The following is a 72,089-nucleotide window of genomic DNA, read 5'->3' on the forward strand; positions in this document are numbered from 1 at the left end:
AATATCAACTATCTCCGTCCTAATTTCAAGCCACCGTTATGATTTCAAATTCGGAGAAGAGATTACGGAACAATAATCAGTGAGTCGATTAACGTTTCGAAATTAATACGACGATGGTCGCAAAACTAATCCTACTCGCTCACCTAGTTCCTCCTCTGGAGGTCTTTCTTGAATTCATCTGGGTACCGGTATCAGAGGTAAGGTCTGGTTTCTTTCTTTGTTGTTTTTTGGGTTGGGTTAATTGCCGTCAATGTTCCTACCTCTTGTGAAGGTGGGTTGATTTTCCGTCAACTTTCTTACATGAATTCATATGTTGTACAGTTATACCTCTGGTCTAGGTGTTTGGGTATCTATTGAGTTTGAATTTGTGCACATTGGATGATGTGTTTGTATTTTGTTCTGCTTCTTGCCTGGTGCAGGGGTAGGTTCACTAACAAAGCTTTAATCAAAAGTTTTCTACATGTGGTCTGACCTTAATCAAAGGTAGAAGTTTGGGTGTATTGGATGATGTGGAAATCAATGACCTCTTTTGTATTTTGTTAATGTTGTTGCATGATACAGAGGTTGCTTTGGTAATCAAAGGTTTTCTTTTTCTTTGGTCTGACCTTTATCAAAGGTTTATCCGAGTATGGGTCAATTGAATTTTGAGTTAATTAGATCTAAGTCCAAAATTCACACAACTTATTAGATTTAGTCCGGTTGATTTTTTTTGTTAATCGCGGTCCTATGACTCAGCTACCATGTTGGATTTCTTTCCATTTCTATTTTGCTGACTCAACACCACCAATTTTCATTTTCGTGGATTCCGAATATACCCTTATTAAATACCGTAAGAGCTGAAAATACTATTTTCAATTGCATTGATTGTATACTTGATTAATTTCAATGTAATCAATATTCTCTTTCTTCTTCTTCTGGTCTAGGTTAATTTCTTCCCCAATGAGTGTTATGCCAAACAACGAAGAGATGTCTTTGGCGGTTATAGTACCGATGAACTCCCCAAACATAAAACTTTTGTTTTGCTGGTTAAAACACTTCAAGAGAGCCACTATTTCCAAATCAGATTTTTTGCAAGAAGATTCTATTAATGTACCAATGTAATACGCCATAAACAAACGCCCAAATGGTGTTTTCTGGATCAAATCTAGTTTCTCTTGTGTTATGTATGCTCTAAGCTCATCCGTCATCACACGTCCAAACTTCAATAAATCACACCTGTACTCTAGATAGGGATACTCCTTCTATTAATAAACCAAACGAGCTAGCTAGCCTTATGGAGAATGAACCGGAGACGGTAGCTCCCATTCGAGGTGCTACAATACCCATTGTAACTTGGAGAGCTTATGTTATTGCTTTTAATTTGCACTTCATAGTGATCTTAAAACTCGGAATCAATAGCTCTCCAACTTCAAAAGCGAAGTACTTTGTTCTGATTAGGGACTTGTTATTTTGTTAATTACACTCGACCTTGAAACACCTCGGTTCTTGTTCAAGAATTAATCTAGCTAGAATAATATTTAGAAGCCTAACTTAGCCAGCTAGTTACCTGCCACCTAGAGCACCAACTGGTGAAGGTAGCTGATCCCTCATGACCTTACTGATGACCTTTTGCAACTTCTGGCTAGCACTACCCTGATCAGTAGCCAACTTATTGAGAGACCTTATTGTATGCTTCTTTTTCCCTTGCCTGCGGCGACGAATTTCTTTTTCTATGGAAGATACTGCATACTCCTCCAACAGAGACTGGTCGAAATCCCCTAGATCCTTCTTCTTGGTGAAATTCCACCAGTACTTAATGGCTATACTCTTCAAGTCGTCTGTGCTCAGTGCAAAGGCTTCGACTTTAGTGACAGGCTTAACCATTCTGGTTGAGATTGGTAAGTCCTTGTAAGAGCTAAACTTTGATGCCCAATTGAGAAGCTCTTCTGATCCATAGAAGTCCCCTTTCTCAAGAAACTCGGAACCAATTTTTCCACCTTTACCATTGGTCTTGTAGGTATGTACTGTGCCATGTGTGATGAAAATCATCTTATGGAGTGGCTCTCCCTCTTGAATAATGCAACTGTCCTCAGGATAGTCCACCGGCTCGAGGTGCTCACAGATTGCTTTCAGCAGTCTTACCCCCATAGTTTGAAGCATTGGCACCTAAGTTCAAGAAAAACTTTAGGTGTTAACCACTTAACTAGGCTAGGCCTATAGTCTTTCAATAATAAATTCTTAAAGGAAAATGCTTACTTTCTTAAGTGTAGCCAAACGAAGATAGCGCAAGATATATTTACTATGTGCTGAAGGAAGAACAGAGAGGATGTTCTCAACTTGAACATCATTGTTCTGTTCAAGTTTTTGTTGTATGAATTGCATTATCACTATCTTCAAATTGCTAGGCAGTCCTTTTCTAGATAGCCACAAATCAACCTCTAAGTTTTTCGTTTTCATCTTCCGTCTAATCTTCTCTGATCTTGTAGTTGCAAACTGCAAATATGTCTACAATATTCCACAACAAAAGTAAAGTAACATAGGTTTAGTTCATTAAATATATAGTACTAAAATGCATTTCTATGTACCATATGAGCATTAAGATATCATTAACCAGACACCAACCTGCAAATTTCCGATGAGATATATAAACAATAGCAAGCCTATAATGGAAATAAACACAGCAAAGAGGTTTTCCCATGCATAGGTACTTGTATGGAGGTTTTGACCAAGAGAGCTGCACAATTAATAAAAAATGCAGCAATTAGTATATAAGAACATCTATGGGTCATGAAGATATGTAAACAAAGCACAGAAAAAGTAAGATTATCAAACCTCAGATTTCGCAGCCCCCACCAGAAACAATTCAAGAATTTTTGAGGAAAATCAGTCGACTGCACTAGGCCGTAGTCAAGCGCATCAGCAAATATACCAAAATTAAAGGGCTTTCCTTTCATTTCTTCCGATAGGTTTATCGGACATTCTTTGTCTAACGATGGGATAGTTCTCAATCTATTTCGTGGTTCCCTACAACTAAAGGCACCAGGTTGACATCCCTTGTGACGTTGGCAAACAAAATGCCAACAATCCATCTCTCGTTGAATGGCAAAAAAGTACCAAAGAGCTCCGAGTACCTAAAAATCAAAAAGTTACTTAACAATTGAACTGCAAAGACATTTGCATGTATATGGAAAATATGAAAGAAATATAGCTAGGATCATTAATTAAGAAAAACTAGTACTTACATGACTTGCAAGGATGTATAGAAAGAAATTGAAAACACCTTTAGTCCACATGCTTGCTTTATTAAGAGTTTTCTTACGTTCTCTGCACAATAAGTAAACAGGAAGAACGCGTGGGACAAATTGGAGCAAAATAAGAATGTCGAAAAGCCTCCTTTCTTTCGAACATACCGGACCCTTCATTTTCGAAAAGAAAACGAACATTCCCACCTGCAAATGGCAAGCATAGGTTCAACCAACTAGAAAGAGAGGGAAATTAAGCAATATTACTCCATAAAAGACTTCTCTTGATTACCTGGGGTATGGGAAGAATAGCTAAAATGTCAATCAGGATGTATGATCTATTAGCTTTCTCCCAAGCTCTCTTAGCTATTGCAAAAACATTCTTCCCTTTCGAATTAGGAGCTTCCGCTTGTGTGGTCACCCCAGAAGCCTTGGATGACTTGGTTTTAAGTATACTAATCAAAATTCGCATAATAATGTCCGCAATGTAGAAGTGATCTGTGAGTAACCTTAAGACAAGGGCTATGACCTTCAACCTTGTGTCAAAATATACACACTTCTTCTTCTCGTTTATGACTGGAGTGTAGAAGAACAGAGGATCAAAGGAGACAGCAAACACACAAGATGCTACAAACATGTTGTTCCACATCGGAAGGAACTTCCCTTTCAGATTGAATATTTTGTTAAAGGAGAACCAGCCGGGGGGGTGGATCGAATCGGAGTTTCCTCCAGTTGTTCTTGTATCTCCTTCATCAGTAACCGATCTGAAAATCACACAATGAACAACAAGTTGAACTCATCAGTAAATTGAGTATATTATTTGACATAATGATCTACAAGAAGTAAAATGCAAAATCTTCAAGTTAGGTGAAGAACTGACCTCTGCGATTTCTCTTCTTCCGTGTGCTGTACATCTAAAGCTACTTCAGGGTTAGCCATAACTCAAAACTCAAGCGGTTTTCTATAAAGATCCTCAATTTTGCAGCAACTGAATCGCCTTCGAAACAAAGATTGAGAAACAACTATACTCGATCAAGTATTAAGTGTGAATCAATAGCGCCACATATTATATATTGACAAGCAAATTTGTTAGATATAAGCTCAGAATTCACTTCATTTGGTAAAGTTTTCTTTTTGATATCATTGATTCCTTTTATTTTGTTTTTGGTGACTGATCAGTGATTCATATAGTAAAGTAGTATGAATTATTATCGTGACCGAGTGGTAATTAAAGAGCAAAATTAAAGAAAGAAGATAGGTCCTCGCACGTATTGTCAGACGATTACGGTTCTCAGTCGTGGTCTTTTTCTTTTGCTTCCATTATCATTCACATCGTTTTCCATGATATTTGTTGTTAACAACTTGCAATATACCAACAAAACCAAATTTAGGTTGTTAATGTATATCTCAACCCTACCAACTCTTTACTCTATAGCCCATAGCTAGGTAGTGGATGAGGAATGGCCATCCTTATAAAAATTACGAGTTGGAAAAAACCAAACTTCATGATACACGTGAAATTGGTTTTTATCTAGCACAGCAAAAGTCAATGATCGACTCAAGATAAATGTATTGAGTTTGGACATATTTTTTCTCTAATTTTTATTGTTTATCTTTGTATATATACATTTTTTTTTTAGAGAATTGTCAACTCATTGCATTGATCAGCAAAATTACACATAATGACCCATCCCAGTGGGACTGTCAAAAGAGTCACTACCTAAGTAATTCAACCATTTTAAAGACATGAAGCCTTGCCAAAATCTAACCTCGAACATCCTAGAGAATCAAAAGACCAAGACATCCTGGTTATTTTTTGTGACAAAACTCAGAGAGAAGCTACGAGATAAGAGAATGAATTCTTACATAAAAGTAATTAAAATTAAAATAAACTAGCCCAGCAGCCCAACTACTCCATAAGCCAGACAGACGCCCAAAAGAAAGGGAAACCCTAGCTCTAGGCCCATAAGGGTTCAAAGCCCAACTGGACTTGCTAAGGCCACCCAAACCCAGCAAGGTGGAGTACCAGTCCACCTCCATTCGAAGGCGCCGGCCGAGGGAGACTTCCACCACCGCCCACTGATAGGAGCATAATTATGCGATATTAATAACGTTAACCTCTATACTTTCTTTGTTAGTTAGTGTATTTTCTCGTTATTTACGTTGTTTACTTGTTTTATAGGTATTTTGAGCAAAGAAGGAGAAAAGAAGTAAAAGAGGGATTGAAAGGCAAAATCGGCAAATCTGCCTGTGCAGATCAGTCAAGTTCGACAGATCACTGAGACCAGCTCACAATGATCCAGAGGATGATCTTTATATTGATGGAAAGCTTCAGATTTCTAGTTTCCATATCTTTTTACAGCTTGTCAATACCATTTTTCTAGAAGAAGTTATGGCCGATTTAGTACAAGAAGGTCAGGCTGCGCGTGAATCTGAGGTTGAACGGGAATTTATGTTTTGAAGCCCAAATCACACCGAAAAGCCCGAGGACGAGTTTTTGCATCATATTCTGACTTAATGGGCGATGTGAATGGTTGGAATAAGTCATCAAGTTCAAGAGCCAATAGGAAAACTCCACCTAAGCACGTGAGCCCTAATTCTTTTAGGTTTTGGATTTCCTACACAATAGAAAGATGAAGGCAACCTCTAAGTATATAAAAGGAGATAAATCTGCAGCAGCTTAGGGGCTTCTCTTCCCGGCTCCCCGCCCTCTCTCTCTACTGCAACTTCTTATTTTTCTCTTTAGCTTGTTTTTGTTTTTCTTTCTATGAGAAACTAACTCTTTTGTTAGGGGTTGTTGAAGCCCCAAATCATGATTGTAAACTTATTATGACTTTCAATTAGTTTTGTTTATCTATTGGATGAGAATCTAATTTCTATCTTCACATTGATGATTCATTTGCATGTTTTCTTTGGTGCGCAACTTAGATTGCATGTTTAGGATTCTATTGCTAAGAATGATCATTGCCTGTGCCTTGTTTCGAGGGTTCCGTTGAGAGTTCTAGAGTAGTAAATTGTCTATAAGGCAAGTGATTAGGTTCCTAGATTAATTGAGACGCGTCGTACTCATGATGTCTTGTGATGTCTCGTTTTTCTTAATCTTAATGATTTCTATGTGTTAAATCTAGAGTTGCGTCAACCTAGGTTGCATTTTAGAAAATAGGTTAGGTGTAGAGCGTCTCTCACCTAGCATACAAGTAAGGAAGAACAATAGGTTAATTCAGGCGTTGGGTTAACTTGAGCATCTTCATCCATAGATAAATGAAATTAGGTTGAACATGATTAGTATACTTGATTGATTGGTGGTGGATGCAATTCCTCTAACTTGTTTTATCTTTGATTTTCAAAACCCTAAATCAAGTCTTTTTATTTTCGGAGTCATTTAGTGTTTCGTTTTTATTTAATTAGTTCGTCAACCAAAACACCTTCAAAAATTATCAAACTTTGTCAGTAGTTAGTTTATCATGTCTAGAGTCTGTCTGTAAATTTTCGTGACATTTAGAATAGTTTAGAGTCGTCTGCTAGTCAGATCTTTATAACTGGACAGTTTAGGTTTATTTTGTTTTGAGTCTTTAGATTAGTGATTAGACCACAATCTCTTGCGGGAACGATCCCTACTTACCTATACTATTTTCGACATTCTTGTAGGGTTAAGTTATAGGCATTTTTGTGCATCTATTTAGGTGTATAGAAATAGCTTATCAATTTTTGGCGCCGGTCGCCGGGGATTGTTGTTTCTAATTGCTAGTCTATTTTTTTTGGTTTATTTTTGTTCTGGATCTGTATCTATTCTAACTTTCTTTTCTTTTTATTTTTGTTTTCCAATGTGGCATCCTTCATACGAGCTATGTTCCATATGCTCCTTGATTGGTCATTCAACGGAGACATGTCCAAACATGCAATATCAAGCTTACTTCGATCAAAACAACATGTTTGGAGGATATCAAGCAAACCAAGGGCATTGGAATGATCAATATGTGCCTGCATACAATCCGGCATGGGATAATCATCCCTACGTTGAATGGAATGGCTATCTAAACTCCCAACAAGGATCCTTCAATGCGTTTGATGCTTCTTCGTCTTCATACCATGATCATCAGTCACCAACACCTGAAGGTAACTCTCTTGAAGATTTGGTTGCTTCTATGACTAATACTGCTTCTTCTTGCATACAGAGCATGAAATCTTATACACAAAATATTGAAGAATCTGTTGAGAAGATTGGGCAATATGTGGAGATAATTTTGGATTGCTTGAATCAAGAGTCAAGAGAGCCAGAACCAATTCAAGAGCTTTCCACGATTGAGGAGGATGATTGGCCGGCAGTTAATGAGATTTGGGAGAGCGCATTACCTCAAGAGAACTCTCTTACACCTATGACAACTCTATGGGAGCCCCCTACAACAGCCACTGTGTTGCTTCAATCTCATGATACATCACGTGACTCCTTCTTAGATGGGGATGAAGACTACATCATCCAGTACACAACCAAGCTTGAAGCGTTGGAGGAGGAAGATCCCTTTGATGATGAGGGGTTTTATAATGAAGAAAGTAAGGAGGAGCTTTATGACAATAAGCTCAATGTGCCGGAAGCATTCACAATACCTCATGAAGATCAAGAGTGTTTCAATGATGATATGGGTGATTTTATAGAAGAGGATACCATCAAATCACATATCATTGGGCCTCTATCCCTAGTACACTGTGCACCACTTGATTTTCCCTTGCCATATTCGAGCTCTACAAATGTCTCTTCCATCCAAGAAATCATTGATTTTGTCGATCATGTGGAGATGGTCATTTGCGAGAATTTGACATCTGATAAGGAGATCCTTTTATCCATGCTTGGTGGATCTCATAGGAGATGGAGACAATGGAAGAAGAGAAAGAAAAAGAGGATCATCCAATCCCATGTTTCCATTACTCCCAAGCTACCCAAGTTGTTATCAAGAGATCATGAAACTTCACTTAAAAGGGTTAAGCATTTGAGTGAACCAAGACCTAAACCTCCTGATTACTCTTAATGGATAGTAGGTGTGTCAGGCTGAGGACGTTAAACCAATCGCTACTTGGGAGGCAACCCAATGATGGAGGAGTTGGAAGTAGCACGGATTGTTCGCCAAACAGATTTGATCTCTCTATCTCTTCCCTTTTATTTATATTCTTTGATTATATTTGCTCTATTGTGTATTTTTGGTTGTGTTTAATCTTTTTCTTTATGCTTGATTTGTTCATTGTTGTACTTCATAGTCAAACATTGAGGGCAATGTTTAGATCAAGTGTGGGGGGAAGGTTAAACACTTTGTTGCTTGCTTAGAGTCTTTGTTTTAGGAGTTTTGGCTTTAATTTCATGTTTTTTTTCGAAATCCACCGACCAGTCGGCGAAGTCTGCCGACCGGTCGTTGTTTGTCTATTTCAGGGTCAGAAGCTCACCGACCAGTCGGCGAAATCCGCCGACCGGTCGTCAGAAAAAAAAAAAAACTGAAAAATCAACCAAAAAAAAATAATAAGTTAGGTTTTGTTTTTGTTTTTGTTGAGTCTTTAGGAGTCTTCCAACAATATGATGAGCATGAACTATCGATTTGAATTATATGGTTACAAGATGATTGCAAGCATGATTTTGGATTCATAATCTTAAATAATTGCTAATAGACTTTTATGATTATTATGCTTGATTTATGGTGCAGTAGATGGTTAGGGCTTATGTGATAACTGAAAATTTGATGGAAGCATGCTAGAACAAGTTAAACTTGATTTAGTCCCTTGTGAGTTATTGAGCCTTTATATGTGCTATTTCTTTTCTGAGTGCTTAATATAGATCATCTTATTTTCTTGACGAGGATTTTGCTTGATCTCATCTTTTATTCACCTTGGTTGAGACTCGGATTCGACATGCATATTTATATAAGGACAAATGCTAGAACTTGCCCCAAAGCCTCTTGAAGCGTATGGTTGAATTGCATGATGGGAAGGGATGAAGGCACTAGGATTACCACCAAAGCCAAACTAACCGGTGTCCCTTTATGCACACAAGTTGTGCAACCCCCTAGTTAACCCCTTTGAGCCTACATTTAGCCTTTTCTTTCATCACCCACATAATCCTTAAACCTTGAGCCTAGTGTAGTTTTTCCTTTACCCTTATTCTTAAGATTTAGTGGAGCTATATTCATGAGATATTTCCGTTCAAGGTGATTGTTGTACAAAACAAGTGTGGGGGAATCAGATTCATGATCCAAAGAAAAAAATAATTATTGCCGTGAAAAAAAAAAAGAAAAAAATAAATAAAAATTATTCGGCATTGAAAGAAAAAAATAATACAAAGTTTGGATCTGATTCTCTATGTGAAAAAGGAGATTGATTAGAAGTGAAGGCCCAACATGAAGAATTTGGCCTTTGTCCTACTTCACGAATGTTGTAGACGTTATACCTTGAGAACTTTAAAGATTTTTCATCTCTTACTTCATTACTCGCTCCACTAGGTTTTTAGAATCTTTGTTATTTCCTATCCTTTCTTTCATTAAACCTCAACCCTTGGCCCCATTACAACCTTGAATAAAGACCTTCTGATCTTTGAAGTTGTGCATTCGATTTGTGGAGACTTGTGCAGAGGGGTGAGCATATGGTGTCACTGGCCTTCATCCGAGTTTTGGCATTCCAATCATGGGATCATAATGAAAAAAATATCAGAAAAAGCTTTTCTTTCTTGTTATCATATGTGAGCTATTTGTTTGCCTTATTACATCATTCCTCTCACATATAATTTGAGTGAATATTTATGCTTAGGCATCAAGTCAGAAAATCATGAGAGAAAAGAAATTGAGAGCATGCTTGTGAGAAATTAAGTTGAAGCTTGTTTGAAACATGAAGATGTTGAGTTTTCTTTTGTTGCATCGGTTTGGATTATCTCTGCATTATATTTTGAGCATGATGGTTATCAAAGTAAATTAGCTCTTAAGTCTGATTATGGATTTGATCTCATCCGAGCTTGAATCTTGTTGACCATATGTGCGGGCTTAAAAGTTCTCTAAGATGTTTGGAAGACGTTAGGTCTGTGTCTTTTGTTCTAGTGTCTAGTTGTTTGCTAGGGACTAGCAAAGCTTAAGTGTGCGGGTATTTGATAGGAGCATAATTATGCGATATTAATAACGTTAACCTCTATACTTTCTTTGTTAGTTAGTGTATTTTCTCGTTATTTACGTTGTTTACTTGTTTTATAGGTATTTTGAGCAAAGAAGGAGAAAAGAAGTAAAAGAGGGATTGAAAGGCAAAATCGGCAAATCTGCCTGTGCAGATCAGTCAAGTTCGACAGATCACTGAGACCAGCTCACAATGATCCAGAGGATGATCTTTATATTGATGGAAAGCTTCAGATTTCTAGTTTCCATATCTTTTTACAGCTTGTCAATACCATTTTTCTAGAAGAAGTTATGGCCGATTTAGTACAAGAAGGTCAGGCTGCGCGTGAATCTGAGGTTGAACGGGAATTTATGTTTTGAAGCCCAAATCACACCGAAAAGCCCGAGGACGAGTTTTTGCATCATATTCTGACTTAATGGGCGATGTGAATGGTTGGAATAAGTCATCAAGTTCAAGAGCCAATAGGAAAACTCCACCTAAGCACGTGAGCCCTAATTCTTTTAGGTTTTGGATTTCCTACACAATAGAAAGATGAAGGCAACCTCTAAGTATATAAAAGGAGATAAATCTGCAGCAGCTTAGGGGCTTCTCTTCCCGGCTCCCCGCCCTCTCTCTCTACTGCAACTTCTTATTTTTCTCTTTAGCTTGTTTTTGTTTTTCTTTCTATGAGAAACTAACTCTTTTGTTAGGGGTTGTTGAAGCCCCAAATCATGATTGTAAACTTATTATGACTTTCAATTAGTTTTGTTTATCTATTGGATGAGAATCTAATTTCTATCTTCACATTGATGATTCATTTGCATGTTTTCTTTGGTGCGCAACTTAGATTGCATGTTTAGGATTCTATTGCTAAGAATGATCATTGCCTGTGCCTTGTTTCGAGGGTTCCGTTGAGAGTTCTAGAGTAGTAAATTGTCTATAAGGCAAGTGATTAGGTTCCTAGATTAATTGAGACGCGTCGTACTCATGATGTCTTGTGATGTCTCGTTTTTCTTAATCTTAATGATTTCTATGTGTTAAATCTAGAGTTGCGTCAACCTAGGTTGCATTTTAGAAAATAGGTTAGGTGTAGAGCGTCTCTCACCTAGCATACAAGTAAGGAAGAACAATAGGTTAATTCAGGCGTTGGGTTAACTTGAGCATCTTCATCCATAGATAAATGAAATTAGGTTGAACATGATTAGTATACTTGATTGATTGGTGGTGGATGCAATTCCTCTAACTTGTTTTATCTTTGATTTTCAAAACCCTAAATCAAGTCTTTTTATTTTCGGAGTCATTTAGTGTTTCGTTTTTATTTAATTAGTTCGTCAACCAAAACACCTTCAAAAATTATCAAACTTTGTCAGTAGTTAGTTTATCATGTCTAGAGTCTGTCTGTAAATTTTCGTGACATTTAGAATAGTTTAGAGTCGTCTGCTAGTCAGATCTTTATAACTGGACAGTTTAGGTTTATTTTGTTTTGAGTCTTTAGATTAGTGATTAGACCACAATCTCTTGCGGGAACGATCCCTACTTACCTATACTATTTTCGACATTCTTGTAGGGTTAAGTTATAGGCATTTTTGTGCATCTATTTAGGTGGATAGAAATAGCCTATCACCCACCGCCATCGTCGCCTCACCCAACAACAGCCAGCTTTACTAAAGCACAGATCGGTGGAGCCACTGCTAGCCCAGCGCCGCAATCATCATCTATGTCACCATTCGCCGACAGCACCCAGCCACTCAGCACAGCACGAATACACGAGGAAGATCGCCACCCGGCGTTCCACTGCGCGATCTCGCCACTAGCACCAATCACAGGATCCATTCCTGTCCAGCCATCCTCAATCCCGAATGACCCAGATCCCTCATATCCGCCGCGAGAAACTCCTCGCAACACAGGCTCACTACCACCCGTAAATTTGAGATGCCGACTACGAGGAACCCCACAGCCATCAATCTCCCAGCGACCAGATGAGAGGGAAATTCCATCTCCTCCAGCCCAATTTGCAGAGTCGCCTCCATTAGACCACGACCTCTACCTACCTCTAAGAGAGAGTAACCTAATCATCTTTTGTATATACACGCAATCATGAATGTATATAAGACGTGAATGGTTTATCTTCATAATACTAACTTTAACTAAAATCATTCATTAGTTAAATGTATGTATAGTTCATCACCCTACATAATTGATTTAATTTGCTAGCTAGCCAGTTGCCTTGTGAGGCACCAAGGGGAGCAGGCTGTTGACCGAACCTATTAAAACAAAACTGAAATAGGGAAGTGTAGACTGTTGATGATTGGGGCATATCCTAAATGTATTAGATGAACTTTGGCGCATATCCTAGGTTGTTTAAATTTGGGTTCTTCCTCTTCTTAATCACCTTTTATCTCTAGCGAGAAATGGCAACAATAGACAATGAGTTTGTTTTCACGAATCACAATATGTAATTTGCTCATCAGTTCCCTCAAGACAGAAAAAAGAAATGCTTCTCGATCAGCTTATCGATTGTGTCCTAGCTAGCTTCCTAGTTGGCTTGTGATGAAGCCCTGTGGTTGAACTTGGGAGAATAGATGAGGTCCTTGACCACTTCCAGTTTTTACTAGGGGCAATTCATTATCGGCCCAATTTTTATAAGAAATATTAGGTAAAACTCATCCATTATTTCTTCTCAATTTATACCAAAAAGTTACTGTGTGTTGTAGGAGAATAGAATTGTGTGTTATCATTGATAATAGGAGCCCTTTAAATAGGGAGTTACAAGGTACCCAAAAGGTAATATAATCCGATTACAATTGAATACCTAAAACACATTCCTATTACAACTCTAAACCCTAGTTTGTAGAGGCACACATTATGTCGATATCCTTCAACACTCCCCCTTGTGCCGCTCAAACTGGGTGATGACGCTTTGATTGTTGCCTCGTTAAAAACCTTGCCAGGTAACAAAAACCCTGTGGGACAAAAATAACCCTGGTCGAAGGACAAAAAGAGCACAACACGTCCTTCACTCTTCGAGATCGAACATGTAGACATCATGCCTCCCCCTGATGTCAATATCTCCCCCTGATTGCTACAATCATGGGAGTTCGGATAACTTTCTCAATCCGATGCTCTTCACATGTTTCTCGAAAGTGGATTTTGGTAACGACTTAGTAAATAAGTCCGCTACATTATCCTCTGATCGGATTTGGTTCATTTCAATATTTAGAAATGCTTGTTGTCATTTCGATGGAGGGGAGGAGGAGCACGGAAGGTGGCATTTTGCCTTGTGGGGTCCGATCCCACACTTCCATCATCTCTTTTCTCTGTAGGGATAGAACAAGCCCATATCAATCGTACCTCTCAAATATCGAAAGATTGTCTTTATACCAATCTAATGGCGTTGCGTTGGCGCGGGGCTATATCTAGCCAACAAGTTCATAATAATTGAGGTGTCCGGTCTTGTATTGTGCTAAGTACAATAATGCGCCTATTGTACATAAGTAAGCACTTCTGCTATTAACACGTCTTCGTCATCATCCCTGGGACGAAACGGATCCCTTTTAGGGCCAAGACTACAGACGACCATGGTGCATCTTTGACTTTATCAAAAATGTCTATTGACAAGGTATAAAAGTTCTGAATCTAGATAGAACCGTGTTCTCCCAAGGTCCCTACTCTCAAACTCGGATTTCAGGTGTTCAGTGGTTTCCCTTACTTCTCAAGGGTTCCAATTATGTTTATCAACATAAACCGCGACAATTGCAAATCCAGAACTTGTCATGGAAACGCGTGGGCATAGTTCATCATATCACTACTAGAGAAAACCCATTTGGAGACAAATTTTTTCGGGACAAACCAATTTTTCGTCCCTCAAACACATGATTAGAGACGAAAAAAATTATTTCGTCCCTAAAAGTTTTGACGCTATTTAGAGACAAATAATATATGTCCCAAAATCTAATTGGGGATGGAATTTAATTTAGTCTCCTATACGTTTTAGATTTTGCAAATAACTGGTAAAATTTAAGTAGTTAGTTGTGCAAAATTTCAAATTTTGGACGAAAAAAATTAGGGGCGAAAAATTTTGTCCCTTATTTTGTTGGCAGTATTTTTTTTTTTTTTTCATCTAGGCATGTTTGGCAAAAAAAAATAGTGTATAGCGACTGATTGACATTGAAATGATGTAGTTTCGATCTCACATATAAATAGGTTCTCCATTTATTTTTCTTCTCTCCTAGTCTCAGTTCTTTGAACTATTCGACGATCACTGCTCTGCGACTTCCCCATACGAACCTTTGAACACCAATACCTCCCAGCAACGGTGTCTCTGTCATGCAATCTCTCTCATCTATCTTGCCTCTCTTAGTTTCTCTTCTTCTCATTTAGTACCCTAAATGTCGAATTAGGGTTTTCAATGTTGCATAATTTCAATCTTTTTTTTTTTTTTTTTCAGTTTTGGTGCTGCTAATTTTTGTTTGTTGATGTCGTAGTAAGGTTAGAGGCGCGATTAGAAGACTATTGCAATACTGCTACTAAGAACCTAAAAGAACTTTTTTGATAATCTGGAATCTAGATCATCTTCTATATGAAAAGAGTTTAGCGTATTATGATTCTTTTATTTTAATTATTCCTAATACTGATAGTGTATTAGGATTCTTTTATTTTAATTATTTTATCTATTAAAATAAAAAGATTTGTTAGCTAAAACAGAGTTTTTTACGTAAATACCCTCTATAAAGATACTTGGAGAACTATGTGAATGAAAAAGGACAAACAAGTAAAATTATAAATAAAATAAATAAATAAACATATCTTTTCATCTTTTATTGAAGGTAATGGGGATAAAAATCTCTTCAAGCCAAAGAAAAAGAGGTGTACCGAACGGAACACGCTACAAGCGCAGAGTCGAGGAAACTAGGGGAAATTGCGGCGTAGGGTTTTTGATCGAAATCTTCTGGATCTCGTGGGTAGTTAGGTGGCGATCCTTCTGGTCTCATCCTCTCTCTCATTGGAACCTGTTTTCTTCCTTCCCTCGTCATGATTTGAAGCTCATGGTTGGGCACAAATGCACAGCTTCGATGGAGAAAATTTTGATTTACTACAGAGTGAAAGCTTCAATTATAAATCTTCTCTCTCCATCAGTCGGTTTGGTTGGGATTAAGATCAATTTGCATTGTTTCTTTCTGTATCAGTCGTATCGGACAGCGTCGGAGGAGATGCAAATGGTTAAAAGCCATTTGCTTCGACCCAAGCCATGGCGGCACCCAAATCTTAACATGGTAAGATTTTGTCCAGCAAGAATAAACAATGTATAGAAACCATCAGTTTGAAAATTCTAATCCCGTCTCTTTTTTCTTTTGGAATCCTTGATTTTACACGTTCATATACTTGTTCCTATTTTTGCTTGAATATTCATGTGCAAATACCAAGTATATGTTTAGCCATATATCAGTGGCTACTACCAGTCTGTTTATGTTGTTTATCATCAAAAGCATACTGTATCTTCGTTGTTTTAGTTTTGGTATCTCAAATTCTGAAGGCGCAAGGCTAATGGTAGTGTGTAGAATTCAATTGTTACTGTTATGTCTGTTTACTAGCTGGCCTTGAACCAAGTATCCCAAACCATTCCCTCTATTTCTCACCACCAAATTTTACTCCTTTTATAGTAGAAAAGAAGCCTAAACGCTGCAAGGTGATCTACTCGTCCTTTCATTCTCTAGCCTATATGTTTAGAAAGTGGGAAAATAACTTGTTTTAGCATCTATTGGGATTGTTAATGTATTCTGATGGATGCTGGTCTCTTCCTTTTTTTTGTTGTCATGTGTCTTTTTAATAAACATGCAATCGCCTTGGCCATCTATGCAAAATGTATTTTATTTTACCAAAAGCTATGAATAGAGTACTGTTGAAAAGTGTATCAGAAGAAAGAGTTACCTTTGCTGGAAATTCTTAGCCATCTCTTGGAAGGTATATTTTTTTATGGGGTTGCTCAAATTTAATGTAGTTGAGCAATTTCTCTCATTCTTATTTTGTATGAGTTTGTGTAGTAATAAATTTCCTCAACATGTTGTTTGGAGGTGAAAATGATCGACTCAGCTCCCTGATCCATCAGGTTCGTTTATTTGACCACTATTCACTGCATTATTGTGATCTTGAATGGTTAGTATCCCCGTACTTGTGAAAGTTAAACAAAATGAGATATCATTGTGAATATCTGTTCTGGATATTGGTCTCTTTGCATTTATTTTTATTATTTTTTTCTCAGGTGGATTCTTTTCTTGGGTGCATTATACATGTTTGCTTCATGCAGGATTAACAGACTGAACTCTGCTAGTTATCTTTCTTTAATAAGGCAATAATAATGTAAAACTGATTATTACTGGTACTATTATCCCTTAGCTTGAATAATTTCTCAAGTTTTTTTGTATAAGTTTCTAGTAGGATTACATATCGAGTTTCTTAATCACCAAAATTACTATGGTTTCTTTGCAGAGAATGAATCTTCTTCGTCTTCTTCGACAACAGTTTGTACGCTTCTTCTTTTGTTACTAGTCCTACATGGCTTTATCAGAGCCCTGATCAATCTCAAGGTTGGATTTTTACTCTTTTTTACTTCCCTTAGATGCTTTACAGTGTCAAGTTGGAAACAATTTATGTCTCAATTTGAGTTTGAGGGTGTGGTGGTGCTGCAGTTGTAGACCAGTCTGGAGAGAATGTACTCAATCTATTCCTCTGTTTTTCAACGACTATATGAAGCCCATAGTGTTAATACGAGTGAGAGCTTTGCTGCAGGTGAGACAATCCCTCGGTTCCTGTTCTAGAGCAACATCAAGACTATAATCGATAGCCACTCTATTCTTCAGCTTCTTATCAGAGCCATTCTTCCCTACTATTACTCATGCACTACTTTATTCCAGTCCTCAGCCTCAGGGTTAGACTTCTAGTACTCATAGACAACTCTATAAAAACTTTGAAGGTCAGACTCGCAGTACTTTATTTGATATTTTACACTGATAAAATAATGTTTTATGTTCATCATGAACCCATTTTGTACAACGTTATGATAGTGTTCTTTGTTTGATGCTTCCTTATCAAATTCTATCTGCTTCTTTCAGTATTCATATCAAGGTCCATCATACTTTCATTTTCTCAGTTTCATGCATTTTGTTGGGGTCAGCGGTGTTTTATGATGAAAGCTTTGGTGCAGGTAGGGAATTTAATCGGACACCTGTTCAAGGACAGTTGCCATATGCCTCTGGTTCTCCATCAAAAGCCGTCTGCATTTCTGATCGTAATTAGTTGTAGATTTTATTTCTAGGTGAAGACTTATGAAGAGTTGATGTTAGTTGGAATTGGAGTTATACTTGCAGTCTCTATAAGTGCTCACTTTGTTCATGTTAGTTGGAGTTGGAAAGAGTCGGTGTTGAGGCTCTGTTTATCACTAAATTATCCATAATAAATTTGAATTTTTGGTCAGAAAAAAATCTATTTTTATAATAGGTGCTTACTATCATTCAATAATTTATTGAAAATTATAATTAAATTTGAAAATAATGTAAAATTTGAGAATTAAAGGAGACAGAATGAGTTTCGTTTTCTATTCTAATTGGCGCTATTAAATTTGGGAAAAAAAAATTTAATCTGAAAATAAAAGGAGACGAAGTGAGTTCGTCCCTTATTCTTCTCATTGGCGCCATTTTAGTTGATTTTCCCGCCAGTCTCTTAATGCTCAATGAGAATGGGGGATGAAATTTCATTGAATACGGGACAATTTTAATTTCTTCTCCAAATAAATTAGGAGACGGAATTTATCGGTTGTTGCCTTAAACAATTTGGGACAAGCTTTAGGAGACGACTTTAGCCACAAAACGGTTCCGTCTCAAATTTTTTTGGGGGACGAATTCTCAGCTATTAGAGACAAAATCATTTTGTCTCTGAATGAGTTTTCTGTAGTAGATTCCCAATCAAGTAGTCATTTTAGTGAGCATTTCAATCTCGTTGCAAATGCGCTCCGTGGTCGAGAGCCACTTGACTTGGGTAAATAAAGTCCACAAGAACCTTCATTATATTCCGTATCTAGATCCCCATAGAGATACGTAGTGACCACATTCGTAAGCTGCATGTTCAGTTATTTGGAAACTACCAAACTGACAAGGTAGTGGAGTGCAATGACATCCATTACGAGAGAATATGTCTTCTCGTAGTCGATTCCAGGGCGTTGTGAGAAACCTTGCGCCATAAGGTGAGATTGCCATCTCTTTTTCTCATCACGCTATCTAATGAAGACCTATTAATGTCAATAGGTTTTATGTTAGGAGGTGTTGGCATCTCACTATACCACAAAGTTAATCAGACAACTGTCGAACGACTGTTGTCTGAATGAAAAACCTGCTGTTGTCTAGTAGCCTGATGTCTGATTGACCTCATTCAGACAACTGTCGATAAACAGTTGTCTGTTGCTCGGTCACACAACACGTATAAGCAAAAATTTGTTGTCTGAATTTACCCAAAATCTAATGCGTGTTGACTTAGACAACTGCTTGTTATTTTGGTGTTGTGTGAAATTATTTTAGGACAACTATTTTCTAAATGTTGTGTTGTGTGTGATGAATCTCCAACAACAAAAATACGTGAATGCTGTTGTCTGAAATGAATCTCAGACTACAGATATTTTTTTCCCTGTTGTCTGAAATGTATTTAAGATAACAGATTGCGAGATGTAACTGTTGTCTGAAAGCATATGAGATAACAATGTGCCGGAAGCATCTGTTGTCTTGAATGAACCTCAGACAACACGTAATTTTTGTTTATGTTGTCTGAAGTTCATTTAAGATAACATGTTGTTGGATGATAATGTTGTCTGAGATTCCATTAAGATAACAATGTGTTGGATGCATGTGTTGTCTTGAATGAAACTCAGACATCAGTGATAGTTTGGTTATGTCGTTGCAAGGAATTGCACACAATGTCTCCTTTATTAAAACTGTTGTCTGAATGTTCCTCAGACAATAGATATTATGTGTTCGTAAATTTATGTGTTGTCTGATGATATTGCACTACCACAGTTAATAGCCTTATATATGTTGTTTGAATTGAATAAGCACAACTGATTTCTGGAAATAGGCAAATATGAAATACAAATTAGTTCAAATGTCATTTACTAGCACATCATTGTCATACATTGCCAAAACACACCGAAACTACAAATAGGGTACCCAATTGTATGAAGTATTTCTTACATATCAATTCAAAGTAACCACAAACTTTGAAGAAGCTGAAATCCCCAAACTGAACTAATTCTCTAACTCTCTGTACTGTTTCCTTGAAATAAGAGAGAGCAAATTTCAATCTTGAGAAACCAAGTATAGTAAGGTATAATAAATTTTCATTCAGATATGCATTGAAGAACCAGATGCATTCTTGAAACAAAAGTAACTAACAACTGAAAACCAGATATACTGTTACCTTCTTAATTGGAGCAAGCTCCAAAAGTTTTTTTAGTGAAGATACCATCCCTTGGACACTGAGCTTGGGTATAACCAAGCCAAAGTCGAGGTAGACCTGTATGTGAAAACGCTTATCATCCTAAATGACTTGCCAGTTTACATTCAATGCCCAAAAGACTATTTTAATTCAACGAAACTGCAAATATCACCTGGGGATAAACAGAGGCTAGATATGATGCTTCCTTCGAAAACGGGTAGGATGCATGTAAAAGAACAATGCGACTTTTAGAAAATCTCTTGGCCTCAAGCACAGCCCGGAGATGAAGGGGATTAGATAGCCTCAAGTCCAAATCTTTGTCGCCAAAACTAGTTAGGGGAATTAGTACTAGTACTTAGAATTATAAAATTTGGTTCGCAACTCCTAAAAATGAATAAGCCTGTGAATCTATTTCCTTCACATTTCATTTCAGCATTAGTGTTTTTCTAAAATTGACCCAAGTTTCTTACATGAAAGAAGTAATCAACTAACAAGAGAAGTATTCCTTCAAATAAACAAAAAAAAAATCCAGATTTCCAGTATTCCTTCAAATAAACAAAATTACTTCCTATAAACAGATTTTATCATCGCATACCTGCATCAGTGTGCATGAAATGCCGTACTCTTTCAAACACGACTCCAAAATCTGCCAAATTTCTTTACAAATGGTTTCTGCACAAGACACTAAAAAGGCTTATAAGTGACAAAGAACGTGTTCTACTTCAATTACAAAAATCTCAAATAAACAAGCTCACATGGAAAGTGAAAGAAAGAAACAATTATAGGACACGGAAACAGATTATAGGACACCAACTAATAGAAATTATAGTTGAGTGAGCTTTAGCATATCAGCAAATATACAGACATACCCTGATATCACCAGAACCAGATTCAATTGCAAGAACCTCAAAATTATTGTTGCTGCCCCCATCTAAATTGTCAACAGGCTCTTTTATTGGCTTCTTTCTGGGTCTTCCTCTAGGCTTCTTTGGTTGACTCTGCCCATAACTTAGTTGCATTTTGTCATGATCCTTGTATAAAATTTCCTTAGAGTATTTGCAGGAAGACAATCCATAGAATGCAACTCAGATGATTCCTTTGGATAATCAATAGCTCTCATCCAGTTTTTGAAACTTAGATACTTGATTCCTTGCATCTTACATGTTTGTCAAAAAAAAATTTTATCTTTGGAGCATCACAGAAATAGGTCAAGTGAAATCTTAAATGTCCACATACCTGAACCATTATAATTGGACCACTATTTCCATAAAGAAGAGGAGCTATCTTTGGAAGTAGGTCTCCCCACCATCTTTCAACCTTCAAGAGTTCACAATTGAGCAGATATCAAAATATTGCAAATCAACAAATACATGGGTAGTCATGGACCATGTTCTACCCGTCTATCAAATTCAAATTACCAGAATCCAATATATTATACCTTTTGAGGAAAAACTGGTATATCAAGCATGCTATATCTACAAAGAAGACAATGCATGAGGAAAACATACCAATTGAAGGAAAGTTAGGTTAGATGATCTTAGAGCGAGAGCTGGCTTGATGGCAAGTAACCAAGCTGGGTCAGATTTCAACAACAGAAGTGCAGAATGCTCTAGAAGCTACAGTATTGACAAAATCCACTATCTGACAAAATCCAAACAAAGCAAGTAAATTGCAATAAGAACTGTCACACTAAACCCACATTAAGCAATCCAATTATCGAAAACCCTCAGAGACTCAAACTTCCACAGTTACTTTTGCCACAATTCCTCAAATACTGAAACTTTCACAGTTGCAATTATTGAAAAAGAAAATAATGCTTATATATAATACTGGGACTTGAAAATACAACTTCCAAGTTTTGTAAACAAACTCAAAAAACATATTCAGAAGAATCATACCTACCCTTTTAAAAAGAAAATACCAACAAATTCAAGCTAGAGAAAACAAATAAATAATGATGAGCTATATGGAGAAAAGAAATAGATTGATTACCTTTGAACATGCTAGAGAGAAAACAAGAACAACTTTTTTGACATATTCCAAAGATTTTGCAAAGTCCAACTTGTAAACAACTTTAAGGGGGAAGACTAGGAAATCAACCTTTGTCAAAGAAACACATATATATATGGATCGGTCGACGCACTGCAGTAATAAGTCTACATGCTTAAAAATATATTGCAGCAAAAACCAGGAATATGCAAGTTTTCCATTACTTGAAATGTGCAGGAAAAAGAACTGCCACCCAATCATCTTATGTGGGATTAGGACTAGACATTGTCACAGTTACCCACCCAAAATCTTACTCTTGCACACAAAAAAAAAAGGAAAAAGGAAATAGATGTCAGTACTATTAACTATTAAGAAACAAGAGGAATTCCAGACTTAGAAACATGAACAATTGCAGCAACCATTCATTTTCAAAATTCAAAGTAGCAACCATCTGATTTCAAAATTCAAAGTATCAATCGATTTCAGAAACCCAATAAATAAGAAACAGCAATATCCAAAAACCCAATGAAAAAAAATGAAAAACTGAATCTGATTGAGAAGTAAGAGATAGAGAAGAAGAACTTACAAGGAGAGAGAGAGGGAGAGCGGGGGGGAGAGATGGAGCTTGAAGAGTGAATAGAGTTGCGACCGAGAGAGACTGAAGGGAGAGAACCCGTGGTGGAGAGAGGGGCGCGGGCGATAGAATTGAGAATGTCAATTATAGAATTGAAATTACTGCAATAGTTGCACACCAATATCACAAAACTTAATCAAAACCCAATTCGATCTGAAAAATTGAAGAACCTGAATCTTATATTGAAGTAAGAAAAACCAAGAAGAACTTACGAGAGAGAGAGAGAGAGAGATGGAGGTTGAAGACTAAAGTGAGTCTGGACCGACGGAGACACCCCACTGAGAGTGCATCGACTGAGACTGAGAGCGAGGCTGAGAGGCTCGATGAGGGTAAGAGGGTGCGGGGGATTAAGGGTGAGAGCTACAGTGGATGAGAGAGAGGGTGAGAGCTATTTGGGAGGGAGAGTGACCTAAATTTTTAGCTAAGGGAGGGAACACTGGTTTTTCACAAAGGCTGCTAGGTTTTGAGTGTTTTGAGTGAGAAAAAAAATTAAATGTAAATTAATTTTTATTTGTTTTATTCCATTTGTCAGACAACAGATATCCTTATTAGTGTTGTCTGAAATCTCTCAAATTTACCAAAGGATCATGTGTTGGATGAGTAGAGGCGAGACGACAGGTTTAAAAAATCTGTCGTCTGACTAACTCAGACGACAGCAAAAACTCATGTGTCGTCTGATGCCTGTCGTGTGATTAAGTTATTCTAGTAGTGTCTCAGGCCCTAAATCATTCCTCTTCGTTAGTGAATCCAATTCAACCTGGATCGCATCTTTCCATTTAGGCCAATTTTCTCTACGTTGGCATTCTTCAACGGAGTAAGGTTCGATGTCATTGGTCTCAATAATTCCACGTCCTCATGTACACTAGTGTACTTCGTAGAGATCTCTATATTCTTAGGAATTGGTTCTAACATTGAGGCGTCTCCCAACGATGTCTCTTGGACATAACCACAATCCAAAATATTCTCATGAGACGGATTATGAGTATCAATGATCAATGGATCAAGTTGTGCCAAACTCGCTCTCTTCTTAGGGCGAGAATCCATCGAACCTATGGGTCTCCTACTCTCTCTAGCGGAACCCATGGCCTATGACGCCATTATGCCACCTTTGTGGCGTCACCATACTACCATCCATGGTAGTGGTGCAGTACCCATCTTCTCTGGGTGGCACCATGTCTCTTGTGGGGACATCAATCCTTGCAGGCATGTTTGCAGCAGGTATATGTGATCTCGTCACTTTTAGGGGATCAAGATGAGACATAGTGGGGACAGACCACCACAATTCCTGTCGTTCCTGTTGAACATTGATGTTCTAATCTCCCCCTAACGACGGGAAGACTGTCTCATCAAAGTGACAATTCGCAAATCCAGCGAAATACAGATCGCCTGTCAAGGGTTCTACATAGCGGACTTATAGTTGGAGACTCATGTCCAACAAATATATATATGCATTCGTTGCAATGACTCATGTTGATGCGCTGTGGCGACGCAATTGGCACATGAACCGCACACTCAAATATGCATAAATACGAGATATTAAACTCGAACCCAGTCACTAGCTGTAACGCAAATAAAAGTTGAGTGGCTGCTATGAGTCGTAGACGAATTAGCATAGCTGCATGCGATATTGCATAACCCAAGCGGAAATATTGGTGCGCATTACCAATGTCTGGGCTAACATTGTAGTCGTTTAATGGTGGCTTTTCCGCGAGACCAATTGGGTGTGTACATAGGAATATGATACTTGATATCAATACCCAATGATATGCAATAGTCATCGAAAACTGTCGATGTAAACTCTCTAGCATTATCAAGTCAAATTGACTGAATGGGATGATCTGGGTAGTGAGCCCGTAGCCATATGTTATGTGCTAGGAGTGTAGTATAAGCAGCATTACGAGTGGATAATGGCACAACACGTGACCATCGTGCTTGCATATCAACCAACACCATAAAACATCTATATGGTCCGCAAGTTAGTTGATCAAATCCATAGAATTCCCGTAGATTCTTTGTGAGAATGGAATTATTTCCTCATCTCCTTTGCATAGGATGGTCTCAATCCTAAATAACAGGCTTTACAGAACGAAATATGGGCTTTATAATCAACCAATAAAGGTTTTGGTGAAGCCATAGTGTCACAATAGACTTGAGAAGTAGATAGAGGAGTTTATGGCGTCAATGCCATGTATTTGCCGCAGGGGGTAGGCGGCACAGGCCATGTATGGCCTATCTTTGCACAATCATGGCACCATGAGGCGCATGTGTAGCTCTTCGAACTAATTCTTGGTTCCTACTTTTCTTCGTTCTGAAAATGGATGTCCGTGTAAAGTCTTTAATACACAGATCATCATGTCAAAGCCTATATGTGTCGAAATCCCATAAGTCGTCGCTCATGACATAGTTGGATTCTAGGCCTGGGCTCGGGTCGGGTCGGGCCCGAAATTTGGTAGAACCGAGACCGAGCCCGAAATAATCGGTTCGGGCCGGTTCGGGCTTTTTCAAAAGTGGAAACCGATCCAAACCGAGCCCAAACGGGCCGGTTCGGTCTTCGGGCTTTTCGGGCCCAAAATCAAGTTTCCCAACTCTGATGCAAAATATACACAAAATTCGGTAAGAGGCGAGGTTTGAACCCCTGACCTCTTACACAAAAGCTTTGCTCCCAACCACTGCAGCACAAGACAATCTTGTCATAATATCTCCAAAGTTTATATTTATTCTCGTCCTAGGCGCCATGAAATTTGGGGAATTTTTAATCTGGAATGGGGTCGAAAATTACCTTGAACAATATGAAGGTGGCCGGAAATTTCCAGAAACCGGCGAGCTCGATTTTCGACGTAAAAACTTCAATTTAAGGCCTCGATTCCTTCTAGAGAGTTGTTAAGAAAATCAAGGCGAACCCACTGGAACAAGAATCAATCAAAACGATGCACTACAGCTCGAGATATCCAGATCGAAAGATTTTCGTTTCGGATCGAAAACCGACCGAGCTCCGACGAACGTGAAACCGGTCACTCTAGGTGCAATCCTCCTAGTATATGATCAGAAGGTTGAGGGGAGTTCATGGAGCCAAGGATAGGAAGTTTTGGTGGCCGGAGCTAGGAGAAAACCGGCGTTGACTTAAATCGAGCTTAAATCGAAACAAGCTCACCGCCGCCGCTACAGGCGGCGCCGCCGTGAAAGGACACCACAGACGTGTGCGCAAGGACCATACGAAGCCAATGGAAGAAGTTTGGTGAAGATTGGTGGCCTGTGGAGCAAGAACGAAGCCGGCGAACGGAAACCCAGTTTCCGGCCGGTTCGAGCGCGGGAGAGAGAGAGTGAAGCTTCAGTTTCCGAAAATGGAAACTGGAAAATAATTTTGGAAAGTTTCCAAAAAAGGAAGCTTTATACTAAACTGGAAACTATTTCGAAAAATCATAACTAATTCATACGAACTCCGATTTTTGTGTTTCCGCATATGCACGCGATCGTATCGACGAGCACTACAACTTTCATGAAGGAAGTTTTCCCAAATTCTGTACGTATAAAAAGTCGATTTCGCGTGCCCTAATTAACGTACGTTTTTCGAACTAAAATCGTTCGAACTAATTCTACACTTCTCCAAGCTTCGTACAATCTCCCATGACCTCGAAATCATTTACAATGTCCTCGGAAAATAAATTGGATTTTCGGGGTATTACAATGGAGCGACATGTGGCATATGCTAAATATTCGGGTCGGTTCGGGCTTTCGGGCCCTAAAAATATGAAGACCGAGACCGAGACCGAACCGAAAATATGCATTCGGGTCGGGCTTCGGACCGAACCGAAAATTTCAATACTAAAACCGAACCGAATCGGGCTTTTTTCATCGGTTCGGGTCGGGTCCTCGGTCTTTCGGGTCCGGACGCCCAGCCCTATTGGATTCAATAACTCAAATAGTGGTTGCATACAACCCACTAGAGCGACACATAAGTTTCTCTAATACTCGTTTATGTTCGTAGTCATTAGAGGTGATGCAAAGGAACTCTGTCCATTCTCATAATGTGTTTCCACATGAAAACCATTGGCTCTATAAAGTTCGAATTAAGGTATGTCCAAGACATTAAGTAAAAGAATTGACACTTTATTAATAGCCAATGATTACATCAAAGTTTCTTGATCAAATCTAATCCAAATAAAATGAAATGTAGACAAATTGTAGTCACTCAATCCTTTTGGTAATTCCAATCAAATATGACCAGGGAAGTAGAGAGAGATGTCGGTGGAGCGAGGCTCTCTCAAGTACCACTAATCTCAATTACTTTCCTAGACATCATATTCTAGTGAGAAAGAGTTCAAACCAAATGTCATTTATTCATTAAGGCACAATTGCCATTACATAATTCTTGGAAAATGAAAGACTATTTAATCAAAATCTGCGGCATCAACATTGTTGTTTTCCTCGCCAGATTTGAAGTCCGTAATGATGAGATTGACATCATTGTCATCTCCATCATCTCCTTCGGCTGCGAGATGAGCCTCATGCTTTCTCATATCTTTTATACACCTTGTATTATGCAGCTTTTGTTTTGTCACTCGCATTTTAGTGCTTAAACCAATGCTCTGAAGATCCATATCTATAGCATTACCTCACCCATTAATTGAGATGCACCTTGTGCATTTGGACATCCTCCATGGATCTCACGTTGGCAAATGTTGCCACGTGTCTACGTATCTCAAGGTTTTCCTTCCTTTGTAGGGCGGTTTGTATGGACCCACAAGTCCATTTTGTTATCCTCTAACTTTTAGGGTTCCGCGCCTTGCGCCATTCTTTCGGTGCGTTATTATAATTCGCCTCGTGAACGCTCTTAGTTCCAACGGGCCTTTGAATTATGGTTTTTCACAAGTATGTTGTCAACTTACTCAATAAATGACATAAGTTGATGAAACCTCGTAATCCATCTAGTATTATTGCACACAAGCCTACTGCTGAGATGGGGAAGGTTGAGAGGATTTCTCAATTAATTCATAGTCTGTGAGCTCTACTCCACAGAATCTCATTAGTAGTGAGGTGATTCTTGACGTTATTTATCCATCGGTGATAACAAATGTCAATTGAATCCGGTTTAGTGAAGTCGGGTTTTTGCATGTTTGCATTCGACATTCAAAGATGAAGGAGAACAAATTAGTTTCGGAGTAAAAACTTCCACGACAACTAATATAAGGTTTCCGAGCCTTAATGCTACCAAGAAACCGATTTCCAAGAATATTTAGATTTCAACCGAAAACATTGATGTTTTAATATGGTCACAGTTTGATGCTTACGGACGCTCTTAGTCCGAACATTGTGAACGCTCTTAGTTCACACGAACACTCTTAGTTCGTTTAATTATGAACACTCTTAGTTCATACGAACACTCTTAGTTCGTTAAGCGTGAATCCCCACAATTCCGCTTTGTTAAATACTCAAAATCATTCGGCAACATATATTCCAATATTATGCAGAAAATAAAAAGGAATTTAAATACAAGAAAGCAGGAACTTTAATCGTAAAAACTTACTTGATAATTTGAAGTTTTGCTTCACAATCCTTTATACACGCGCGTGTTGATGCAGGCGTGTAGCTAAATTAGAATTGCTGGAATCTGGTCGGAAAATTGGTAGTTGGTGGGTTGCCCTTCTCCCTTCCTTTTTTTTCTTCTTCCTCCCCCTTTTTTTTTTTTTTTTTTTTTCGGGCCCAGCCCTTCTCCTTCCCTTTTTTTTCTTCTTCCTCCTTTTTTTTTTTCCAGGCCCAAGCCCGTCCTCCCCCCCCCCCTTCTTCTGGTTTTCCTTCTTCTGCGTCGTCTTCTTCTGGTCTGCAGTGATGGATGGCAGCGTGGGCTGCAGTGGGTTGCAGGGCACAGGCAGACAAGCAGGGCGCGCTGGAGGCTGGTGCTGCAGGCGGGTCGAGATCGGGTCGGTGCTGCAGGCGATCTGGGTCGAGATTGGGTCGACGCTGTGGAGGCCTGGTGCAGGACGGATGTGCAGGGGGTTGCAGTGCTTGCGGCTTGCGGGGCTGCTGGGCTACTGGCAGGTCTGCGAGGTTGATGCGTGGACTGATGGGCGGCGCGGCAAAAAGGTGTGGACCGATGGCAGCAGCAAGGTTCGGCAGCAGGGGCTGTAGGAAGATGCAGAGAATCAAGTTTGGCAAGGAGAAGTCCGGCCGGTGAGGTGAGGTGAGGCTGAGGCCGGTATCAAGTTTCTGTTTTTTTTTTTTTTTTTTTTTGGGTTGGCGGCAGAGAATCTAGCGTTTTTTTTTTTGTTCTGAAGCTAGGGTTAGAACTCGTGCTGATAACGTGTTGTAGGAGAATAGAATTGTGTGTTATCATTGATAATAGGAGCCCTTTAAATAGGGAGTTACAAGGTACCCAAAAGGTAATATAATCCGATTACAATTGAATACCTAAAACACATTCCTATTACAACTCTAAACCCTAGTTTGTAGAGGCACACATTATGTCGATATCCTTCAACACTGTGTAGGATAAATAATACAATTTTTTTTCCTCTCAAAATAACAAAATTGCCTTTGAAGAAAAATTATTAACCTACGCCCCTAATTTTCTCTTTTTACTACCGTGACCAGTAACCATTTGGGGACCCTTTGCATACTTCTTTTGAATGCGAGTGATTTGTCTTTGTATTGCAGAAGCTGCTAAACTCTTCAACTGATCCAACTGATCTTCGTTATAATATTGGTACAGAAACTTGTCCTTGGTGAAATGCCACCAGCATTTCGTAACTACGGTCTCCAAGTGTTCAGCCTTGAGAACAAAGACGTCGACTTTGTTTACTGACTTGACACTTCTCGTCGAGTTGGGCAAGGGCAAGACACAAGGAGGAGTAAAATTTGAGACCCAATCGAGAAGTTCTTCCCCATATAAATCGCCTTGCTCAAGAACCTTAGAATTACCAATTTTTATACCTTTATCTCCTTTATGTATTCTGTAGGTCCGAACCATGCCTTGCCTGATGAAAAACATCTTATCAAGTGGACGCCCCTCTTCCATAATAGGATGCTCCTCTGCGTAAGTCACCGGCTTAAGATACTTACATATCTCTCTTAACAATCTTTCATCCATTCTTTGAAGCATCGGAACCTAGGTTAACATACATTAAGGAAAAAAATAAAATAAAAACTAATATTGTAATGACCACAAGTTACTTTTAATAATGACAATATTCTACGTACTTTACATGCATTATCAAAGTCAGAACTTAGTTACTTAAACTAGAAACTACTTTGTTCCGCGGAGGGTTTTATTTACCATAAGAACAATTTTTTTCTTAGTTACCATGAGTTATCATTGTTTTACAAAACATTATCTACATTCAATTGTTTTAGAAACATGCATGTGTGTGCTGGAGATCGAAGATATCTCATGAATACAAAGAGGAATATAATTACTTACTTTCTTAAGTGTAGCCAGTCGCAGATAGCGTTTGATAAAATTGCTGTGTCTCACGGGAAGTAGAGAGAGGATGTTCTCCACTTGAACATCTTTGTTTTCTTCGATTCTTCGTTCCACAGTTTGCATGATCAGTTCCTTCAGTACTTTAGGGATGCCCTTTCTTGATAGCCACAAATCTACCTCCAGATCTTTCGTTTTCGTTCTCCACCTAATCTCTTCTGCTCGTGTAGTTCCAAACTGCAAATATGTCTGTGGACGTATATACGTTCAACACAACACCACAACAGTGGTAAAAGCTTTTCAGTTCATATATATGGATGATTAAAGCACGATTATACGCACACACACACACATTGAGCATGCACCAACCTGCAAATTTCCAATGAGATATAAAAATAGTAGCAAGCCAATAATAGAAATGGAAACCGCAAAGAGGTTTTCCCAAGCGTTGGTACTGGGCTGCAGGTTCTGACCAAGAGAACTGCAAGCATGAAAGGAGCTATTTAGAAGTAGTACTCGATACACACTACACACACACAAACAACCCTATCACTGTGGTCAAAAACTCAAAATAAATCTAGCTACGTACAATCATTTCCTTATCTATACATTTTCATTTCTCGATTATAATACCTAAATACCATTTGTAAATATTATAACAGGAGTAATTTCTACCCTCCATTTTTCAACATAATTTAAATTATATCAAAATGTATAGGTGCAAACCTGAGATTTCGCAAGCCCCACCAGAAACAAATTAAAATTTTTTGTGGAAAATCTGTTGACCCAAGCATGCCAGATAAAAAGGCATCAGTAAATACACCAAAGTCGAAGAGCGTTGGGTTCGGTGGATCTATAGGACATAGTCCATTTAGTAATGTTACATTTCTCAATGTATAGTGTTCATCACAGTCGTAACTGCTGTGTTCATCACAGTCGTAGCTGTGTTCATATTGATTTTGACTATGGTAAGCATATTGCCAACAAGCTGTCTCTCTTAGAATAGAAAAATAATACCAAAGAGCTCCGAGTACCTAAAAAATCAATAAATTAATTAATGATTTGACTTCATAAGAAATTAAGCATTTGAAGAATTTAATGAGTTCAGTTAAGAGTGAACTTACATGACTAGCTAGAATGTAAAGAAAGAAATTGAAAACACTTTTAATCCATATGCCTGCCTTTCTTGGGATCAAATGGCGTTCCTTACACAACAGAAAAATGCGAAGAACCCGTGGCACATATTGAAACACAACAAGGGAGTTTAGGAACTTCCTTGTTTCCGAAGATCTTGAGCTCCTCATTTTGGAAAAGAAGCTGAAAATTACAACCTGAAAGAAAAACAAAAGCCAATTGTTGAAAATTTTGATCCTCACACAAGCATATATACTTGATGTCAATTACTATATTGACCTATAGCCCAATATATACACACTTGCACACACCACATATAGTAGGTCAACGGTCCTTCTCAAGTCAAGTGGTACTTATTTTTTTGGGGTAAAGTTATGGTATGTTAACATTTCTTATACATCAACTATTTTTACACCTATAAGGACTCATGTTATCATTTTGAGGACTAATATTACTATTTTCAGGACTCATGTGGTAACTAAGAAAATTTACCACTTTAAGGACTCATGTTATTACTTTGAGGACTAATATTACTATTTTGAGGACTCATTTTACCACTTTTAAGGCAATTGTATGCATATCATACGTTAACACATTGTAGAATTTTCCATTTCTTTTATAGCCTAATGGAGAAAAATATAAATATTTTTTCCTTAATTTAGTCTTTGTATTTCACTGAAATTTATTCAACAGTACAGTCGCCGTTCAGGCAAATAAATGAATGTGTGGGTTGTCAAAGGTAACTAAGAAAATTGGAGGTTTTAGACAAAGTAAAATGAGCTCTCGATTTAGTAACCAAGTCCTCAACGAGGCAATGCTATGTAAAGCAGAAAATCTGTTAAAACTTGAGAAAATAGAGAGATAATAGCTCATCGATCAGCTTACCTGTGGAAATAGAGAAATAATAGCTCATCGATTAACTTACCTGTGGAACAGGAAGAACAGCTAAAATGTCCACTAAAATGTATGATCGGAAAATTCGTTTAGCTACTACCATAGACGCGTTTGCTATTGCCAAAACACGATCAAGTGCTGATTTCTTTCCACTTGAGGGATCCCCAGATCTAGCTGATGGTGATTTAGCCATAGTAACAGCTAAAATATTTAAAAGAATGTCCATCATGTAGAAGCGATCTGTAAACGATCTTGATGCAAGAGCTATTGCCTTCAAGTTTTTGTCCAAAATGAGGCACTTCATGTCTTCATTTACTATTGGAATGTAGAAGAACAAAGGGTCGAGCGACACAGCAACCACGCATGTTATTATAAATATCTTATTCCATACTGGAAGGAAATTCCCTTCTGGATCAACAATTTTCTTGAATGTTCTTGACCATTTGCTTCTATTTCCTTCATCCTTTGCGGCGGATTTACCTGTTGCAGTCTCTACTTGCCAATAATCTAAAACCCCTCTGATAATTAAGAGGAAACATATATAAGCTTCATTAACGAGAATAATTAAACTTGTTTATACCAGTATGTAGTACCAGATCTATATAATATATTATATATGAACCATTTATATAAATACAAAGACGAAAAAGTGTTCTTATAGAGCTGACCTCTTAGTTTTCTCGTCCCAGTTCTCCGCCACATCTACTACTGTTATGTCAGAGTGGTTGTTTGCCATAACTGATCAACAATCTCGAATGCTCGAAATTATCTGATTATGACACAATGGTCCTCCAGTACTTGACACAAATTCTTAGAAACTGGATTCAGCTCGCTACCATTGAAAAAAATTAATTGAGAAAGAAGCACTGAGATCAAATTTATAGCTCTAGCCTATTATATGTAGTCAAGTTGGTTTAATCATTTGCCGAGCAATGTCGTTTAGCTCCTTTTTTTTTTATACGTCTTTTAGCTCTTTGCCCTTTATTAAACTATACATATTCTTACAGAAGACAAAGAAAGAATCATTGACAATAGGTGTCGTATCTCGCACCCTGGTCCCAAGTCTTTCTTTAATCGATCAATTATTGTTCACTACCAACAAAGCCATCCTAATAGGCTAATACGTCTTACAAAATAAGAGATGATTAAAAGCACCGACGTACACTTACACTGATATGAATTGATGATTGGACTACATTAAATATATTTTTTGGTTATTAAAAGCAAGTTGATTATAAATATCAAAGGTTGGGAAAATTCTACAATGTGTTAACGTATGACATGCATACAATTACCTTAAAAGTGGTAAAATGAGTTCTTAAAATAGTAATATTAGTCCTAAAAGTGGTAACATGAGTCCTTAAAGTGGTAAATTTTCTTAGTTACCACATGAGTCCTCAAAATAGTAATATTAGTCCTCAAAGTGGTAATATGAGTCCTTAAAGTGGTAAATTTTCTTAGTTTACCATATGAGTCCCCAAAATAGTAATATTAGTCCTCAAAGTGGTAACATGAATCCTTAAAGTGGTAAAAATAGTTGATGTATGAGAAATGTTAACATACCAAAGGATGAACTCATCTTATAAGTATTGTGTTACTTATACCGCGATGCATAGAAATTTTTTCATTAAAAAATTTAATAATTAAACCTCAAAATGGTAAATAAACCTCGAGTGTCACATGCAAATTGGTATTTGATTAATACTTGGTAATTCTGATTGCAATTCATTAAAACTTGTAGAGTTTTCGTCGGAAATTGTTAGCTGCAGTCCTCTTAACCACTCGCCAGAGAAGCCTTCAAGGAGACTTCATGTATGGTTGGATTATGGATTTCATTTTCTAGATTTTATAGGCGGCTAAACCCAATGAAAACTTTGAACCCTAAGAGGCTGAGATGAGATGACTCTGTCAAAAAAAAGACACAGAGAGAGACCGAGATTGTTCGGGCTTTCATTCATTAAGATTATAAACTATGCTTGATTGAATTGTCAGGAATGCTTGAAGCCCAATTTTAAGTGGCCCAATCCGGGCGCTTGAGTTGAGAGAGTGATAGGGTAGCTGCTTATGCAGCCCAACGAGTTGTGTCCACTATAAGGGGAATTGGAAATTTGAAAATGGGCAGGGTTTACTGGGTTTTGGGGTTTTTAACTCTTTAGGGTTGTGCTTTTAGTTGCAGAAGAAGAATTAAAGAAAGAAATACTAGGGCTGGGTTCGGTTCGGTACCGAAGCTGCAAGTCCAAAACCAGCTACCGTACTGGACTAGTTTGGTACACAAAATCTTCTCCCATTACCGGCCACAGAAGTCGGTATACCAACATATCGGTATACCGAGAAGCACGGTTGGTATCGGTTGGTTGGTCCTCCAACCGAGTTTCTAACAAGAGTGAAGAGTTGAAGAATCACTTAATCCAAAACCCAAAAATCGAGCCTGAAGAATCACCGAATCCAAAACCTAGAAATTTGACTTACCATTTTTGCTACTGAACCTAGAAACCCAGAGTCATGGGAGAGCCAGAGAGCTGGAAGAGTGGAAGTCCAGTTTAACCAGAGCTACTGAAATCCCATCATGGCAAAAGAGAGGCTGAGAATCGAGGGCCCGTGCCGGAGAGAGAGAGAGAGAGAGAGAGAGAGAGAATTTCTTTGAAGAGTTTGAGAGGCTCAGAGAAGAGAGAGAGAGAGAATTTCTTCGAAGAGTTTGAGAGGCTCAGAGAAGAGAGAGTCCAGAAACAAGGAAAAAGAAAGAAGAACGAGAAAGAGAGAAGAAGAAAAAAGAGAAGAGAGAAAAATAAAAAACTAGAAGAAAGAAGAAAGGGAAGAGAGAAGAATAAGAGAGGGTCCAGAAAGAAGAAGAGAGAAGAATAAAAAACTAGAAGAAAGAAGAAAGAGGAGAGAGAAGAAGAAGTGACCGTCCAGGAAGAAGGAGAGAGAATAAAAAACTAGAAGAAAGAGAAGAGAAAAGAAGAAGTGAGTATCCAAAAGAAGAAGAGAGAAGAATAAAAAATTACAAAAATATGAGTAATTAATTAATTGTATATGAGTTCGGTTGGTACGGTATACCACGTATATACAAAAATTGAAACAATTACCGTACCGTGTATGTGGAGTCGGTACGGTTGTACCGTACCAAGAGTTCGGTTACCGACAGTGTCGGTTACCAACTTCTTTGGTTTGGCTCGGATTCGGTTGGTTGGTTTGTCTCGGTTGAAAATGCCAGCCCTAAGAAATACCATGCCAGCCGTGAGTGAAAAACTAGTAATACTCGACCGTGATTTTTGTCACTCTCTTTGTAAAGATAGCTACTTTCAACTCTGAGTGTGGTTGTCTTTCATTGTAAGAACAAAAAGGGAGAGGGTGATGAAAGCTTACAGATTTTGATGTCTGTAACTATATATAGTACTGTCCAAGAATGAATTTTGAATACTAATAAACCAAACGAGCTAGCTAGCCTTACGGAGAATGAACCGGAGACGGTAGCTGATCCTTCATGACCAAAATGCCCCTATATGCTTATGCATACGAGGTGCTACAATTGGAGATCTTATGTTATTGCTTTAAATTTGCACTTCATAGTGACCTTAAAACTCGAATCAATAGCTCTCCAACTTCAAAAGCAAGGTACTTTGTTGAGTTTGTTCTGATTAGGGACTTGTTAATTACACTAGACCTTGAAACTATATATATAAACATATCTTGGTTCTTGTTCAAGAATTAATCTAGCTAGAATAATACTTAAAAGGGAGAATAGTCACTTTGGTCACTCAAGTATTACACTGTCATTCACAAAAGTCACTTTGTTGGGAGAAAAAATGCCCCTTGGGTGACTTTTGTGAATGACAGTGTAATATTTGAGTGACCAAAGTGATATATTTGAAACTTGAGTGACCAAAGTATCGAATGAGTCATAGTTGAGTGACCATTTGTGAAATTCTCCCTACTTAAAAAGTCTAACTTAGCCAGCTAGTTACCTGCCACCTAAAGCACAAACCGGTGCAGGTAGCCAATCCCTCATGACCCTACTGATGACCTTATGGAACTTCTAGCTAGCACTACCCTGATTAGTAGCCAACTTAATGAGAGAACTTATTGTAGGCTTCTTTTTCGCTTGCCTGCGGCGACAGATTTCCTTTTCTATGAAAGATACTGCAAACTCCTCCAACAAAGACTGGTCGAAATCCTTTAGATCCTTGTTCTTGGTGAGATTCCATCAATACTTGATGGCTACACTCTTCAAGTCGTCCGCGCTCAGCTAAAGACTTCGACTTTCCTGACAGGCTTAACCATTCTGGTTGAGATTGGTAAGTCGTTGGAAGAGCTAAACTTTGATACCTGATAGGAGCATTTTAATGTGATATTTTAATAGTTAATTCCTCACATTTTGCTTAGTTAATTCCTTAACTGAATCGATTTTTAATTCAATTTCTATTTTTAGGTACATTGGATTAAATGAAGGTGAAATGAGCGTTAGGTCCATAATTACCTGGAAATGATGGAGAAAAATGGAAATGTACTAAAAGATCAATTTTACACATATTCCTACTCCGGCTAGGAGAAACCAAGCCAAGCAAAGAAGAAGGAGCGGCCGCCTGACCAAATGAACTTCAAATGAGCTGAAACCTTCCGGATCCATTCTAGACACCCAAATGATCATTTCTTATGAAGAGTGCCAGAGAAAAATATGAGTGGAAGGCCTTCAAACAATCAGCCCAATTTTCTACATAAGCAAAACCGGAAAACTGGACCTGTAAGAGGTCCAGCAGCATTTCCGGCCCAACCACATGGATTGAAGCTCTGAAAATTTGTCAGGATGATCTACACTCATAGTGGAACATTTCATATGAAGAAGTCGAAGGCATATAATGAAGTCTTGTTGGAGAAATAATTGAAGGAATAAAGGGGCAGAAACTGACCTGAAAACAGCTCAACACCACATATTCATGTTTCCCACCCACATGAAGAAAGCTAGATGCTTTTCTCTTTTTCCTTGGATATATTTTTTCTACAATCTCTTTAATAGATCATCATCACTTCCATGTTGCTGCACCTTCATGCTTTGCTTTCATTTCATCATTTCTCTTTCTTTTCCATATTTTACAAATCACTTTCATACTCCACTTTCATTATTTTTCTTCCACTCATCATTTCACTCTTCTTTTTCTTCCCTATATAAACACCTTCTCCTCTCATTCTAAAACGAATTCCTTCATCCATTCCATCTTCTTTGTCTCTCCATTTCCTTTCCATTTTCCCACACACACAATTCCTTCATCCATCTCATCTTCTTTATCTCTCCATTTCCTTTCCATTTTCCCCCACATTCCTTCATCCATTCCATCTCCTTGTCTCACCATTTCCTTTCCATTTTCCTTAGTCACCATTACCAATTCCTTCATCCATTTCATCTTCTTTGTCTCTCCATTTCCTCTCCATATTTCTTTTTCATTCTCTAGTTTTCTTGTTCTTCATTTTCAAGCCAAGAGAAAGAGAAGCCATGCAATACATCAATTTCCTAACCACCATCCACCCTTGTGTCGTCCCTAGAAGATTGCTTGCTTTCAAGGATCTTCAAGTTCTTCGTCTCAAGGCTTTATCATTCATCTTCCAAGGTGTATTATATCCTTTCTCTTGTTTTCTTTGTTTGATTTTGTAAGACTATGAATTCTAGTTAACAAATAATGTTAAGGGCAAAGTTTAAAGCCCGTTTATATGTTTTGAGATAAAATTGTGATTTCTATATGTTGATTTTTATGTTGCTTATGTGGGTTTGTTTAATTAAATTTGCATGATAGAAAACTTTTGTATTTTAATCTTATGTGGTTGCAAACACTTAGGGTTTTGATATAATTGGTGCTAGGTTTAAGAACATGAAATCGACTTTTCGTTTTGTGTAAACTTGAATCAAAGTAGTAAAGGTTTTGTGCAAAGACCGAATTTAATTAAAGAGGATTGCAATTAGGTGGACTTTTCCATACTAAGTTGTACACTTGAGTTGATAGCCTTTCTCTATGTCTAATGCGTTGAACATGACATGATTGACTAGCTTTCTAGGGCTTGATTGCATGTTTGATAGGATTAATCTAGGTGCTTTCGCTTAGGTTAATTAGCATTGAAAAGTAAAATATGGGAAATCATTTTCTTTCGAATGTTTCACATGATCAACTCCTCTCTCATGACATTTAAAATCAACTATAGGAATTGTAATTGGATTTCTTGCATATGGATGTGGTTTTGATTTTTGTTCCTTGCGTTCCACCCTTGTATATATGTTTTTACGTTTTCTTTATTTTATTTATTTTAATTTTAATTTTAAGAATCCTAATCCCCCCCCCTTATTTGTGTTTACTTGTATATATTTATTCTTTATTTTATTTTTGTAAATAATACTTTATTATTTTAATTCTTTATTTGTTTATACAATTGTATATATTTATATTCTTTATTTTATTTTTGTAAATAATACTTTTCTTTATTTGTTTCACAATTACAAGTGTACCCTCAATCCCCGGATAGAACGATCCCTATTTGCTTATACTACTAACGATATTTCAGGGTTAAATTATGCGCTTGCCTTGAGTGCATCAATACCCAATTGAGAAGCTCTTCTGATCTATTAAACAGCGACAAGCGTGGCCCGTGACCCACCATTGTACCGATATTGTCCCAACTTAACTACCCGTTAGGTGTTGGGTTTTAATCACAAAAGGCCTAAGTACAATTGGGTGAGATCCACCCACTTATAAGTTATATTTTATTTGTTACTTTTCCAATGTGGGATCTTTCCTCTCCAACACGCCCCCTCACGTGTAACCTAACTCTAGGTTAGCACGTGAAATTAATTAATCCAATTCTCACATTGGAAATTGGGACACAAGTTTCATATCGGAGACTTGGTCAATACAATCCAAGGAAGTATTTAAGTTCACCCAAATCTTTGATGCGAAAGCGGGTGTGAAGAAATTGTTTGAGAGCTTTAATAAAGTCAAGGTTGTTCCCAGTAATGAGGATGTCATCAACATAAATTAATAATACTGTGAGAGAATTACCAACCTTTTGAACAAAAATAGAATAGTCAGCCTTTGATTGAGTGAATCTGACAGCAAGAATTGCTTTTGTAAACTCGGCAAACCATTGACGAGAGGCTTGCTCCAAACCATATAAGGACTTGTTAAGGTGACACACATGATTCTCCCCCTGTCGCCGAAAACCTGGAGGAGGAGACATGTACAGCTCTTCTTGAAAATCACCATTAAGAAAAGCATTATTAACGTCAAGCTGGTGAAGAGACCAATCTTGAGAAGCAGCAATGGCAAGGAGGCAGCGGACAGTAATCATCTTTGTTGTGGGTGAAAAAGTATCATGATAATCAATCCCAGCAGCTTGAGTGAAGCCCTTGGCAACAAGGCAAGCTTTATACCTCTCAATAGAACCATCAGCATTATATTTAATTCGATAAACCCATCTGTAAGCAATAAGATGTTTGCCAGGAGGAAGTGGGACGAGTGTCCAAGTGTTATTAGCAGTGAGAGCGGCAAGTTCATCGTCCATTGCTTGCTGCCATTTAGGATCAGAGGCTGCATCTACATAAGAAGAGGGCTCCTCAGCCCTGCTGATGGTAGCAACATAAGAAAGATGGGACGGTGAGTACCGTTGATAAGAGATGAAATTACAAAGCGGGTAACGCGTACCTAGTAGAGGACTTGGCGGAGGAGATGATAAATGATGTGGTGGCAGAATCACCTGCGAGCAGACATAATCACGGAGAGGAGTGTTAGGCGCACGGGAACGTTGGGACCTGCATAGCGCTGGTTCAGGCACTTGTGCTAGCACAGGGTTAAGCACAGGTTTAGGTGTGGGTTAAGGAGTGGGGTCAAGCACCGGTTTAGGCGCATGTAGGCGCTTCAGGTGCTGGTTCAGCCATTGAATCAGGCGCGTGTGCGACAGAAAGTGGTGGAGAGTGAGAAGCAAGTACATTAGAGGAAGATGATGGCTGCAAATCAGGAACTGGGTTAGGTAACATGGGATCAGAAGGAGAGAAAAGAGAATAAGTTTGGGGAGGAAAATGAAAGGTATCTTCAAGAAAAAGAACATCCCTATTGGTAAAAAATTTCTTTGTTTCTAGATTGTAGAGATTATAAGCTTTTTGGCCCATTGGATACCCAAGAAAAATGCATTTTTGAGCTCGTGGAGCAAATTTTGAAGCTGGGTGAACAGAAGTAGCAAAAGCAACACATCCAAAAACACGCATTCGAGAATAGTCAGGAGGTTTATGATAAAGAGCTTCAAATGGGGTTTTCTTATTCAATAAAAGTGTAGGAAGTCGATTAATTGTGTAGGCAGCGGTAAGAACACATTCCCCCCAAAAATCAATTGGCAAGTGAGATTGGAAGTGGAGGGCCCTAGCAGTTTCTAGAAGATGTCTATGTTTGCGTTCAACAACACCATTTTGTTGGGGTGTGTAAATACAAGAATGTTGAAAAATAACCCCTTGTTCAAGAAAAAAATCCTGTAAAGAAAGAAATTCCGCCTCGTTATCGATACGTATTTGTTGAACATGAGTATGAAATTGAGTTTTGACATAAGCAAAAAAAAATTCAAAGCAAAAGTTGTGTTTCACTTTTATGGTGCATTAAGAAAACCCATGTAAAACGAGAAAAATCATCCACAATAGTTACAAAATAATGAGCGCTATTGAGTGAAAGAGTTTTATGTCGTTCCCAAATATCACAATGTCTAAGAGAAAAACATCGAGAAGTTGATATTGAACTAGAAGGAAAAGGTTGGCGAGTTTGTTTAGCCAAAGGACAAATTTCACACTTACTGTTGGAATCGAAATGAAAATGAAGCGACTCATTGGCTATATATTGTAAACGGGCAGGAGAAGGATGCCCCAAACGGCGATGCCAAAGGTCGGAAGAGATGGTAAGGTGAGAAGCAAAAAGGTGTTTGGATGGGGAGATGGAAGCTAGAGCCACAAGACCTGTTAATCCATAGAAGTCCCCTTTCTCAAGAAACTGGGAACCAATTAATTTTTCCACCTTTACCGTTGGTCTGGTAGGTATGTACTGTGCCATGTGTGATGAAAATCATCTTATGGAGTGGCTCTCCCTCTTGAATAATGCAACTGTCCTCAGTATAGTCCACCGGCTCGAGGTGCTCACAGATTGCTTTTAGCAGTCTTACCCCTATAGTTTGAAGCATTGGCACCTAAGTTCAAGAAAAATTTTAGTTGTTAACTACTTAACTATGGCTAGGCTTATAGTCTCTCCACTATTAAATTCACAAAGCAAATTAATGCTTACTTTCTTGAGTGTAGCCAACCGAAGATAGTGCTTATATATTTACTATGTGCTGAAGGAAGAACAGAGAGGATGTTCTCAACTTGAACATCATTGTTCTGTTCAAGTTTTTTTTGTATGAATTGCATTATCACTACCTTCAAATTGCTAGGCAGTCCTTTTCTAGATAGCCACAAATCAACCTCTAAATTTTTCGTTTTCATCTTCTGTCTAATCTTCTCTGATCTTGTAGTTGCAAACTGCAAATATGTCTACAATATTCCACCACAAAAGTAAAGCAGCATAGGTTTAGTTCATTAAATATATAGTACTAAAATGCATTTCTATGTACTATAAGAGCATTATTAAGATATTATTAACTAGACACCAACCTGCAAATTTCCGATGAGATATATAAATAATCGCAAGCCTATAATGGAAATAAACACAGTAAATGTTGAAGGAAGTCGACATCATGTGTGCCTCTTCAAACTAGGGTTTAGTCCTAGAGTTGTAATAGGAGAAGGTTTTAGATTTCCTAGTTATGTTCGGACTCTATTACCTTTTGTGTACTCTGTAAATCCCTATATATAGGGCTCATATTATCAATAATACTACTACAATTCTCTCTGCAATTCCAATTTACTTCAACACGTTATCAGCACGAGCCCTATCCCTGAGACAAATAATCAAAACCCTAAAACAAGTCGAAACCCTCAAACCCTAATTGCCTCCGCCTCCCAACTAGTAGCCCCCGACCCAAGGAGTCTGGAACCAGCAGAAACACAACCCAAACCGGCAGGAAACTTACCGAACCAGCCACCGGAAGCCCCAAACCATCCGCTGCGATCTCTCCACCGGTTCACTACCTTCCGGACACCCAATTACCACCAAATTTTGTCAACAGCATTGTCTCTGTCTTAGGATTCAGGAACTGGAAGCGATACTCCAAGAACCTGTCCAGAAACCCCTGAACCGACCATCACACCAACTGGTCCTCCTGCAGAAAAACCGACAGAAACGACTTTTTGCCCAGTTTTCCCTGTTTCAGCCAATACCAACTGCCACAAGCTCCTAGCCCTAGCTAGACATACCGTACGCTGCCCCTGCAGCCCTTGAGCACCCGTGTGTGGCGTACTTCCCCTACAGCATTATCGCACGTCTGCTGCCCTTGCATCACAGCAGCACTCTCGTTCCTGTGCAGATCAGCCTGTTTGCACACCCTGAAAAATCTTGATTGGAACCTCAGATCAAAATCCTTCCTTCAACAAAGTTGTTAATCTCTGTCTCTTCTATCTGACCTCCAACTTTCAGTCCTATTGGAGTCTTTTTGTGACCTGTATACCATTCAAAGTGGGAGCTGTTCATAAGAGAATCTGCTCCGAATTTCAACAAGTAAGTCTTTATGATTAAAGTTCCTACTTTCTTGTCTTTTAAATTTCATTATTTTCTACAGGATTTGCAATATACGAGTGTGAGTTCAATTATTTAATAAGCGAAATTGTGGAGATTCATGCTAAACGAACTAAGAGAGTTCGTAATCAATGAAGTAAGAGTGTTCATAATATTCGGACTAAGAGCGTCCACAAGCACCAAATTGTGACCATATTAAAACATCATTGTTTCGGTCCAATCCAAATATTCTTGGAAATTGATTTCTTGGTAGCATAGCTCGAAAATCTTATTATTTTGGTTTTCGTGGAAGTTGAGCTCCGAAACTAATTCGTTCTTGTTTCACCCTTTTTCAGGATGTCAAACACAAACAAACTCGATTTTGTTCCATTGGATTATGCAGGCAAAGGGTATTTAGACTGGGCCATTGACATTGAGATCCATCTTACTGCCCGAGATTTATTGCATACAATCCAAGAGCTTTGTCCTATAAAAACAGCTCCAGATCCTCAAACTGAGAAAGATAATTCCAGGGCACTTGCCTTCATGAAACGTCACATGGATAGTGACCTCCAGTTTGAGTTCATAAATGAGGATAGCGCCATAAATGAGGATAATTCCAGGGCACTTGCCTTCATGAAACGTCACATGGATAGTGACCTCCAGTTTGAGTTCATAAATGAGGATAGCGCCATAAAGCTTTGGCATGCGCTTCGTGAACGTTATTGCAATGTTCGTGATTCCATCCTTCCGAATATAGAAGCAGAATGAAATGATCTTCGCTTCTCTAAATTTGACACGGTCATGCCATTTTATTCAGAAGCTCTTCGCATCAGATCAATGATGCGTCTCTGTGGAAAGACAATCACAGAAGACCAATTGATTGAGAAAACCCTCAATACCTTCCCTGTCTATGCTATGAGGTCCTCAGAATTATTCCGGACTCATATAAATGCAAGACGGATCACAAGTTTTCAACAGCTTATTGAAGCTATGAACATAAAAATTGATAGGCCTCAAGATGGCCATCAAGAGCATCGTCCCATGGCTAGAGAAAGTCACCATCGACGTCATGATCCATACAATCGAAATGCTCGAGAAGGTAATCGCCCACGACGACAATCACGCGACCGTTGGAGCTGTGATTTTGAGGGAAGAAGGGTTTGAAACCATGGAGCCAACGTTGGCCATGGTCATTACTTTCCAATGCCACCGGTCCTAGGGACCATACAAATTGCGCCAATGCGCCTCAATCAAGGGAGAATCCTCTTTATGGTGTCTATTTCTGATATGGAAGATCTGATCAATGGACCCAAATTTGCAATGTACCTAAGAAGGTAGCCGCATCATGGTGATCAAGACATTGAGTTCAAAAAGACTTTAAATCTGGTGATGAAGACAAAAAGCCGCAGATTTTTATTTCGAATAGTCTTTTATTTTTCCAAGAATTATGTAATGGCAATTATGCCTTAATCAATAAATGACAATTTTGTATTAACTTTTTCTCAAGTGGCGCATCCAATGAAGTATGATGTCTAGGAAAGTGATTGAGATTAGTGGTACTTAAGAGAGCCTCGCTCCACCGACATCTCTCTCTACTTCCCTGGTCATATTTGATTGGAGTTACCAAATGGATTGAGTGACTACGATTTGTCTAAGTTTAATTTTTATTTTGGACTTTTGTTAAGAAACTTTGATGTAATCATTGGCTATTAATAAAGTGTCGATTCTTTTACTTAATGTCTTGGAAATACCTTAATTCGAACTTTATTTGAAAGATATAAAAGCCAATGGTTTTCATGTGGAAACATATTGTGAGAATGGACAAGAGTTCCTTTGCATCACCTCTAATGACTACGGACATAAACGAGTATCAGAGAAACTTATGTGTCGCTCGAGTGGGTTGTATGCAACCACTATTCGAGTCATTGAATCCAACCATGTCATGAGAGATGACTTATGGGATTCTGACACATATAGGATTTGGCAAGACCGTTTGGGACACCCAGGTCATGATATGATGATCCGTGATACTAAAGACTTTACACAGACATCTCTTCTTCAGAACGAAGAGAAGTGAGAATCAAAAGTCGATTCAAAGAGAGCATTGCACCGCCGCCGCCATGCACCACCTGCCGGCCAACGCTGGCGTCGTGATCCCCCTGCTGCAAAATCATGGGTTTGATGCCATGTATGGAGACTTGGCTCCTCTCTCTACTTCTCAAAGTAAATTGTGACATTGTGGCTCAACCAAAACCTTAATTGGTTTATTATAAGGCCAATCTTTCATTCTGTAAAACTTGTTTTTTTAGGATCAAGACCATCCTATGCAAAGGACACTAAAAAAATAATTTCATTCTTACATAGAATCCAAGGGGATTTTGTGGATCGATTCAACCAACTTGCGGACTGCTTAAATATTTTATGGTGTTGGTTAATGTGTGGACACGCTGGTCACGTGTCACACTATCATCCACTCGTAATGCTGCTTATGATGAACTCCTAGCCCAGAACATATGGCTACGGGCTCACTACCCAGATCATCCCATTCAGTCAATTTGACTTGATAATGCTAGAGAGTTTACATCGAAAATTTTTGATGACTATTGCATATCATTGGGTATTGATATCAAGTATCATATTCCCATGTACACACCCAATTGGTCTCGCGGAAAAGCCACCATTAAAAGACTACGATGGTAGCTCGGACTTTGGTAATGCGCACCAATATTTCCGCTTGGGTTATGCAATATCGCATGCATTTATGCTAATTTGTCTATGACTCATAGCAGCCACTCAACTTTTGTTTGCGTTACAGCTAGTGACTGGGTTCGTGTCTAATATCTCGTACTTATGCATATTTGATTGTGCAGTTTATGTGCCAATTACGCCACCACAGTGCATCAACATGAGTCATTGCAATGAATGCATATATATATATATATATATATATATATATATATTTGTGTTGGACATAAGTCTCCAATTATAAGTCCGCTATGTAGAACCCTTGACAGGCGATCTCTTTTTCGCTGGATTTGTGAATTGTCACTTTGATGAGACAATCTTCCCGTCGTTAGGGGAGATTAGAACGTCAATGTTCAATAGGAACGATAGGAATTGTTGTGGTCTGTCCCCACTATATCTCATCTTGATCTTCTAAAAGTGACGAGATCACATATACCTGCTGCAAACATGTCTGCAAGGATTGATGTCCCCACAAGAGGACATGGTGCCACCCAGAGGAAATGGGTACGGCACCACTATCATGGATGGTGGTATGGTGACGCCACAAAGGTGGCATAACGGCGTCATAGGCCATGGGTTTTGCTAGAGAGCGTAGGAGACCCATAGGTTCGATGGATTTTTGCCCTAGGAAGAGAGAGAGTTTGGCACAACTTGATCCATTGATCATTGATACTTAAAATCCATCTCATGAGAATATTCTGGATTGTGGTTATGTCCAAGAGACATCGTTGGAGGACGCCTCAATGTCAGAACCAATTCCTGAGAATATAGAGATCTCTATGAATTACACTAGTGTACATGAAGACGTGGAATTATTGAGATCAATGACATCGAACCTTACTCCGTTGAAGAATGCCAACGTAGAGAAAATTGGCCTAAATGGAAAGATGCGATCCAGGTTGAATTGGATTCACTAATGAAGAGGAAGGATTTCAGGCCTGAGATGCCAACACCTCCTAACATAAAACCTGTTGACATTAATAGGTCTTCGTTAGATAGCGTGATGAGAAAAAGAGATGATAATCTCGCCTTATGGCGCAAGGGTTCTCACAAAACGCCCTAGAATCGACTACGAGAAGACATATTCTCTCGTAATGGATGTCATTGCACTCCACTAACTTGTCAGTTTAGTAGTTTCCGAATAATTGAACATGCAGCTTAGGAATGTGGTCACTACGTATCTGTATGGGGATCTAGATACAGAATATAATTAAGGGTCTTGTGTACTTCATTTACCCAAATCAAGTGGCTCTTGACCACGGAGCGCGTTTGCAATGAGGGTGAAACGCTCACTAAAGTGACTACTTGATTGGGAAGGGATATGATGAACCATGCCCCTGCGTTTTCATGACAATTTCTGGATTTGCAATTGTCACGGTTTATGTTGATAAACAAAGTTGGAACCCTTGACCACGGAGCGCGTTTGCAATGAGGGTGAAACGCTCACTAAAGTGACTACTTGATTGGGAAGGGATATGATGAACCATGCCCCTGCGTTTTCATGACAATTTCTGGATTTGCAATTGTCACGGTTTATGTTGATAAACAAAGTTGGAACCCTTGAGAGTTAAGGGAAACCGCTGAACGCCTGAAATCTGAGTTTGAGATGAAGGACCTTGGGAGAACACAGTTTTGTCTAGATTTAGAACTTGTATACAGTGTCAATAAATGCTTTGCATTTTGATAAAGTCAAAGATGCACTCCCATGGTTGTCCGTAGTCTTGACCCTAAGAGGGATACGTTTCGTCCCAGGGAATATGATGAAGACATGTTAATTGGCAGAAGTGTCTTACCTAAGTGCAATAGGCGCATTATTGTACTTAACACAATACAAGACCGGACACCTCATTTGTTATGAACTTGTTGGCTAGATATAGCCCTGTGCCAACGCAACGCCATTGGACTGGTATAAAGACAATCTTTCGATACTTAAGGGGTACGATTGATATGGGCTTATTTTATCCCTATAGAGAGAAAAGAAATGACGGAAGTATGGGATCGGACCCCACAAGGCAAAATGCCACCTTCCATGATGTAGACGCCGGCGTCGACCGTCCATGGTGGCCGACGTTCTCCTCCTCCCCTCTATCAAAATGACAACGATGTCTTGATTGATTTTGCTGATGTAGGGTATCTCTCTGACCGTCACAAATATCGTTCCCAGACCGGTTATGTCTTTACCATGGGAACCACTGCGATATCTTGGAGGTTTACAAAGCAGACCCTTGTTGCTACTTCCTCAAATCATGCAGAGATTATCGCTCTACATGAAGCCGTGCGTGAATGCATATGGCTAAGGTCTGTAAGTAGACACATTCGAGGAACTTGTGGTTTGAAGTCTACCACAGATGAACCTACATGCATTTATGAAGATAATGCAACTTATATTGAGCAAATGAAGTTAGGTTTCATCAAGGGCAACAACACCAAGCATATATCGCCTAAGTTCTTTTACAATCAGCAACAACAAGCACTTTTAAATATTGAAGTGAATCAAATTCGATCTGAGGATAATGTAGCCGACTTATTTACTAAGTCGTTACCTAAATCCACATTCGAGAAACATGTGAAGAGCATCGGATTGAGAAAGTTATCCGAACTCCCATGATTGTAGCAATTAGGGGGAGATATTGACATCAGGGGGAGATATGATGTCTACATGTCTGATCTCGAAGAGTAAAGGACGTGTTGTGCTCTTTTTGTCCTTTGACCAAGGTTATTTTTGTCCAACAGGGTTTTTGTTACCTGATAAGGTTTTTAGTGAGATGATGGGCTCATATTTTCCTATATTTCTATGCCTCTTAATCTTGGTTTTTATGTTTAGTTCTCCTTATTTATGATTCATTTACATCTTTTAGTGTTTTTGTAGGTTTGTTCCATAGAAAGAAGAAAAAGAAGCCAAAATGAGCTAACTAGGATTGAAAGGCAATGTGCAATTCCAAGTCCCAGAATCTGCCTGTGCAGAACACCCAACTTCACCGAATTACTGGGAGTTACTCAGATCGAATCAGACAATGAGCTTTATATCATTGGAAAGCTACGGATGTTTACTTTCTGTAGAATTTTACGGATCTCGATTTAGATAATTTTGGAGAAAGTTATGATTATTTGAGTGAAGATAGGTCGGACAGGAAATCTGCTCGGGAATTTATAACCATTCGTGGAGAACTCAAGTTTCGCGGCACAAGATCGTCAATCCTAATGTTTCAAGGAAGTTAATTCAGATGAGGATTCAAGAATACATGTATTACTACTTCTACAAGAGATATTTCAAGGTTTTCCCATTCCAAATGAAGAAAGGAATCCAAATCCAAGTCTTACAAGGAAACTTGAAGCCAAAGATGAGCAGAAATCTTCCCTATATAAGGGAGCACGAATTTGCATGAGGAGGGGAGTCTCGGGAGCACATTGAAGACGCCTAAGGAGCGGAGACGACTCATCCATCTTCCCTTTCTTTTCCCCTTCCATTCTTTTTATGTTTTTCCTATGTTTTATTTAGTTTCAAGTAGCTAAACTCCTTTTCTAGGGCTAGGATGAGGCCCTAGCATGATTATTTACATGTTTTGATATTCAATTGATGGATTAATAATTTCTTTTTGATAAATTCTTAATCTCTGCTTGAATTGTTGCTTATGTTAAAGTTCTATTGATTCGCGACCTTTAGGGCTTTGCATCTAGTTATCAGAAGATGAATTTGAGGCGTACCTGCAATATAATTCAAATTAGCTTCATGAGATAAAGAATTGTGAATTACATTATTGTCGTACCTGAAGTAATGGTTTGCATGATTCCCTTGTTTTCTATAACGTAATGAGTCCTGTGTGTTAAATTTATGCCGTACCTGGATAGATTGCATGCTAGGATATACGACCTCTGCCGTACCTGGAGAGAATCATACACTTAAGGAAAACTATGGTCTAAGTGTCGTACCTGAACTTAGATACGGGAATTGTTATCAAAAGAAACGAAAGAATTCATTGGTTGGTTCAAAACGTAGATAAGATTGCTTGTGGTTGATTCCGACACCCTAGGCTCATCATCATCGTATTCTTACCTTTAATCATTATAGACTCTCTTCTAAATTTCAATTTATTTAGATTTACATTTTAAGTTTCTGTTTTTGAATAATTTTCCCATTATCATAAACTCTTTCAAAACCGTGAAAATCATAAATCCTAGTTTGAGTCATTGTTTGTTTTAGTCGATTCATGTTTCTTGTTTTGTGTGTTTTTGGTTTTAATTAATTTAGGTTTTCATATTGTGAATTGACTTAATATCCTCGTGGGAACGACAACCCCTTCTCTTCCATTACTATACTACATCCACCCTGTATACTTGCAGGAATTCCACCAAGTTTTTGGCGCCGGCTGCCGGGGATAATTTAGTTTGATTTAAAATATTGAATTCCTAATTTAATTCTAGTTGTGTTAGCTTGATTTGTTATTCAAGATTCTATTTAGTTTTTGGAGTCAAAAAAAAAAAAAAAAAGTTGTGTTAAAATAAGTCAGTCCAGTTTTTATTTCTTTTACGTTCTGGAACTATTTTGCAAAGCTGATTACGAACTGATATTTTAGTATTTGTGTAGGAGTATCATACATCACTGGAAAGATACCGAAGTCTAGTTTCCAACGCAAAAAGCGGATTGGGATTCCGAGTTTTGAGCAGGGAGAAATCATCAAAAGAGTGGACAGTGTGCAAACCTGGAAGTTTACCTTGACAAAACAGGATTTCTTTTTCCTTTGTTTAGACATAAGCTGTTCTTTTCCTTTTCCAATTTGAGTTAGGCTTACTTTTCCTAGTCATTGTGTCTAAAAGTCAATATTTAACCTCGTGTTCTAGTGCTCTAGGTACACAAATCTAATTCTTGAAGGCTTATGCACGGAAGACGATCACAACACTCAGATCTTCTTCCTATTGATCACGAACTTGAGAGGACACTTAGACATCTACGAAGGCAACAACTGAGCAGTAGATTACCACCTGATAGGATGGCTGGTTTAGTTCTAAACAATGGACAAGATCCTCAGAATAATAATAATCCACCACCCCCACCACCACCAAGGCGCATGAGAGATTATACTACTCCTACAGATTACACCGCGCCTACTTGTCTCGTCTTAGCACCCATAACTCAGCAGTTCGAGATTCGACCAGCAACTATTCAACTCTTGCCAACATACTATGGGAAAGAGAATGAGAATCCATACAAGCATGTCAAGGAGTTCTTCAATTTATGCTCAACATTTAATTATACGGAAGTTAACATAGAGCAAATTAGACTTCGACTATTTCCATTCTCTCTAAAGGATAAGGCGAAGGATTGGTTTGACTCTCTTCCTGAAGCATCAATAAATTCATGGGCAGATCTTTCATCAAAGTTCATTGCAAAATTCTTCCCTGCAAGAAAGACAAGTGCTCTACTGACAACTATTATTACTTTCACTCAACCTGAGGATGAACCTTTTCATGAAAGTTGGGAGCGTTACAAGGAGTTATTTCGTCAATGCCCTCACCATGGTTTTCAAGATTACCAAAAGGTTGAGTACTTTTATAGAGGACTAAATCCTCAGACCAGGGGGATGGTCGATGCCACAGTAGGTGGAAGTTTGATGAATAAAACTCCAGAGGAATCTATTCAGGCTTTTGAGACTATTTGTGAGAACTCTCAGCATTGGGATTACAGTGTAAGAGATCCTAGGGCATTGAATTCTTCATCAACAAAACGAGGAGGCATGTATGCAGTTCAAACAAGGTCAGGTTTGGAGGAGCAAGTAGCAGCATTAACTAAGTTATTGACACCATTGGTGAGTAAGGTGGCAAGACAAGTCTGTGCTCTGTGTTCTAGTGATGCCCATGAGACTGAGATGTGCCCAACAAATCCTATGATAGATGAGGTGCAGCAAGTTAATGCATTTAATGGGAGACCTCGGAATGATCCCTATTCAAATACTTACAATCCGGGTTGGAAACAACACCCAAACTTCTCATGGAGCAATAATCAAGGAGCTGGAATCTCTCAACCACAACAAAGACAATATCAGCAAGCTTATCAACCACCCCATGTGCAACAAGAAGACCCTTCCATTAAAGATATGTTGGCTCAAATATTGAAGAGAACAGAAAAGTATGATTATGAAGTTGCAACGTTGAAACAAAGCCAATCAAACTTGGAAAAGAGTCAACAAAAGCTTGAAGTTCAGGTGGGACAGATAGCTACTATTTTAAATAGAATGGAGAGAGGACAAGGCCAATTTCCAAGTCAAACTGAGGTTAATCCAAGAGGTCAAGAGCATGCCAAGGCTATTACCATATTGAGAAGTGGAAAAGCAATTGATAACATGGTAGTAATGCCTGGAGAAGTTGAAAATTCAACAAAGGAGGCCCTGAACCAAGATGACCAGGTCTTAAGGTCTGATTCCAGAAGTACTTTGTCACCTTTAGACAACATTGAAGAGACCAAAGAAGGTGCCAAACTCGTGGGTGGGGACTGCCTAGCAGAAAAAGTACCAAAAACTAATGATTTTGCATCTCCAAAGGCTACAAAGACCTTAGAGGGGCCAGCCTCCAAGGAGAACGTCTTCAACCCTCCCTTACCTTTCCCACAGCGTGCAAGACAAGAAAAAAGGGATAAATATATGGGAGACATTCTGGAGCAGTTCAAGAAGGTGCAAATTAACATTCCGCTGCTAGATGCCATCAAACAGATTCCTTCTTATGCAAAATTTTTAAAAGAGCTCTGTACTAATAAAAGGAGGTTTGAAAAGGATGAAAAAGTGATGTTGTCAGAAGAAGTGAGTGCTGTGCTTCAAAGAAAATTGCCACCAAAGCTTAAGGACCCTGGCAGCTTTACAATCCCATGTACCATTGGAGAGAAAAACTTTGAGAAAGTCTTACTTGATCTTGGGGCAAGTGTGAATCTAATGCCCTATTCGGTTTACAAAACTCTTGGTGTTGGACCCTTGCAGAACATAAATATCTCCCTACAATTTGCAGATCGTTCTGTAAAGTATCCCAGAGGCATAGTGGAGGACGTGCTAGTCAAAGTTGCAGATTTTATTCTGCCAGCAGATTTTATTGTTTTGGACATGGAAGATACAGAGATCAGAGGCAAAGCTCTTCCCCTCATTATGGGGCGTCCCTTCATGGCTACTGCAGGTACAAAAATTGATGTTAAAGAAGGGTTGTTGACTATGACAGTGCATGATATTACAATTTCATGGAAAATTTTTGAAGCCTTGAAGAAACCTGCAGATCGTTATGATTGTTTTAGTGTGGACATGGTGCAACACCTTGTGAAGCAATCTTTCATTGAAACAAGCAGGGGCGGATCCAGCCACAGGCTTGGTAGGGCTCAAGCCCTACCGGACTTTTTGGGCCCAAAAAAAAAATTAGGTATATACATATGTTTTTTTTTTTTTGTACCAGTCATCTCGTTTCAAGCCCTACAGGCTACAGCCGCGACTTGCCGTCTTGCCGACTTGGACTCTCCACCAGCAACCCCTCTGGTTGTCTCCGTCACTCCGTGGACCGTGGTACCTCACCATTCTTCTCTCCCTAGTTCTGATTTCTGATTTTCTGAAGTTCTGATTTCCATTTGAAATTTTGAATGATTTGATGATTGATCTTGTGAACTGTGAAGTTGTGATTCTTGATTTCTTCATTTTCTTGTCTTCCATTTAATCTATATGTCTATATCAGTTTTGAGTTCTTGTTGGTTTTTAAGTTTTATAGTTGAAAACTTGAAAATTGAAAATTGAAATGGGATGGGTTATGGGTAATGGCCAATGGTTTCGATTTCGGTTGGTGACTTGGTGCTACTGTCTTACTGAATACTGATGTTGATGGTATAATTGCTAAATTGCAGAAATTCCCAGATTTGCAGAAATGATATAATTGCAGAAATTGCAGATTTGGTATAATTGCAGAAATTGCAGATTTGCAGAAATGATATAATTGCAGAAACGAATTTGGTAGCTTGTGGCTGATTACTTGATTTTAATAAAGGTAATGATACTGATTGAGTGATTGGGTAGTTATATAATTGCTAAATTGCAGATTTGCAGAAATTCCCAGATTTGCAGAAATGATATAATTGCAGAAATTGCAGATTTGGTATAATTGCAGAAATTGCAGATTTGGTATAATTGCAGAAATTGCAGATTTGCAGAAATGATATAATTGCAGAAACGAATTGATGAGTTGATGTTGATTACTTGATTTTAATAAAGGTAATGATACTGATTGAGTGATTGGGTAGTTATCAATGGGTTTGATAACTTGGCTTCCGTTTAATGTTGATTTCTTCTTCAATTGCAGATTTGCAGTTTGTAGCTTTGTATGATTCATGATTCATGAGTGTTAAGGCCTCAAACCTCAGAAGCAGAGGGCCATAATTCGTTTGAGAAAGCTTGTAAACAAATAAAGGTAATGACATTGCTCACATAATTGTAATTTTAGGTGTTGCATATATGTGAATTATAATTGGATTGGCATAATGGCATTTTTCTCATATATCTAATATAATTTATAGGTGTTACACTAAAATGTCAAATCATGAGCCGAAACCGAAGCGACCAAAAAAAATTACTACATTGTATTATATTGCATTGCACGTTTATTTGATTATTGAGTTTGTTTTTTAATTTTGTATATGCATTAGAGGGGTAAGGCTCATTATGTCCCCCCCTGACTAGGTGTATCATTTTTTCAATTAATAAAATTCTCTCCCACCATCGAGATTCTCTACTATTTTTTTTCCTTCACTTTGTTAAGAAATCCAAGCCCTACCGAATGTGGAATCCTGGATCCGCCCCTGGAAACAAGCTCTACAGATCCTCTTGAAGTGTGTATTGCTCAACAAGGAATGAAGTTTGAAAATAATAAAGTGTTGGAGGCACAAGAAACACTAAATGCTGCTGGTACATATCCACCTAGATGGTCTCCAAAATTTGAACGTTTGCAACACTCTGAGACCAAACTTGTCCCTTCTATTGTAAAGCCTCCTACACTCGAATTGAAACCTCTTCCAGAAACTTTGAAGTATGCATATCTTGGTGATTTAGAAACTCTTCCAGTGATTATTGCTTCAGACTTGAGTAGTTCAGAGGAGGAGAAATTACTTAGAGTTTTAAGGGAGCATAAAACAGCTTTGGGATGGACAATTGCAGACATTAAGGGGTTAAGTCCTTCCATATGCATGCATAGAATATTCTTAGAAGATGCAGCTAAACCTACTAGAGATCCTCAAAGACGCCTTAACCCACACATGAAAGAAGTGGTTCGTGCAGAGGTGTTGAAATTGCTTGATGTTGGAGTTATTTATCCTATTTCAGATAGCGAATGGGTGAGTCCAGTGCAGGTGGTGCCTAAAAAGTCCGGAATTACAGTGGTAAAAAATGAAGAGAATGAGCTCATACCTCAAAGGACAGTCACAGGTTGGAGGGTATGTATTGACTACAGGAAGTTAAATAGTGCAACTCGAAAAGATCACTTTCCTCTACCTTTCATTGATCAGATGTTGGAGCGACTTGCAGGCCATAGTCACTACTGTTTCTTGGATGGGTATTCAGGTTATAATCAAATTCCAATAGCTCCAGAAGATCAGGAAAAGACTACATTTACATGTCCTTTTGGAACCTTCGCATATCGTCGAATGCCTTTCGGATTATGCAACGCTCCAGCAACCTTCCAAAGATGCATGATGAGTGTCTTCTCCGACATGGTGGAAAGAATAATAGAGGTATTTATGGACGATTTCTCAGTCTTTGGTTCATCTTTTGATGAATGTCTCTACCATCTTTCCTTAGTGCTTCAACGGTGTCAAGAAACCAATTTAGTTTTAAATTGGGAAAAATGCCACTTCATGGTGAAGAAGGGCATTGTACTTGGGCATATAATATCAGCAAAGGGTATTGAAGTTGATAGAGCTAAGGTGGAATTAATTTCGAAGCTTCCTCCTCCGTCTACAGTTAAAGAAGTTCGGTCATTTTTAGGGCATGCTGGCTTTTACAGGAGATTCATCCCTAATTTCTCAAAAATCACTAAACCATTATGTGATTTGTTGGCTAAAGATGCTGTGTTTGAGTTCAATGAAGAGTGCTTGAAGGCTTTTCAAACTCTCAAAAAGGAATTAACACATGCACCTATCATTCGGGCACCGGATTGGGATCTTCCTTTCGAAATTATGTGTGATGCTTCTGACTACGCTTTGGGAGCTGTTTTGGGGCAGCGAGTTAATAAGCTTCCTCATGTTATATACTATGCAAGTAGGACCTTGAACGATGCTCAATTAAACTACTCTACAACAGAGAAAGAATTGCTTGCGGTGGTTTTCGCATTGGAGAAGTTTAGGAGTTATTTGATTGGCTCTAAGGTGACAATATTCTCTGATCATGCAGCCCTTAGATACTTATTAACGAAGAAAGATGCAAAGCCAAGATTGATAAGATGGATCCTACTCTTGCAAGAATTTGATCTTGAGATTAAGGACAAAAAAGGGACCGAAAATGTAGTTGCTGATCACCTTTCCAGATTGATCAAGGAAGATGTTGGCGATGGTGTGACTCCAATTAATGAATATTTTCCTGATGAGCAGCTCTTCGTTGTTGACAACCTTCCTTGGTATGCTGACATAGTAAACTACTTGGTGAGCAAGTTTCTACCGGCAGATTTAAACAAGCAACAGAAGAAGCACTTTCTCTCTACAGTGAAGCACTACTTTTGGGATGATCCGTACCTATTTAAGTATTGCTCTGATCAAATAATTCGCAGGTGTGTCTCTCATGAAGAAACTCAAAGTATTCTCACCTTTTGTCATACATATGCATGTGGAGGACATTTTGGAGCCAAGAAAACTGCTCTCAAGGTATTGCAAAGTGGATTTTATTGGCCATCACTTTTCAAGGATGCATATACCTTTGTTACAACCTGTGATAGGTGCCAAAGAATGGGGAATATCTCCTCAAAGTCGCAGATGCCATTGACAAATATTTTGGAGGTCGAATTATTCGACGTTTGGGGAATCGACTTCATGGGTCCATTCCCTATGTCTCATGGCTTTCTCTACATTATTGTTGCTGTGGATTACGTCTCTAAATGGGTAGAGGCACTGCCTACAAGGACCAATGATCATAATGTTGTTCTGAGTTTCTTAAAGGAGCATATTTTCACTCGTTTTGGCACACCGCGAGCTATTATCAGCGACGGAGGTTCCCACTTCATTAACAAGTCTTTTGCAGCTCTCATGAAGAAGTATAACATTACTCATAAAGTCTCTACTCCCTACCATCCCCAAACAAATGGGCAAGTCGAAGTTTCGAATAGGGAGATTAAACATATTCTTGAGAAAACAGTGAGTCAAAACCGTAAAGATTGGTCATTAAAGGTGAGTGATGCGTGTTGGGCATATAGAACAGCCTTTAAAACTCCATTAGGTATGTCTCCTTATAGACTTGTCTTTGGAAAGGCTTGTCATCTTCCTGTGGAGTTGGAGCATCAAGCCTATTGGGCATTAAAGAAGTTGAATTTTGGCATTCATGAAGCAGGAACTTTAAGGAAGCTTCAATTAAATGAGTTGGATGAATTACGGAATGAAGCTTATGAGAATGCAAGAATTTATAAGGAGAAGACAAAGATAGCTCATGACAAAGCTCTGAAGCCCAAGCATTTGGTACCAAATACAAAGGTGTTGTTGTATAACTCCAGGCTTCGTTTGTTTCCTGGCAAACTGAGATCAAGGTGGACTGGACCGTATCTACTCTTGCAAGTTTTTTCTCATGGAGCAGTAGAGCTTCAAGACTTGAAAAATGGTACAAAATTCAAGGTGAATGGTCATCGAGTTAAACCTTATTTAGAGTCATTCAGTGGTGAAGAAAAGGAGGTGTTATACCTTAATGATGCTTCACATACTTGATCCTTGCCAAGTCCGGCTGAAGACTTAAAACTTAGCGCTTATGGGAGGCAACCCATGTTTTTGGAGGATGAAGTGGTGATGCACAGCAACTCAGTGAAAGAGAGTACTGAATCTGCTAACTTGCAGCAGAAATGTCCGTTTTTGACATGTAATATGTCGATTTTATGTGATTTGACGAGAGCTACAAGACTCATTGCTTTGCAATGAGCCCCGGCAAATTTTGGCCAAATAACTCTGTCTTCAGTGTCCGATCCGGGAGTCAAACTGCAACAATTATGGAGATTTCTACTTTGAGCATGTCTTGGCCTTTCTTCCTCTTCGTCTACATCCAGGGAGCTCTAAACTCTTTCTTTTCTTTTCTTTACTTTTTGTGTTTTTTTTTCCCTTAGTTGTTTGATGCATTATTGCTAGCTAATATTTTCAACATTGAGGACAATGTCTCACTTAAGTTTGGGGGAGGAATTTAGATTCTTGTTAATTTTTATATTTTAGCTTCACATGTGGTAGAATAGCTTAATTAGTAGAAAATACTGGAAATCACCTCTAAAAAAAAAATGTGTTCTGTACGTTTAGTTGTTATTTTGTGAGTCTTTTGCTTTAGTTTCTTCCAACACCTAGGATGAGAACTTGAATTTAATCCTTGTTAGAGCTGATGAATATGATAAGCATCAATTTAGGTCTGGACATCAATATTTTGTTAATGCTTTCTTATGATGATCATGCTTGAAACACAACAGCCATTGTTAATATGAAAATTTGTGATCTGGAGAAGCATGTGACGGTTAGTGTAGACTTGTATAACCTATGTGAGTATTGAGCCTATTGCCTATTCTTGAGAGTGCTTTACATAGTTCTATGATCTTTCTTGTTAGATAGGTATGATCTCATTATTTTGTCCTAGAACTTGCTTCAATGACTCTCGAGACTTTATATTGATTCACATGATTTTTGGGAAGGGATTAAGGCAATTAGGATCATCACCACCATGGCCAAATAGCCTCCATTCCTGATTATATTATCCCTTAGATATATATCCCTTTGAGCCAAAATAAGCCTTTTCTTTCATAAAACACATATTCCCAACCCTTCACCCTTAAACACATATCTTACCTATGTTCTGAGAAATTGATGGAGCACTATGAAGATGCATATGAGGAACTTTGGAGTAAAGAATGTGTACTGAAGAAAACAAGTTTGGGGGTTGTGATGTGTACTTGAAGGCAAAGTGGAATTTGCAGGTCATACTTCTAAATTTCAGTTAAGGAATTACCATTGTCAAAGTAATTTTGAATGCAAAGGTGTGTCTGAATAGTGACAACAAGAAAAAAAAAAAAAATTGGACACACATTGGTTATTGTTTCGAAGGAAATTGCTATTGTCAAAAGCATGAACTTGTAGAAGCAGCTTGGGATGGGATGTCTCAGAGCAAAACAGAGCTATTGAAAAAAAAAACAATTTTGACGCTACAAAGGAAAAGCTCTGAAAGAAGGTTGCCAATTAAGCTTGGAATATGAAAGCAAGAACGAAAGCTGCTTTGGGATTGTGTCAGAAAGAAAAAGAGAAAAGAATGAGGCTGTGTGTTAGGAACAGAGGAGTAAGTTGACGTGAAACCAACTACCAAGAAACAAGAATTGAAACTTGGAGTTTATGGTGCAGATTTTGTCTTCATTGTTCTATGGTTAGAAAGCAGATGAAAAAAAAAAAATTGAGAACCACAAACTGTAGAGCCATGTCTTGAAGATTTCTTGGAGTGTGGTTTGGAGTATAAGAAGGTTAAAGTGAAGTCAAGCCCCAACACAATGAAATTTGGCCTTCCATGTTCGTTATTTGATAAGTGAAAGTGTGACACATATGGGGATTTGACGATCTTAAGTCTCAATTTATTTGTGCTTTATTGATTTCTTAGAACCTTTGAATTCCTTTATCTTTCATTTCTTTTAGCCAAAACCCTTAGCCCCATTACAACCGGAACAAAGACCTTTATGATCCTAGGAAAAGTGTGAGGCAATTTGTGGAGATGAGTCAAAGAGGTGAGCCTATGGGGCAATTCTATAATTCAGGTGATAGATATTCTTGCATGAGATCATTCTTTATTTTTATTTTCCAGAAAAAGACTTTCCATCTTAACATTTATGTGAGCTATTTTGCTTTTATATATCCTTCGTCTCACATAAACATGAGTGAGTAGAATTACCCAGAAAATCTGAGCGCTTTATTCTGAGTGAAATCCTTGGTGAGATTTGAAGTTGAAGCTGATTTTCATGTGTCTATTTGGATTGTGGAAATTTGTATTGATTTATGGCTGTCTACACAAGCATGGTTGTTATCGGAATTTATTAACACTCGATTGAAAGTTTTATGGACCTGTTTTGATAATTGTTGTTATTTGGATGCTATAATTTTGAGATTGATTCTTTGAGGTGATTGGAAGGATTAGGAACTTTTCTTTATTCTTGTGTGTTCGTTCTAGTTAGTCTTTGTTTTAATTTGTTTTGCTCGAGGACTAGCAAAGTCTAAGTGTGGGGGTATTTGATGGGCTCATATTTTCCTATATTTCTATGCCTCTTAATCTTGGTTTTTATGTTTAGTTCTCCTTATTTATGATTCATTTACATCTTTTAGTGTTTTTGTAGGTTTGTTCCATAGAAAGAAGAAAAAGAAGCCAAAATGAGCTAACTAGGATTGAAAGGCAATGTGCAATTCCAAGTCCCAGAATCTGCCTGTGCAGAACACCCAACTTCACCGAATTACTGGGAGTTACTCAGATCGAATCAGACAATGAGCTTTATATCATTGGAAAGCTACGGATGTTTACTTTCTGTAGAATTTTACGGATCTCGATTTAGATAATTTTGGAGAAAGTTATGATTATTTGAGTGAAGATAGGTCGGACAGGAAATCTGCTCGGGAATTTACAACCATTCGTGGAGAACTCAAGTTTCGCGGCACAAGATCGTCAATCCTAATGTTTCAAGGAAGTTAATTCAGATGAGGATTCAAGAATACATGTATTACTACTTCTACAAGAGATATTTCAAGGTTTTCCCATTCCAAATGAAGAAAGGAATCCAAATCCAAGTCTTACAAGGAAACTTGAAGCCAAAGATGAGCAGAAATCTTCCCTATATAAGGGAGCACGAATTTGCATGAGGAGGGGAGTCTCGGGAGCACATTGAAGACGCCTAAGGAGCGGAGATGACTCATCCATCTTCCCTTTCTTTTCCCCTTCCATTCTTTTTATGTTTTTCCTATGTTTTATTTAGTTTCAAGTAGCTAAACTCCTTTTCTAGGGCTAGGATGAGGCCCTAGCATGATTATTTACATGTTTTGATATTCAATTGATGGATTAATAATTTCTTTTTGATAAATTCTTAATCTCTGCTTGAATTGTTGCTTATGTTAAAGTTCTATTGATTCGCGACCTTTAGGGCTTTGCATCTAGTTATCAGAAGATGAATTTGAGGCGTACCTGCAATATAATTCAAATTAGCTTCATGAGATAAAGAATTGTGAATTACATTATTGTCGTACCTGAAGTAATGGTTTGCATGATTCCCTTGTTTTCTATAACGTAATGAGTCCTGTGTGTTAAATTTATGCCGTACCTGGATAGATTGCATGCTAGGATATACGACCTCTGCCGTACCTGGAGAGAATCATACACTTAAGGAAAACTATGGTCTAAGTGTCGTACCTGAACTTAGATACGGGAATTGTTATCAAAAGAAACGAAAGAATTCATTGGTTGGTTCAAAACGTAGATAAGATTGCTTGTGGTTGATTCCGACACCCTAGGCTCATCATCATCGTATTCTTACCTTTAATCATTATAGACTCTCTTCTAAATTTCAATTTATTTAGATTTACATTTTAAGTTTCTGTTTTTGAATAATTTTCCCATTATCATAAACTCTTTCAAAACCGTGAAAATCATAAATCCTAGTTTGAGTCATTGTTTGTTTAGTCGATTCATGTTTCTTGTTTTGTGTGTTTTTGGTTTTAATTAATTTAGGTTTTCATATTGTGAATTGACTTAATATCCTCGTGGGAACGACAACCCCTTCTCTTCCATTACTATACTACATCCACCCTGTATACTTGCAGGAATTCCATCATGAGACGACGATCAAAGCGTCATCACCAAGTTTGAGCGGCACAAGGAGGAGTGTTGAAGGAAGTTGACATCATGTGTGCCTCTTCAAACTAGGGTTTAGTCCTAAAGTTGTAATAGGAGAAGGTTCTACATTTCCTAGTTATGTTCGGATTCTATTACCTTTTGTGTACTTTGTAAATCTCTATATATAGGGCTCTTATTATCAATAATACTACTACAATTCTCTCTGCAATTCCAATTTACTTCAACATCAAAGAGGTTCTCCCATGCATAGGTACTTGTACGGAGGTTTTCACCAAAAGAGCTGCACAATTAATAACAAATGCAGCAATTAGTATATAAGAACAACATTTCATGGGTAATGAAGATATGTGAACAAAGCACTGAACAAGTAATATTATCAAACCTCAGATTTCGTAGCCCCCACCAGAAACAGTACAAGAATTTTCGAGGAAAATTTGTCGACTGCACTAGGCAGGAGTCGAGCGCATTAGCAAATATTCCAAAATTAAAGGGCTTTCCTTTCATTTCTTCCAGTAGGTTTAACGGACATTTTTTGTCTAACGATGGGACAGTTCTCAATCTATCTCGTTGTTCACTAAAACTAAAGGTACTAGGTTGACATCCCTTGTGACATTGGCAAACGAAATGCCAACAATCCATCTTTCGTTGAATGGCAAAAAAGTACCAAAGAGCTCCGAGTACCTAAAATAAAAAAGTTACTTAATAATTGAACTGCAAATTAAGACATTTCCATATATATGGAAAATATGAAAGAAATGTAACTAGGATCATTAATTAAGAAAAATTAGGACTTACATGACTTGCAAGGATGTATAGAAAGAAATTGAAAACACCTTTAGTCCACATGCTTGCTTTATTAAGAGTTTTCTTACGTTCTCTGCACAATAAGTAAACGGGAAGAACGCGTGGGACAAATTGGAGCAAAATAAGAAAGTCGAAAAGCCTCCTTTCTATCGAACATCCCGGACCCTTCATTTTCGAAAAGAAAACGAACATTCCCACCTACAAATGGCAAGCATAGGTTCAAGCAACTAGAAAACGAGGGAAATTAAGCAAATATTACTCCAAAAAAGACTTCTCTCGATTACCTGGGATATGGGAAGAATAGCTAAAATGTCAATCAGGATGTATGATCTATTAGCTTTCGCCCAAGCCCTCTTAGCTATTTTCAAAACATCCTCAACTGATATTTTCCCGTTCGAATTATGAGCTTCCGCTTGTGTTTTTGTCACCTCAGAAGCCATGGTCAAAATTCGCATAATAATGTCCCAATGTAGAAGTGATCTGTGACACTACTACAAATATGGGCTACAAGGACATCAAACAAGGACACACAACTTACAAGGTGTCCTTAAAGGTCATTTAGGACACTCTTTATTTAAATGAAATTTTATGCGGAAGTATGTTTTTTTTCAAGGACAACTAGATTTGAATATGTGTCCTAAAAGTCTTCAGTCGACCTATTCAACAAAAAAGAAAAAAGTTTTCGCGTCTGCCCATTTTCGAGTTTTCCCTCCCAAAAATTTTAGATTCCCTCTTCCTCCAAATTTCAGATTCCCTCTTCAATTGAAACCCACCAATTTCATTCCCTCTATTTCTATTTTATATGTTCTATTAACCTTGCTTTGTTCGTCAGAGCAGAAGAAAAGCAAATTTGGTTTCCCGATCTCCTATCAATCTTATGCTCTCTCTGACCTAATTTGGTTCTATCAACCCAGATAGAAAGGTTGAGGACTGAATAACTCCAAATCAGGACTATACAAGATGCAGGCTTTCAGGTACTATTATCTTCCTAATTTTCAATTGGTGGGTATTCAGATTTATGGGTTCATGTTGGGGATTACACTGTTTATTTATATGGGTACTCTCGGCTTTAAGAGATAATTGCTTCATCTTTGAATCCTCTTGTAGATGGAGGGGAGGATAGATCTTAGGTCTTGAGCGAACGAGTCATATACAAGTCAAAGGTGTAGAAATCCTATCGAGCTAGCATCACCCAGTATGTTCCTTTATCAACACCAAGTTTTCAATTATTTTTTGAACAATCCAGGTTATCGATTGTTGCCTTTATTCATTCGGTTTCCTTGTCTGAGCCGCTAAAAGAGATGTAGTGGTTATTGTCTAATAATCCAGGTTATCGATTTTTACCACTTTCAAAGAAATTCATTTCCATTATCAAGCCAAGGAAGTCATGCACACCACCTGTTTGATGAAAGTTCCAGGTGACTGAAAAAAGTGCAAGTTTTTTAACAATCATTTTGTAATATACCATTGGCTACCATATAGTCAGATCGTTGATTTTATATATTGCTGCCTTATCAGTCGTAGCTCTTCGAGATATTTACAAGACCCTGAACCAACTGCCACAACTGAGGCACTGGAGCATGATTATGTCCCTTCTTTGGAGACTACGAAACTCCCCTCTTGATCATTCATTACATGATTTGTCGTCTAGAAATGTAGTAACTATTTTAATATTCGCAAAGCTCGTTAGTTGTGATATCTGTGGTTCTGATGGAAGTAATTTTTTTTTTTTTAAGAGTAATTTGGTATTGTTTATAATTGAAACAGGTTGGTGGCAGACCTACTCGGGTCGAACTTCTGCTTATCCATAATTGGTAGTTTTACCTCTTTATTATAGAAGTATAATTTTTCTTTTTTTTTTGCTTACAAGCATTCATAGTGCTGCATTTGTTGTTTAAAGATGAGGCTAATGTATTTCACTTGATAGGTGAAGCAACTTGATGAAAATCTTCCATCTGATCTCGAGGAAATCATAAATAAATATAATGGGATGGAAGCAGTGATGAAATTGGTTAAAGTGCAAAAGCATCTGATACTTTTGCTAAAGGATACAGACCCCAACTTGTCTCACTTGAACCAAAAGAAGTAGCTGTGGTATGCATCTTGTCTTTCAGCAGTATATAATATGTACTTTCCAGGTTTTGTACATGAGTGATTCATACATAAATATTGCAGTCGCATAACACAGTCCAGTTGGAAAAAGTGAAGTCTCTGAAGGATGATGAAAAGACAGGAAAACGCAAACGTCAGGTAAGCCATGCTGGGCAATGCTGTTAACTAGTGCTAGATTCTCATTCCATTTCTTTTGAAACATTTTATTATCTTTCATTGGGCGAGAGAAGTTTTCCATTTGTCTGATGTAGACCTCTTGCTATGTGGCAGAATGATGAATTTTATAGAGCATGAAAATGTTTAAAGTAAGAGCTGCCCTTGATGAAAAATTGAAGCAAAAGGGTATTTTCAATTCCATCACCCCAAGAACTGATAGACAACAATAACATCTAAAACCATTAAATGGGTATGACTTTACTCTTATACTTTGTAATTTAACTCATTCCTCCATTGTGCGAACTAATTCAACCAACTTAGAATTATAATAAGGACACGTGCTCTACTTGAACACGTGCTCTACTTGAAGATATTATAATAGGTAAAGTAAGGAATGTTTGTATTTTGATTATGACTTATTGGTTTACACAATAAGTGTACCAAGTCATCAAGCCTGGTTACCTCTGAGCCTTGAGGCTTGATGGGATAAATTGTAATCTCAAGTTCAGTTTTCTCTGATCCCTTCCTGTTATTTATCAACTAGTGATCTGCACAGGGCAGGGTTATACCAGTGGTTTGTTGCTTCGAATATAGCTATTTGTTCAGATTCCATGACTCATGGTTAGTATCACTAATCCTTAATGAGTTTATGTTTTTGAGATTATGTAAATGAACTAAGGATCAATGCTGAATGCAGTTACATTTTTTCGTTTACATATGTGCTTGCAGGAAATAAAAGATCAAGGGTTTTGAGTAGCAGATGATTAGATACTTAAAGCCATGAAGGTCTGCTTCCATCTCTTTTTTTTTTTTTCCTTTGAATGATAGTTAGTTCCCCTTATTATGTATCAATGCATAAGAGGTTCGTTGATAACACAACGTTGTGTTTTTAATTTTTATCTTGATTAATATGATGAAAGGTGCTTTAACAAAAATAGAATATAAAAAAGTTGATGCATGCAATTGTTATCTGTTAACGGTTATTATCTTTGCTCTCTAGAGGTATTTTCCCTTACAAAGTAGATTTATCTGTTAACGTTGACACTGGTGGCAGAGAGTTAGTACCTTATGCTCAATTCAAACAAATGAATATCTACCTTACATGTTCTGTTTTAAGCCAACACCCTTACAGATTCTTCTTAGTGTGTACTAGTGCATTCATTAAAGCCTTATAGATTTTCCTCTATTTGTTATTTCAGGTCAATTATATGTCTTGTTGTCTTTGATTAGTTGTGCACATGCTTACTGGGTTGCTTTTTTGTTTAATGTAATATTCACTAATGCTCATCATTTCAGTTTAAGGAAAAAGACACACTCAAGAAGAGGTTGATCTCGTTCGAGTAGAGTGGGTAGAGCAAGTTGATGGATATATCTAAGATGAACTAAAATAGTTAGCATATGTATATGCAGATTTCTTACTTCTGGTATGAATCAAATTAGTTATATATATTTGAAGCCTGCTTATTGTAGCAGCAACTTTGAATTAAATTGGTCAAAACAGTAGAGTAGGACATTTTGGATCTTTATGCTCCTTTAATGAGATGGACTTATGGTGTTTATAGACTACTTGGATTGGATATTTTTTTGTATCAGTTTTCATATTAATTATAAGGACTTGTTGATGTGTCATCTGTATGCAAATTTGATGGGAATGTACAGAAAATAGGACACAATGCATTCCTATGTGTCCTAGTATAGAAAAGAGGACATATGAGAATGTAATTTTTGTGTCCTTATATTGATTTAAGAACTCTATTTTCAAATCTTTGAGGACACAATTTTTGTGTTCTTGTATAAAATAGAGGACACATTTGAGTGTGTTGCTTTTGTGTCCTCTAATAGATTTAAGGACTCATTTTCAGAGCTTTTAGGACACAATTTGTGTGTCCTCATACAGAAAAGAGGACACTTATTTGATAATATAAGGATGCAATTTAGGTATCCTCTTATAGATTTAAGGACACCACTTTTATAGCTATTAGGACACATAAATTGTGTCCTTGTATAGATAAGAGGACACATTTCCAGTGTCCTTATTTCAGACTTATGATGACACCCAGATAGAGGACTCTTTTTTAAAGAGTCCTTGTATGTTTTTAAGGACACAGTTTCAGTGTCCTTAAATCATGTTATTGTAGTAGTGTGAGTAACCTTAAGACAAGGGCTATGGCCTTCAACCTTGTGTCAAAATATACACACTTCTTCTTCTCGTTTATGACTGGAGTGTAGAAGAACAAAGGATCAAAGGAGACAGCAAACACACAAGATGCTACAAATATGTTGTTCCACATCGGAAGGAACTTCCCTTCTGGATTGAAAATTTTGTTAAAGGAGAACCATCCTCCAGTTGTTCTTGTATCTCCTCCCTCAGTAACCGATCTGAAAATCACACAATGAACAACAAGTTGAACGTACTCATCGGTATAAATTGAGTATATTATTTGATGCAATGATCTACAAGAAGTAAAATGCAATATCGTGGAGAACTGACCTCTGAGATTTTTCTTCTTCCGGGTGCTTTACATTTAAAGCTACTTGAGGGTTAGCCATTACTCAAAACTGAAGCGGTTTTCTATAACGATCCTCAATTTTGCAGCAACTGAATCGCCTTCGAAACAAAGACAATAGCGCCACATTTTATACATTGACATGCACATTTGTTACATACAAGCTCAGAATTCACTTCATTTGGTAAAATTTTCTTTTTAATATCATCGATTACATTCATTTTGTTTTTGGTGAGTGATCAGTGATTCATACAATGAAGTAGTACGTGTTGTTTTTGGTCCTCCCACTTATTGGTGCCGGCCCCTACTCGACATTATCTGACCCAGGTCACGAGGAATGTTAAAATCCTGACCCAGAATGTGACCCACGATGGCTGGTTGCCAGCTCGGCCCAACCCACAACGTGGGTGACGTCAGGCGCTGGTCTGGAAATGGTGACGCTAGTGGGCTCGAGCGTGGAAATCAATTTCTTGTCGTGTTGCGGGAAAACAGGTCTGGCGCGTGCTGGACATTAATTCGTCGCGTACAGACATTAGATGTAGACTGTTGGTGATTGGGGCATAGGGCTGTCAATGGGTCGTGTCGGGTTGGGTTCGTGTCGGGTCAAGATATTTGTCGTGTCGCAAGATACAAACCCAAACCCAACTCATTTAATAATCGTGTCAAAAATCTAAACCCAAACCCAACCTATTTATTAAACGGGTTACCCGTTTCCAACCCGCTTAACCCATTTAACAAATAGGTCATGTCGTGTTAAACAAAATGACCCATTTAAGGGTTAACAATGTGACCCATTTAATTAAAAAAATGCATAAATTGATTAAATTCACTAAAAACTCCACAAGACGAATAATATAAATAATTAAATCCAATAATTATAAAGCAAAATATTTCAAATTGTCTAATCCTATGATCAAATACTCCCAACGTCCAAAATTTCAAGAAGAAGTATAACATAATCGGGTTATACAGGTTCACTTCGTGCTGGCGGGTTGACCCGTGGCCGACCCATTTATTAAATGGGTCATGGCGGGTTGACCCACGGCTGACCCGCTTTTTAATCGTGCGGGTTCAACCCGCTTTATTTCGTGCGGGTTTCGAGTCGTGTTATCGGGTCGTGTCGGAATTGACAGCCCTATTGGGGCATATGTCAGATGAACTTTGGGGCATATCCTAGATTGTTTAATTTTGGGTTCTTTCTCTTCTTAATTACCTTTTATCTTTAGTGAGAAATAGAAAGAATAGACAATGAATTTGTCTTCACGAATCACAATATGTAATTTGCTCATCAATTCCCTCAAGACAGAAGAAAGAAATGCTCCTCGATCAGCTTATTGATTGTCCTAGCTAACTACCTAGTTGGAACTGAGATAGGAGATGAGGTCTTTGACTACTTGCCAGTTTTTACTTGGGGCAATATAGGCCTAATTTTTAGGTAAAACTCATGACTCATCCATTATTTCTTTTCAATTTACATCAAAAAGTTGCTACTGAAGGAAAATTATTAACCTACACCCCTAATTTTCTCTTTTCACTACTAAGACCAGTAACCATTTGGGGACCCTTTGCAGACTTCTTCTTTTGTGGAGTTTTAATCGAAAATTCTTCCATGCTCCGAGCATGGAGTGCATCCATGCTCGTCCACATGAGCAGGATTTATGTCCATCCGATTGATTGCAGCAATCATGTCCACCCATTTGTGTCAGCTAGTTACCTGCAAGAGTTTTTGAAGTTGAAGGAAACATTTTGGGTCCACAATAGATTTACAAAGGTAAAAAAGAGTAACAGTGGATAGGTTTCTTCGCATTTGTTTTTGCTTCTCTCTACACGAGAGGTCCTGAACCATAGTGAAGAAGGTTTAGATTGGGAGGAGGAGATACTGAGCGAGACCAAATTGCAGAGAATATGGGCGTTGGTCTTGGATCATTCAAGCATATCCTCGCTCATCTCAAGTATGAATTTTTTGTCAAATTTTTGTATTGAACACCATCGAAAGCCCAGATCGATGTTGGTATGAATACTAGATAATTGAATTAAAGGTTCTATTTAATTCTCGGGTTCACTGATGGTATTACAGCTGGATTTTCCCTTGGTTTTATGCCAATTGCGTGTTAAGATTGGAATTTGTAACCGTCCAAATCTGGGTTTTGAATATGAAGATGTTTTGATACCCCTCCGGGTAACCCAGCTGAGCTAAATCATCGAATAAATATCTTAAAGCTGAAGCCAACATTTCACTTGACATTGGTTGGTACAGTGGTTAAGGCACAGCTAAACTTGTTGGGGTATTCAAGTTCGAGCCACCTCCACCTCTTCTGCTCTATTTTTATTTTAAATTTTATTTCTTTTTTCTTTTTCCTAATAAACTACGTTTCTTAAATCAAGTAGTCAGATCAGAAAAAAGAAAGAAAGAAAAAAACCATGAAGTAGTCAAACCTCTTTTCAGAAATCCCATCAACCACCTAAAAATTGCCCTGTACAAATTTGGTCTAGTGGCATAATCTCCCCTTCGTAAGTGGGAGGTTGTGAGTTCGACTTACGAAATGTTATTTACCTGATCAAAAAAAAAAAACCACCTAAAAATTATTGATATGTATTTTTTTATTTTCAAGTAGATGGACGTTGGCTATTAGCATTATTTTTTTTTTCCTCTAAGAACAACAAATCCGCAATGATCTTCTCCCTAATTTTTGTACATAGATAGCTAAAAATAATTTAATTCTCAGTTTCTCACATCTAATGGTCGGTGTCCCGAGTCTTATATTTGTTGACAATCTTACTCTTTAAACGGTAGAATCGATAAAAATAGGGTTATAAACTCTTATTCGGTTGACCTAGAGGATCATAGTGAAAAATAGATCAAATTGAATCAATTTTGGACCGGAAGCCAAAAATAATGTAATTCTCACATCCAACGATTGTTTTTCCAAGCCATGTATTCGTTGACGGTCTTGCCCATTGTAGGGCAAAGTCAATAAAAATAGAGCTCTAAATTCTTATTCGGTTGATCTAGGGAATCAGGGTCGAAACGTAGACTAAATTTATCAATTTTGGACTGGAAGCCTAAAATGATGTTATTCTTTTATTTGGTATATTTTTTATACAACGGTATTTAGGGATAGGGTAGACCAAGTTGATCGAGACCAAAACGAGGACGAAAATAGCTGAAATTTTAACCATAGTCATTTCTTTTTACCATGATAACATCCAACTGTCAATTTTTATAAATTCTATTTTGTCCACCTTGTTGCTAGTGAAAGGTATATTTTTCAATACAACTAATAAACAAGTTAAACAACATTAGTAGGCATATAAGGATTTCGTTCGATCTAAACAATCGAAACTGGAAATCGATAAATTTGACATTACCCATCTATTTAAAGCGTATTAATAAGTATTGTGTAAAAAAATTAACCCGACCCGCCATCATTTAGATGTCAAATAAAGCGGTCAACCACTTATACATTTATAACTCCCTAAGGGGAGCAGGGAGCTTAACCACGAGTAGATAAACTTTCTGAAATTGTTATATTAGTTGATATAGGTCATAGCCACAAGAGTGTGAGAGGTGACAGATCGAAAAAAGAAGTTGCGAGTGAGCGGTTATGAGCATATTAGTTTTATGTGGTATTTAGGGTTTAGGGTTGACCTAGTAGATCGAGACCCAAACAACTTCGAAAATAGCTGAAATTTTGACCATAATTATATCTTCTTATCATGATGACATTCAACGGATGATTTTGATAAAGTTTATTTCCTCCACATTGTTCCTCATGGAAGGTATATTTTTCAATACAACTAATAAACTAGTTAAACCGCATTAGTAGGCATATAAGGATTTCGTACGAACTAAACAATCGAAACGGAAAATCGATAAATTTGACATTACCCATCTATTTATAGTGTATTAATAGGTATTGTGTAAAAAAATTAACCCGATCCGCCATCATTTAGATGTCAAATAAAGCGGTCAACCACTTAATACACTTATAACTCCCTAAGGGGAGCTTAACCACGAGTAGATAAACTTTCTGAAATTTTTACATTAGTTAATATAGGTCATAGCCACGAGAGTGTGAGAGCTGACAGATCGAAAAAAGAAGTTATGAGTGATCGGTTATGAGCATATTAGTTTGTGTGGTATTTAGGGTTTAGGGTTGACCTAGTAGATCGAGACCCAAACAACTTCGAAAATAGCTGAAATTTTGACCATAATTATATCTTCTTATCATAATGACATCCAACGGCTGATTTTGATAAAGTTTATTTCCTCCACGTTGTTCCTCATGGAAGGTATATTTTTCAATACAACTATTAAACGAGTTATACCGCATTAGTAGGCGTATAAGGATTTCGTGCGATCTAAACAATCGAAACTGAAAATCGATAAATTTGACACTACTCATCTATTTATAGCGTATTAATACGTATTGTGTAAAAAAATTAACCCGATCGATCGTCATTTCAACATGAAATAAACCGGTCAACCCTTTAAAAGCTTCTACTTCCCTAAGAGGAGCCGACCCTTGAAGAGATAAAATTCTTTAAATTTTTACATTAGTTGATACAATTCCTACCCACGAGAGCATGAGAGCTGACAGATAAAAAAAATAAGTTATGAGTGAGCGGTTATGAGCATATTAGTTGTATGTGGTATTTAAGGTTTAGTGTTGACCTACTAGATAAAGACCCAAACGACGACAAAAATAGCTGAAATTTTGAACATCACCATTTCTTCTTATCATGATAACATCCAACGGTCGATTTTGATAAAGTCTATTTCATACACATTGTTGCTCATAGAAGGTATACTACTCATTAAAACTAATGAGCTATTTATACCACATTAGTAGACATATAAGAATTTTGTGCGATCCAAAAAATAAAAATTGAAAATTGATAAATTTGACATTACTCATCTATTTATAGCATACTTATAGGTATTGTGTAAAAAAATTAACCCGATCGGTCGTCATTTCAACATGAAATAAACCGGTCAACCCTTTAAAAGCTTCTAATTCTCTAAGGGGAGCCGACCCTTGAAGAGATAAAATCCTCTAAATTTTTACATTAGTTGATACAACTCCTACCCAGTAGAGCTTGAGAGCTGACATATCAAAAAAATAAGTAACGAATGAGCGGTTATGAGCATATTAGTTTTATGTGGTAT

General features: G+C 37.9%; 3 protein-coding genes and 1 long non-coding RNA gene across 5 annotated transcripts; 2 read left to right on the forward strand and 2 right to left on the reverse strand.

The window, feature by feature from the left end:
* Positions 1-1,385: 1,385 nt before the first annotated feature.
* LOC112183681 (cyclic nucleotide-gated ion channel 1) lies at positions 1,386-4,563 on the reverse strand. Its single transcript, XM_024322040.2, has 7 exons — positions 4,102-4,563; positions 3,514-3,985; positions 3,222-3,428; positions 2,812-3,110; positions 2,602-2,713; positions 2,236-2,484; positions 1,386-2,145 (listed from the first exon to the last, which is right to left on the reverse strand). Exons 1-7 carry the CDS (start codon positions 4,158-4,160, stop codon positions 1,543-1,545), a joined length of 2,001 nt encoding a protein of 666 aa, XP_024177808.1. The 5' UTR covers positions 4,161-4,563; the 3' UTR covers positions 1,386-1,542.
* An 8,426-nt stretch (positions 4,564-12,989) lies between these two features.
* LOC112183691 (cyclic nucleotide-gated ion channel 1) lies at positions 12,990-32,745 on the reverse strand. 2 transcript variants are annotated; one of them, XR_002929946.2, is made up of 8 exons: positions 32,548-32,745; positions 31,911-32,397; positions 30,976-31,182; positions 30,578-30,885; positions 30,221-30,332; positions 29,852-30,100; positions 28,921-29,539; positions 12,990-13,044 (listed from the first exon to the last, which is right to left on the reverse strand). XR_002929946.2 is itself a non-coding variant. In XM_024322047.2 (7 exons), exons 1-7 carry the CDS (start codon positions 32,613-32,615, stop codon positions 28,988-28,990), a joined length of 1,983 nt encoding a protein of 660 aa, XP_024177815.1. In that variant the 5' UTR covers positions 32,616-32,745; the 3' UTR covers positions 28,829-28,987. The 2 variants fall into 2 exon arrangements, 1 of the variants encoding a protein (XP_024177815.1); XM_024322047.2 differs by lacking the exon at positions 12,990-13,044 and having other exon boundaries at positions 28,829-29,539.
* Positions 16,452-16,942, forward strand: LOC112183705. Its single transcript, XR_005804463.1, has 3 exons — positions 16,452-16,490; positions 16,597-16,713; positions 16,824-16,942. It is a non-coding gene; the product is annotated as an uncharacterized LOC112183705 (long non-coding RNA).
* A 17,534-nt stretch (positions 32,746-50,279) lies between the features above and the next one.
* LOC121049945 lies at positions 50,280-58,907 on the forward strand. The gene is made up of 2 exons (XM_040508434.1): positions 50,280-52,614; positions 54,153-58,907. The coding sequence occupies exons 1-2, from the start codon at positions 50,280-50,282 to the stop codon at positions 57,200-57,202; spliced, it is 5,385 nt and encodes a 1,794-aa protein (XP_040364368.1). The 3' UTR covers positions 57,203-58,907.
* Positions 58,908-72,089: the final 13,182 nt, after the last annotated feature.

This window comes from Rosa chinensis, chromosome 1 (assembly GCF_002994745.2).
Source record: "Rosa chinensis cultivar Old Blush chromosome 1, RchiOBHm-V2, whole genome shotgun sequence".
NCBI classification, from domain to species: Eukaryota; Viridiplantae; Streptophyta; class Magnoliopsida; order Rosales; family Rosaceae; genus Rosa; species Rosa chinensis.

What these genes read in the sequence shown, in the direction of transcription:
- LOC112183681 (XM_024322040.2), bottom strand. Translation starts at nt 4,160, where the DNA reads ATGGCTAACCCTGAAGTAGCTTTAGATGTACAGCACACGGAAGAAGAG. An exon ending in TATACATCCTTGCAAGTCAT is followed by an intron (nt 3,111 to 3,221) that starts GTAAGTACTAGT and finishes TTTGATTTTTAG; the next exon opens with GTACTCGGAGCTCTTTGGTA. An exon ending in GTTTGGCTACACTTAAGAAA is followed by an intron (nt 2,146 to 2,235) that starts GTAAGCATTTTC and finishes TCTTGAACTTAG; the next exon opens with GTGCCAATGCTTCAAACTAT.
- LOC112183691 (XM_024322047.2), bottom strand. Translation starts at nt 32,615, where the DNA reads ATGGCAAACAACCACTCTGACATAACAGTAGTAGATGTGGCGGAGAAC. An exon ending in TTTACATTCTAGCTAGTCAT is followed by an intron (nt 30,886 to 30,975) that starts GTAAGTTCACTC and finishes TTGATTTTTTAG; the next exon opens with GTACTCGGAGCTCTTTGGTA. An exon ending in TGGGGCTTGCGAAATCTCAG is followed by an intron (nt 30,333 to 30,577) that starts GTTTGCACCTAT and finishes TCATGCTTGCAG; the next exon opens with TTCTCTTGGTCAGAACCTGC.
- LOC121049945 (XM_040508434.1), top strand. Translation starts at nt 50,280, where the DNA reads ATGGCTGGTTTAGTTCTAAACAATGGACAAGATCCTCAGAATAATAAT. An exon ending in TTTCATTGAAACAAGCAGGG is followed by an intron (nt 52,615 to 54,152) that starts GCGGATCCAGCC and finishes TTGCTCAACAAG; the next exon opens with GAATGAAGTTTGAAAATAAT.